Source organism: Phascolarctos cinereus, unplaced genomic scaffold (genome assembly GCF_003287225.1).
Source record: "Phascolarctos cinereus isolate Bilbo 61053 unplaced genomic scaffold, phaCin_HiC Scaffold_4;HRSCAF=312, whole genome shotgun sequence".
Lineage (NCBI taxonomy): Eukaryota > Metazoa > Chordata > Mammalia > Diprotodontia > Phascolarctidae > Phascolarctos > Phascolarctos cinereus.
The window spans coordinates 647739837-647811925 of record NW_027555847.1 but is presented as its reverse complement, the minus strand read 5'-3'; positions in this window follow the sequence as shown (position 1 = coordinate 647811925).

The window sequence follows — 72089 nt, the reverse complement described above, 5'->3', positions numbered from 1 at the left end:
TACATACACATACATACACGTGTGTGTGTGTGTGTGTGTGTGTGTGTGTGTGTAATAGGAGTCATCTCTAGGGTAGGGGAAGGGAGAAGGGAAGAAAAAAAGGAAAAAAATACAGGATAACTATTACATATTTAGAAGAAGCAGCAACTTATACATAACAGATTTGTAGTTTCATGTGCAACTGTCTTTTTTTTTAGTATACCATATTATGGAAATGCAGTTTTATTCCATAAATTAAAAATAAATAAATGTGAAAAAAGGAAAATGGAGACACTGATGGACTGTTGGTGGAGATGTGAACTGATGCAATCATTTTAGAGGACAATTTGGAACTATGCCTAAAAGGCTGTAAAACTGTACATAGCCTTTGATCCACCAATACCACTACTAGATCTGTATCCCAAAGAGATCAAAGAAAAATGGAAAGGATCTGTATGTACAAAAATATATCAGCTTTTTTGTACTGGCAAAGAATCAGCAACTGAGCAGAATGGCTGAATAAGTTTTGGTATATACACATTATGTTTAATCACATTCCACTGTGATGGAATACTATAGTGCTATAAGAAATGACAAAGAAAGTTTCAGAAGACTTATATGGGAAGACTTATATGAACTGATGCAAAGTGAAGTGAGCAGAACCAGGGGAACATTATACACAGTAACAGCAATATCATAACAAAATCAACTGTGAAAAACTTAGCTACTGTTAACAACTCAAGGAAAGAACACATGAAAAATGCAGTCTATTTCCAGAGAGAGAACTAATGAACTCTGAGTACAGATTCAAGATTATTTTTTTCACTTTCTTTACTTTTCTTGCTTAATTATTTTAAGCAACATGGCTAATATTTAAATATGTTTTGCCTTACTTCATAAGTATAATGGGTGTAACATTTCTTTCCTTCTCAATGGCTGTGGAGGGAACAGGAGGAAAGAAAAGAATTAGAAATTAAAATAAATTAAATATATAAGTTGATTTTTTTTTGTGAGACAATTGGGGTTAAGTGACTTGCCCAGGGTCACACAGCTAAGTAAGTGTCAAGTGTCTGGTCTGCCACTGGATTTGAACTCAGGTCCTCCTGACTCCAAGGCTCGTACTCTATCTACTGCTCTACCTGGCTGCCCCAGAAGGTGATTGTTAAGATGAAGAATGTCAAAAGGAGAGTGAAAAGAATGATGAAGTACCATGGATTCTTGTCATACGATGTTTGGTTGAAATTTGTCAAGATTTTTCACCTGGGAGAGAAGACTTAGAGAAAGAATGATAACACTTTTTGAAGCCTTTGGAAAGTTGTTACAGGAGAGTAAACTTAGACTTATTCTGTCATTTTATGTGGGCACAAAGGGAAGGATGGGAAACAATGGGTACATGTTGCAATGAGACAAACTTAAAATTGTCCAAAAATGCTTCTTTACAAATTGAGTTAACATAAATGGAATAGATAGCTTCAGGACCTGGAAAGTTTCCTTTCTTGGGTGTCTTCAAGAATGATTGAATCATGACTTCTTGGATCTTTTATAAAGTCATTATTCAGTCATGGATTGGAATAAACATGGGTAATGGGTGAGGCCCCAGTTTGTAGAGCACCTTTTAATTTGTCCTTGGGTCCAGGTTCAATCTAATATGTGGGGGCTTGGTGAGTCTGCTTCTAGGTTTGCCTAACAAAGGATGCTATTCCCTAATACAAAGCATGTGTATGTATCTTTTGACCATCTCCTTCCTATTGGCCTACTTTGTGGCAATTTTTTTTTCAATTGGCTATTGAGTACACTTAGAAAAAGGTTGAGTAAATAATCTCCCCTCTTTCCTGGAAACATTCCAGTGAGGAAGACTACTATGAACTACCTGGTGGACGAGTGGTAGTGGGCCAATCTCCCACCCAGCAATAATGTACTCATGAATACATGTCACTCCTGATTCTATTGTGGTTTATCTTTCGTGATGTGAAGTAAATGAGTGTTCTGTTGGGGCTTAGCAGATGATTAGTGAGACTGGGAGATGTTTCAAAGCCATCTGTGGTTTCACTGATAATCATCACCCCAGGTCAGTAGCAACTGCAGTCTAATCCAGTGAGGAGCGAACACAGGATCAAAGTGACCAGCTTGACCCAGAAAAATAGTGGATTTATACTCCAGCTATCATGCTGCAAACTCAGCTGGGCCAACTCAGATGAGCCAACTCAGCTGAGCAAGGGAATGTGTGTGATTCCTCTTTCATGATCCCATACCATTAATCAAAGGTTGTGGGTAGTCTGTAAAGGGAGAAAATGACCTCCAGATGCATGATTTATGAGGAACCTCTTGGTGCCAACCCCTGAGGAAAGCTATAGCCATTTATTTGCCTTCTGGGACCCAACCTGCTATGGAAGGTGAGGATTGGGAGAACGAGCCTGATAGGTGTCACGTACCCAGGAAGAGCCTTTTCTTACATCTTCATCCTGACATTTTGTTTTACCACACCATGACTTTCAAAAATCACTTTTATTTCTCACAAATAACTTGCTAACCATACTATTCTGGAAGAATTAATGCTTTTAATTGCAACTTTCTATATTGGCTTTATTTCTCCTAGCTAGTAGCTCACACTTACTTAGAAATCTGCAGTAGGCAGCATCACCAGGTGTCCGCATTCCTTGGGGAAAATCTATGACACTGCCAGCACTCCTATACTTCCAGTTGGGGAAAGCAAGGGAAAATAGATGCATCTGCCAGTCTTACTCTACACTCACCTTTTTGCACTTCCCTCACCTAAATAATACTGCACAAAGGTTGGTGAGTTAAGGTTGTTTTTTGTTTGTTTATTTGTTTTGAATGTAGTACTAGAATAAAAAATTCTATTCAAAAAAGAAAGGGCTAGGGAAAAGGGAAGCACAAAGGCTTGATCAACATCGTCCACTGGAAATATGACAGCCAGCACTAGGTATCTTTGACTGCAAGGCAGAAATATAGATTTCCTGCTTAGCCACTGGAGAAAGGAACTGGGGAACTGTGGCTTCCTTGGCTTGGGGTCAGAACAATAGAGAATGCTTCTGAGGGCACATTATCAATGGCCCAGGTCCATTTTGCACCACAGGGTGTATTCATCCTCACCTCACACCACTCACACAGTAGCAGCGATCAGCTGTTCCTCATAGTCTCTCTAAATGAAAGAGCTGGGATTCGGGTGCAGAATGGGATCAAACTTTGGTGCCAACATCTCCCCACATGTTCTTAAAATGGAGGACTCCCACAAAACACTTGAACTCTGCTTCCTTCCCTTTCTCTTTCCCATGTTTCTTATCCCAAATTCTCCCTGAGGGAGACAGGAAGCATTAGTGCCTGACAAGTCAGGATACCACTGCCATCCTGACCATCCACCCTCAAACCCCAATAAAGACATCTCAGAATCCTGAGCCTTGGGAATAGCAGTGCCCCTAAAATCACCAGATTTACTTTCATCTCATCCCCAGCTTCTATTAATGAAGGAAGAAATAATCATGGAAAAGAGGCCTCACCATGAACATTAACAACTATTAACCTATTTCCATTAACAGATAGGCACAGGAGCCCTCGGAGTGGTAGCACCCCCTAGATCACCAGTCCTGCTTCTAGCCCTGCCTTCATGGCCCTCTTCTTGGGGGTCAAATCATGTGGACCAGCTGTTGACAAACTACCATACATAGGCCAAGCAATCTTGCCTAGCTAAAGTTGCAAGGCACCCTAAGGGGGAGACGGGAGACAACATGCACCATGAAAGTCAAACCACCACTGCCACCTTGTCTATCATCTATGGAGACAGCTTAAGTCCCTGAGCTCAAAAGTCTTGGGAACAAGTTTTAAGCCCATTTCCCTCAGACATCTTCCTGGGCCATAGACATTTAACCTGTGACTTCTCTTGGAGAGTTTATAGTCACAGATACTAAAGACCCAGAAAAAAAAAAAGTTCTTGCCATCAATGTCCGTGACACTATCAAATGCTTCAACCCAGAAAACCTATATCATTCTATCAGCGGAAATGATATTCGGGAAGAAGCATTGACATCCGCTTTACCTCCATACTCTAATGACAAGGGGGCTTTTCCATCTGACATGCAGCTGAAACTTCCCATATTTCTCCATCTGAATGTGGGATCCTTGTGAACAGGAACTACCTTACTTTTTCAATCTGTATTCTCAGCCGTTAATGAATGCTTCATTTATTTATACTTGGATGTTTTCTTTTCTCCTGTTATTGTAGGACATCTCAATTACTATTCATTTTCTTGCTCTATTACTATTACTATGGCCATTAGTTTTATAGATCTGTGAAGGTAACCCCTATCTCCACCCCATATACTTCAAAATTAAAACACACTTATCATACCTGAGGCAACAAGGCAGACCAGTGGATAAAGTGCTAGATTTGGAGTCGGGGGGACTTTAAGTTTTTAGATTCTACCTTTGACTATATACCTAGCTATTTAACCCTCGACAAGTCACTTAACCTCTCTGTTCCTCAGTTTCTTCATCCATAAAATGGGGATTATAATAGCACCTAACAAAGTTGTAATGATCCAATGAGATAATATATATAAAGTACTTTACAAACCTCAAGTGCTGTATAAATATTCCCTATTACTATTCATATTGAGAGGCAGAATTGTGTAGACACTAGAGAACTAATTTGAAAGCCAGGAAGATTTGGATTTAAGTTCCATCTCTGGCTTGTGACATGTACTAATTTTGCATCTATAGGCCAGTTACTTGATCTCTTATGCCACCACACTTCCCCCCTCCCCCCCCAAAAAAAAGCAATTCACTAGGACTATAAATACATAACTAGTGAAGACCAAGAGAGGTAGAATTTCTTCACCTTAGTATTCCCTCCACTAGTGAAATCAGAGATCCATACCATTTCCATATTCATAGTAAGAGTTAATGGGTTTCTTTTTGCCAGAGTGTCCTTAAGGGCCATTTCTAATGGGACGCTTTAGGTCTCTGCGCTCTGTGCAGTTCAACAAATTTATCAATACCATGAATGATCCCATATACTTATCACATTTGCAGACTACACCAATGTAGCATTTGTTCAGTGGGACATTGCTAATATGTTGTATGACAGAGGCAGGATCATGCAAGATCATAACATGACAGGACAATGAAATTTCAGAGTTTGATCCCTAAGGACTTTTCCTGCTTTAAAAACTTCTCTATTCTAAAGGCTATTGTAGCACTATTTTCTATGTTCTGGCTCATCTAGCACTATTTTAAATTTTAATATCAGTCTTATCTCTGAAAGTCTATGTTCTATTCCCCAAGAGAGTCTTCCTATCTAACACTGTATTCCATGTGTTCCCCTATCCCTTCCAGCCCTGACATTTGATGTCCTCTTTTCTGAGAATTCTTCTATTTCAACAGTCTATATTCTATGTTTTAGTGCCCTTTCCCATTGTGATATGTTATGTGCTTTGTTCTGAAAGTTTTCTTTTAGTTCTGACCTTCCATGTTGTGTGTTTTAAGATCCTTTCCACCTCAAGAATTGCACAATTCTGTATTTCCCGTTCTCTAAAGTCTTTCTGCTTTGTACTTTGATCCACAGGGCAGCAGAGGTATAGTGTGTGAGGGAAGCAGGGAGGGAAGAATGACTCACTCACTGGAAAAGGCAAGTTCATAAATGGATTGGAAGGAGGATAACAGCTGTTCGAAGGCCTCATTGCTTGTGGTTAACACTGAAGTACACCTGGCCCTCTGCTTTATATGCTTGGCTCTGACAATTGCATTTATGAGATGTAAATCTATTGGGAAGAAGGGCTTTGAGAATGACAGCTGCCTCTAGTGCCTTCTGTGAATATGCTTGAGAGTTCGTATTTATGCTTCTTTGTAAAGGCTATTAAAAAAAGCCACATCCATCTCTCTCTCTCTCTCCCTCTGTCTCTTTCTCCCCCCCTCCCTCCCATGGATAGCACAGCATCCCTTTCTCCACATACTGAGCTTGAGAAGAAGAAAATAAGAGGAAAAAGGACACTTGATCTCCAAAAGCCATGCACCCAATTGAAAAGACACAGAGTCCCAACCTCAGAAAGACATCATCTGGGCAGAGGGACCAAGCTCATGACCTCAAGAAGCCACTGGTGTGAGGGAAAGATAAAGCTACTGATATGAGGCGAAATTCATATGAAGAATTAGACAGCCCTTAGATAGTGCTTCAAAGGATTCTTTCCTTATGGACTCTCAAAGGGGAAAATATGGTGCTATGGAAGACACAGAGATGGAAGGAATCAATATATACTTTATAAAAATAATAAAGGGGACCTTTCATTCATCTTCAGAGTGGAGGAGAATAAAACAAGATAGTTGTATTTTTATACAAAGGTCTGCACTATAAGCCTAGATGTTGTTTGTTATTGTCATTTCAGTCATGTCTGACTCTTCACAACCCCATTTGGGGTTACACTGGCAAAGATATCAGAATGATTTTCCATTTCCTTCTCCAGCTCATTTTTCCAGATGAGGAAACTGAGGCAAACAGGGTCAAGTGACTTGTCCAGAGTTACACACCTACTGTCTGAGGTAAGATTTGAACAAGAAGCTGTCACTTCCCTTTCCTTAATCTTGCTTTACTCCAGGAAAACTGAGTTAATAATTCCTGCCCTGCTTCTTTAGCAATACTTTTGTGACATTCACAGCAAGAATGGATGAGAAAGCAATTTGTAAACTCTCAGGCACCGTGAAGAATTATTATAAGAATGATGAACTAATTATCTTGAGGGAAAAAAAGCACACTCTACAAAAGAAAATGATGGGCTGTGGGCCTAAGAGATAATAACAATCTCTTGCGTCTATAGTTTCTAAAGCACATTCATAACCATTATGCCATTTAATCTTTACAACATCTGCATGGCATAATTAGTCCCATTTCACAGATGGGGAAGCAGCGGCCCAGAGAGTTCAGCTGAATTGATTAAGGTCACCAAGGAAGGCAATAATAAAGCCAGGATGTGATCCCAGGAGTTTGGACTCCAAGCCAACACTACTAAATGGCCTCCCTATGGATTGTTTGCCTGTTAGCACAACAGTGATCCTTCTTTAGGTGCTATCAGACTTTTCCTGTGCAGAAATCATCTCTATCTTAAAACCAGAGGGTGCAATAGCCTAGACTGAGAACATTGCAGCACTGAGGGCTCATCATTATCTCCTAAACTTTGAATGAATAAAAGAAGGGCTGAAAGGAGAGGAAACTAGGCCCTGGGAAGCTTGTTTTTTTTTTTTTCTCCCAGAATCATCAAGGTTTAATAGAGTGAAGTGAGAGGGAGCATCCCTGAGTTGAAAAATCTTTACTTGCTAGTTATATGACCCTGGCTAAATTATTTAACCCCTTTAGATTTTATTTTCCCCAAAAGTGAAATGGGTCTAATAATCACTGTTCTACCTATATTACAAGAATTTTATGGGAATTGGAGAAAAGGGGCATATAAGTTACATTTAAACTTGAAAGTGGGTTGCAAATACTAACCATTCTTATTATTATTTCATATAAAGACATTTTGCAGGTTAATTATTATGGGGAGGTAGATATGAAGAAGGTAACCCAAAAGACAAAATAAGCACTGTCTCAAGAGATTAGATTTTAAGCAGAGAAAAACACGCTTGAATCTTTGTACCCAAACTCTTAGCTTTGCCTTCAAGGTAAAATGGAAAAAGGATCTCAAGAAATAAAGGGAAATCGTGACATATTTTTCACTAGGCTTGAAAGTAGAAGAATATGATGGAAGAAGGACCCTTGAACCCTTTTTCCCTGTTCCTTAAGATGAAAATGCTCCACCTTCAGAGGAGAAAGTATCTGCTCATCCTCCAAGTAATGCAGGTTGGGATCCACAGGTAACAACTGGTGAGAAATTATCCAGGAGAGGTTATAAAAGAAGATGTAAGTGGTGTTGGTTGCTACGTCCAGCTGAAAGCTATTGGCACACCAGTTTGCTTACCTGGTGACAATAATAGACTTGTTTTCCTGGAGCATGTATTAGAGATATGAAAGGACTTCTCAAGTCTTCACAAATCAGTTGATGGCTATGCATTTCTAGTGATTCATGTGGGTGTAAATAGTTTAGCCAAAAATAATTTAACAGGTAAGGATTTAGAAATCTTGGACAGGAAAATGAAGGCATTAGTGGCACATTATGCATTTTGAGCATTGCTGACAATTGAGTACAAAGGATTCTGAAAGCAAAATGTGGGACATGGACAACTGCTTAAGAAGATGATATCTATGTGAGAATGGGATTTGGAATTCTGAACCACTACTTAAAATGTAAGCATTACAGACTCTTGTCTAGGAATGGAGGACACCTAATAAGGGCTAATGAAGAATAGATTTATATAGAATCATTTAAATCTAATCAAAAGCACTTTAAAATGAAAGGGAATGGAAAGAGAAAATTCTGTGTATGTACTATGTATACAGACAACAATATGTACAATGATTTAAATAATGTAAATGAAAAGATATAGATAGATAGATAGATAGATAGATAGATAGATAGATAGATAGATAGATATAGATATAGATATAGATATTTAATGGCATGAATGGTAATTTCATCCTTCAAAAAAATGGAGGAAACAAACAAGAAAACTACTCTCTTATAATTGATTTTGACCAATAAGGGGTAATACGTTGCTGAAGAAGACCCTTCTATCTTATAAACTGTGATGGGTAAAGGAAAGCAAACATAGTTTGACATGCCTTACAGATTTTGGAAAAACAGATTTCAAAAGGTTCAGAGAAATAGAAATAGTAGATCTCCTAGTGTAAAATTTGACAGCAGAAGTCAATCCAGGAGAGTGAAAATTGTTGAGAATAAAATTGTGACTACACAAAAGAAACAATGTATTTGGGAAGACAAAAAGAGATGCATCATGCAGTGAAAGTGTGTGTGTGTGTGTGTGTGTGTGTGTGTGTGTGTGTGTGTTTGCCTAAAGAGATTAAAATGCTTAACAGGGAAGACATTGACAAACTTAGATTTTAAAAAGCATATATCAAAGATGGAAGGAAAAGTATGGAATGGAAGATGAATGCAAAACTGTAGCAAGGTCTGTAAGAACAGTGTCAGGAGCACTGAAGGTGCTGGGAAAATGTGCTAAGAACCTTGAGGGTTTTTTTTAATCAATATATTTTGATTTTACAACAATTATCTATTAAAAATACTCTTTTTTCTCCACCCAAAATCTTTTTTTATAGTAAAGTTAGAGAGGACTGGCAGAAAAGAAAAACAGGAAGAAAGAAAGAAAAGGAGGAAGGAAATAAGGAAGGAAGAAGGCAAAGAAGGAGGAATGAAGAAGGAAGGAAGGGTAGAAGGGAGAGGGGGAGAAACAGAGAGAGAGAGAGAGAGAGAGAGAGAGAGAGAGAGAGAGAGAGACAAGAGAGAGAGAGAGAGAGAGAGAGAGAGAGAGAGAGAGAGAGAGAGAGAGAGAGAGGAAAAAGGAAAGAAAAAAAGAAACAGAAGTTCAGCAAAAACTAATAAAGAAAAAAAAACAGTGTGACAGAATATGCAATATTCTGTACCCAGAGTACTCCTATGTTTGAAAAGAAAGGAGTAAAATACATTTTCTCATTCCTTCTTTTGGTACAATCTTGATCATTATAATTAAATAGCCTCCAATTGTTGATGTTTCCCCACAATTCTTTTCACTTACATTATTTAAATCATTGTACATATTGCTGTCTTGATTTGACTTACTTCTTTGACATCAATACATACAAGTCTAACCATACTTCTATTTTATCACATTCATAGTTTCCTGCAGTGCAGTAAGATTAACGCACTATATTAATGTACCATTTATTTGACCATTCCCCAATCTGTAAGCATCTTGTTTCTAGTTCTTCATGGCTACAAAAATGTTCCACTACAGATACTTGGGTGTGTATGGGGAATTTCTTCCTGCTGTTTGACCTTTTTAGGTTATAGACCTAGCAGTAGCACCTCCAAGTCAAAGGGTATGGACATTTTAGTCACTTTCTTCACATACAAAAGATATATTTTAAGTCATATTGGGTAAAACAGAATAATCAAAGAAGAGGTAGGATTCGTATTTGGTATGAAAACAAATATGAAAATAGAGAGAAGGTAGGGGTAGAAAAATAGAATAAAAATGGTTAATAGGGTAATTAAACCCCTTCTAATTTAGGCCAAGGATCAGATTTTCACTGGAGATTAGGCTCAATTTGGAATCAGGTTCAGAGCTCAGTATGAGAACAAGGACACAATTACATGTGGGTCCTGGGACAAAGCTTAAGGTCAAGGTGTGGATGCAGCATGTAGTTGGTATAGACTCAATATGTGAATATGTGAAACCTCATGTAGGGATTGTAAGAATTACTTCATTAACTGGCTTGAGGTTAGGGATAGGGAAGGACCATGATCATACTTGTAAATATAAACTATTAAATTCAATATTATTTTTAAATTAGCTTAGGGGCTGCAATAAGGCAAGGAATGACATCTTGTTCTCTATAACCCATAAGATAGAACTAACAACAATAGGGAAAAGTTACTAAAAGTCAAATTTTCTATCAGTATCAGGGAGAACTTCCTATTGATTGAAACTAACCCTACAATGGAAAGGCATGTCTCAAATAATAATGAGCTCCCTATCAAAGGAAGCAGTCAAAGAAAGGATAGATGGTCACCAGTCTAGGATGCTGATGAGGAGATTTGTGCATGGAATGGGAGGTTGGAACTAGATTCTGCTTCCAGATGTATGATTGTTAATGTTTGTTGATTAATCTAGCACAGGGGTGGGAAATTTGGTCCAAGACTTGGACTACTCAGTCAAAAGGTCATACCCAAAGACTCAGAAGTCCACATGTGGCCTTGAGGTCACAGGCTCCCCACCCTTGATATAGCATTATACCTTTATTGAATAGGATGGGGACTGTATCTGTTTTTTTCATCAGTATAAAGAAATTGCAAAAGAGAAAACTCCATTTACTAATGTGCCTTCTCTAAAAATTATAGTTTTAGAGAGTTTGCTATACCATCAAGAGGTTAAGTGACTATATAATAACTCAGATTGAACCCAGGTCTTCTTGGTTCGAGACTGGCTCTCTATCCACTATACCAGGAAGCCTCTCAATCATTTTGAATATACTAACCAATATCATACTTAATTCATCCTTTTTTTTTTAATAGATTTACAAAAGGCCACTAGGGGAACAGAGGCAGCAGAGAGGCTGGATGAACCCTTCTAAGCTCTTTTGGCTCATTAAACCCTTCTTCCCACCAACCTCCAGGGTCTAATTGTAATCCCCATCACTTTGGGAATGTCATGCCTTAATGACTTCATCATGAAGAGAGCTGGTTGCTAATGGGTGTGCGATTTAAGGGATAATGCAAAATCTGTTAACAATTAGGTTTTGGATACTGTTGCCAGCTGGACAAGTAGTTTTCAAATAATGTGTTATGGTGCCCCTGTGAGCTATACTTCTTAGGCCCACAAGGACAGAGATTTGACGTCTATCTCCTCAACATCACCTAAGACAAAAAATAAAAAATATTATAGACAGCATCCTGGACTGTGAATGGGGAGAACCAAGTTCTACTGCTCATTTTTGCCAGAAACTAGCTATGTGAACTTGGTCACATTGTTGCCCCTTTATGTGTTTTAATTTACTTATCTTTGTGGAGAGGGGTTTGGAGTGGATGATCTCTATAATAGCTTCTAGTTCTCAAATACATGAGTTGATATTGACGTTAGTGCTGGTGATAATGATGCAAATGAGAAGAGTTATAATATTGAGAAGAGTCATAATAGTGATGGTGACACTGCTATGGAGGACAGTAGTATTGAACATTGAGGTAGTTATGATAAGGGCCCTGGACTTTGATTTAGTCCACTTAGTTATACTTTTGACAGTTATTTCCTACTTCCTTTAGCCTTGGACATCATAAAGACTATTTAGCCAGGAAGAGCAGAGGATTATAACATCCTAGTCAGACGATCATAGATGAAGAGCATGAAAGGATCTTTTCATCTATCTAGGTTAATCTGTTATTTTACAGATAAGTAAACTGAGGACCAGCGAGGCTAATCAATTTCCCTAAGGATGCGCTGGTAGCAAACATCAGAGACAGTTTTTGAATCATATCTCAAGAGGCTGAAACCAAAGTCCTTTCTACTACACAATTCCACCTGCCTTCAGCCTTCTGCAATTGTAAAACAAGGAGCTTGGACTAGATGACTTCTAAGTGCTTTCTAAATCGTACATGGTTCTTTGTATGTTTGTGTGTGTATCTATTTGTTTATGTGTTTGTTATGTATATATATATATATATGTGTGTGTGTGTGTGTGTGTGTGTGTGTGTGTGTGTGTGTGTTTGTGTGTGCACTGTGGAGATGGTAATTATATTTTTTGCTGTTGATCTCCAAAATCCTTTTTATATCTAATATTATATGATTTATTATTTCTTGAAAAGATTATTCCATCTATTCATTCCATCATTCAATCCAAACATTTATTGACTACTGCATACAGAACCTGTGTTTGGGATTCTGAAGATTACAGAGGTGAATAGGGGGGTATGGTCCTCAAGGAATTTGTGGCTTTGAGGGGAGATAAGAAACCTATCCATATACATGTAATAGGCTCCTGATAGTGAAAGTCAAAACCTTTGAGCCCCACTGCAACCCCCAATCTAAATATATACAGCATTCTTGAAATTTAAACATTGCAGTGGTTGTTGGGGAGGGCTAAGAGAGAAAAAAATAAAGAAGAGTAAAGAGTGAGGAAGAATATATAGGCTGTTAGTGGTTTCGTAAAGTGGGATGATTAGAAGAGAATGCAGTACTCATTTAAATCCAAAAATGACTGATGTATTTTACATGGTGTTTTATTAATCAACCTCAGATGGAGCACAATTTGCAAATTTCGTGTGGCAGCTATTAAACATTTTCTCCTAAGTAAGTAAATGAGAGGGATTTACTAATTCCAGCAGATACTTCATGAATTGGTAATCGGAGCAAGCTCCTAAACATGGGAGGACATATTAAATCTGCTCAAAATGCAAAACGGTGCTCAGATCTTGGCTAAATTGATTGAATCCCTCCTGTGTGTTCTAATTCCCAGAGGATTTGATAAATATTGATATTAGGGGTGTGAGCGGCAGGTATTGTAAGGAGAAGGGGCCAAGCTTAAGGGAACGAGGAAGATCCTCATTTCAGCCCTGGAGAATGGACTCATCAACAGAGAGAGATGATGAGCTATTTTCTTGATCAGTTCTTTCATCAGGAGCAGCGAGATGATGGACTTCCATCTCCAGAAGCTACTCTATTAATAAGAGCTTACCATTTACATTTCTTGAATGTGTTTCAGTGACAAAGGATTTTCCATTCATTCTATCATTTCTTCTTCCAGGGAAAGCAAGACAGCATTTATTACCCCTAATTTTCTAGGTGAGGAAACTGAGATTCCTACAAGTAAAGAGTCATGCCCAAGGTCATGTGATCATAGATCAATGGATCATAGAATTAGAACTAGAAGAAAGTATAGACAGCAATGATAACTGCCTCATTTTATAGGTTAGTAACTGAGATCGGATTTTGAGAGGTTAAGACCTTTCCAGGGTTATATAATTAGTAAACGTCCATGGAAGGATTTGAATTCAGATCGTCTTCATTTTTAAGTCTAATACTCATCCACAATGCCATTTAGCCACCTCTATGCCTTTCTTATGGCATGCCATGTCATCACAGCATGGAAAAGTTACTACTTCTGAAGGCCATGATTGAGGACCACAAACTCTAAAAGTTCCTGACAAGCTGGAAAGTTACAGAGACTAACTGATCCAGAGTCACTCAATTACTAAGGCAGTTAGATGACACAGTGGATAGAGCACTAGACTTGGAGTTAAGCTGAGTTCAAATCCAGCCTCAAAATCTAGGCTGTGTGACTCTGAAAAAGTCACCTAAAATCTCTACCTCAGTTTCTCCATCTATAAAACAAGGATAATGAGAAAACCTACTTCCCAGGTCAATGCCAAGGCTATGTGAGCTTTATGCTGTGAGCTGCTGAATAAAGTAATGTCACAGGTATGGTAAGAGGCCAACAATCTGGATTTGGGAGAGTAGTAGTCCATTCAGATTCACAGTAGACATTTTGTTCCCACCAGTAGCTACAGGAGAAATTAATATAGTTTTAAAAGTTTGTGGATTTTCATTTTCAGTTTTTAGAAATAGTTTAGGGTTACTGTAAAGCATAAAATAAGGTAATATTTATAAAGCACTTTGTGAACCACAAAGAACTATATAAATGTGAGTTATCATCATCATTGTCACTATTGTCCTGAGGTAGAATTCAACTTCAGGTCTTTCTCATCTCAAGCCTCACATTCCATATACTATGCCACATGGCCTGGCACATAGCTAGAATATGGTGGAAGCAGTGAATAGAGTCAAATCTTCTGTTTTTAAACACAATGCTCTTGTCATTAGGCTATATTGTTTCACTATAAGCTAGACCCACCTTCTGATCCCTCCTAGTGTGATGTTCTTCATTTTATGTTCTCAAATCCCTTTCAGTTATGACATTCTATGTCCTATTTCCTAAGGGACCTTCTGTGGTAACATTTTTTCCATGTTCTAAAGACTAGAATGGACTCATCAGTTCTGAATTCTAAGCTCCATTCTAGCTCTGGCACTCCATTCAAAGTTCAAAGGTCCCTTTTGACTCCTGACACTCTGTGATCACTAACACATTGAGAGACAACAAATATGCTCAAGGGGAACAGGGTTGCCAATGGGAAGAAGGCAGTAAACAAAATTGTGGTGGGAAAGAAGGCAAATTTAGCTCCTTTCAGAACTTCACACCACTCCAGGATAGAGCTGGTGAGAACTAGGGAGTAACAAAGAGCTCATTGTTGAAGTCTCTTTTATTGCCTCTGTCATAATGCACTTCTAAAATCTGGAACACCAAGAGTAGAGCATGGGAGGAAAGGGGCAATCTGTGAGTACTTCCTGTAGGTGGTGTTTTTCCATTTAGGTCCTCTTGGGTCTGATATTCAAGGCCTTGCATCCATTTAGCCCTGTGTGACCTCTCCATCTTTATCTCCTACCCACTCTGAGCCTTAAATTCCAATCAAAATTATTCTGACCATGTCATGTTCTTTACTGCCTCCCCACCTTTGTCCTTTATATAATCCTTAGAGATCAAAGTAGCATAGTGCTTTTTAAGGTGAGAAAAATGCTTGCCTCTTAATAACCTTATGAAGTGGGTCACAAAAATAGGAAAAGTTCCATTTTACTGAAGAGAAAGCTAAAACTCAGAGAGGAAATATAACTTGTTCAAGGTTACCTAGTATCTAGGTAGCAAAGCTAAAGCTTGAATCAAAATCCCTTCAGATCATGTCCAAGGATCTTTCTACTAAGTTACATTGCCTCTCTCTTATGCTTATCAATCTGTTGTTTTTCCCCATCAAAATTCTGACTTCAAAATCTAGCTCAGAGGCCCACTTCTCCAGAAAGCCCCCTCTTGTTCTGATGTGTGTGTGCGTGTGTATGAGAGAGAGAAAAAAAAAAGAGAGAGACAGAGAGACAGAGAAGAGAGAGAAGGGGAATAGAGAGAGGAAAGAGAGAGGGGAGGGGGAATAGAGAAAGAGAGAGAGGAAGAAGAGAGAAGGGAAAGAGAAAGAGAAAAAGAGATAGAAGAGGAAGAGAGAGAGAAAGAGAGTGAAATCAAAAAAAGAGAGAAAGAGGGAGAAAGGGAGACAGAGAGAGAGAGATTTAGACACCAACCTTGATTGGCTTTTGATGATTAAGGTGCTGTGGGTGTTGAAATGTCCTTACATGCTCTCTACAAACACTGCTTGAACCCACTCTTCATGTGGGGCTAGACTAGTGGTCTAAGCCCTAGGCCTGTATCATATCAAGCCCTGGACTTCAGGTTAAATAGCAATCACTTAAGTGTATCAGTGCCAGATTGCTCCCCATTTACTGCGCAGCCAGGGGACTCTCTGAATTTATTAATTTTTGCAACTTTAAAAAGGCCTATCCTCAAAGGTATTTGTGAATTTGCTCTGGATGTCACTGAGACGGGAGGTTGCACCATTCAGTCTTTAAGATCCCTTTCCCACCCTAGAATTCTCTGATTATTCACTACTGTGTAAATGAGAGCTCAAAAACCTTCAAGATGATGAGGCTGATGCTGTGTGGATGTCAAGGATTATAGTAATCACCAGAATTTATATAGCACTTTAAGGTTGGCAAAGCACTTCACATATGTATTTGGTCCTCATGTCAACCTTGTGAGATAGCTATTATTACTATCCCTATTTTATGGACGAGAACCCTAAGATATATAGATGTTAAGTGACTTGCCCAAGGTCACCCAGCTAGTAAGGGTCTGTGGCAGGATTTGAACTGAAGTTTTTTGACTCCAAGTCCAACACTCTTATCCACTGTGCCACCTAGCTGTCTCTGTGCCTTCATTATGGGATGTCGTCTATATGTTTGGCAGGGAACGGTTACTAGACTCCTGAAAAATATGATTGTGGACCACAAACTTTAACAGTTCCTACTAAGCTGGAAAGACCCAGAACTAGACTACACATGTTGTCCAAAGACCATCCAAGAGGTCCCTAAAGAGGTCATTTGTTCATTCATTCATTCATTCATTCATTCATTCATTCATTTATTACCTTAATAAGCATTTACAAAACACCAATTATGTGCCAGGAGTTTGCTCCATTCAAGAGAAACAAAGACAAAAAATAATCTCAGCTCTCAAGGAGCTCATAGTATATTTAAGAAAATAGCACATAAGAAAATTAAACATAAAATACATATAAAGTCATTTCTGGGAGGAGGCACTAGCAATTTGGCATGGGGAGGAGTGGCAAAAAAGCAAGTGAGTTTTCCTGTAGGAAATGACACCTGCACTAAGTCAGACACCGCAGATGCCATAAGGGCTGGCCAACAGCAGATAGTTTTGGCTATTGAAACTCATGGATACCAGCTTCCAAAGATGAGGAGGGGTTGAGATCTCCATCAGTAGAAAGAAGGCATACATGAGGGAAATCAAAGACCCCTGAAAGTAAATACTTGGAACAACAGCAGTAATTTTTCTATTGCATTATAACTTATAAATTATGTGTGCTTGAATGTCATTTGAGCTTCAGTGAGGTGGCTAGAGCAAATACTCATATGCCAGATTTGCAGATAAGGAAGCTGAAGCTCAGAGAGAAGTGGCTTGCCAAATATCACAATGTTATTAAGTGTCAGAGTCACTATATGCATGCAGCTCTGCTACTTCCCACTCAGTCCTTTTTCCAATTGACTACACCATCACCATGGCCATGACTATAGCATCCTTGGATGATCACACTACCCCATACTTTTTCAGAACACTGTGTAGTAGTAGTAGTAGTAGTAGTAGTAGTAGTAGTAGTAGTAGTAGTAGTAGTAGTAGCAGCAGCAGCAGCAGTAGTAGTAGTAGTAGTAGCAGCAATAGCAGCAGTAGCAGTAGCAACAGAAGTAGTAGTTGTAGTAGTAATAGTAGTAGTCGTAGCAATAGCAGCAGTAGTTATAGTAGTAGTAGCAGCAGCAATAGCAGCAGTAGCAGTAGTGACAGCAGTAGTAGTTTTAGTAGTAATAGTAGTAGTAGTAGTAGTAGTAGCAGCAGCAGCAGCAGCAGTAGTAACAGCAGTAGTAGTTGTAGTAGTAATAGTAGTAGTGGTAGTAGTAGTAGCAATAGCAGCAGTAGCAGTAGTAGTTGTAGTAGTAATAGTAGTAGTAGTAGTAGTAGCAATAGCAGCAGTAACAGCAGTAGTAGTTGTAGTAGTAGCAGCAGCTGTGATTGTTGTTGATACAATGATTCATGGTAAATGCTTTGGAGAGCAGAAACTAAATTCAAAGTCATTTCCTATACAGAAATCAAAGAAAGCTCTCTGGGTGGGTAAAATACAAACTGGGCTTTAAAGGATGAGGAGGAATTTAATAGGTGAAGATAGGGAAGAAAAAATGAAGGTACAGGGAAAAGTATAAGCAAAGAGGTGAGAGAGTGCAAGAGACTCTTATTAAGTCACTCAATATTGCTGAACCAGTTGGGAGTTCATCTCTACCAGTAGGTAATGGGGAGCAAATGATAGGCTTTGAAAGGGTTGTTAGGTCATTTCAGTCATGTTCAGCTCTTTGTGGCCACGTTGGGGTTTCCTTGGCCAAGATGTTTGAGTGCTTTGCCATTTCCCACTCCAGCTCATTTTACACACGAAGAAACTAAGGCAAACAGGGTGAAGTGACCTACCCAGGGTCACACAGCTAGTAAATGACTGAGATCAAATTTGAACACAAGTCTTCTTGGCTCCAGAGTCTGCACTCTTTTCCCTGTGCCACCTAGCTGTTTTTGAAAGAGGTACCATGGCCAGATCTGCTCTAGCAGTGTGATCCTTTCTCTTTACTCTTTTTTTTTTTTCTCTGCCAACTTTCTGGAGCAGTTGGGCAAGGAAAGAAATACTGCAGAGGCTGGGCTTTTGTTCCTCTAAGATGCTGTCTTGCTCCTTTTATAAAACTTTGTTGGCTGTTACGTTTTGCACTGAAAGAAGTCTCTGCCAAACATCGTCCAGCCTCATGCATTATTTACCAGTTAATATCACAAAAGTGATATATACAAAAGCGATCTCTCCCTCCTATCCCCCGCCTTCCCTTGTTTGCTTCTGAGACACTGGAAACCCTGCCAACTGCACTTGTATTACATCGGCTGGGTCAGTTTCTCCAGCTCTGGCTCCATCTTTCTCACTTACCCGTAACTTCCTTGGCTACAGCTGAATTTCATCTGTAGGAGAATAAAGGCATGTTTCACTGATGACCCCTGAAGGAGCATGAAGAATGCTGAAGCTCAAGGGATCCCTGTTGCCAAATGCATCTAGTTGAAACTATTCAGTCTGGCATTTAAGGCCTTTCTTAATTTGACTCCATTCCAATCTTCTCTTCACCTCCCCCACCCCCAATATGTCTCCTCTGCTCCAGCCTGGCTGGCCTGCCCGTTATCCTCCAGGTGTTTCAGAATTATTCCCACCCCTCCCCCACTTCTTTCACTTAAATTGCCCCCTCTCTGTCTATTGAAACAGGACTGAGCTCAGAGTCACAAGAACTAAATTCTAATCCTAACTCTACCACTGTGTGACCTTGGGCAAGTCAAAACTTCTAAGAGGCCCAGTTTTCTCATCTGTAAAATAAAGGGTTAGACTAGATGGCTTCTGATCTAGTACTCCTCATTATATCTCATCTCCCATATCCAATCTGCCACTAAGGTCTCTTGATTTTATCTTTGCAACATCTCTCAAATACGTGTTCTCTATTTTGACGCTGCTACCATTCTGGCTCAGGGTTTTATCATCTCATACCTCGATTTTTCTAATAGCCTGCTGGTGGGTCTACCTGCCTCAAGTCCCTCCTCACTCCAATCCAACCTCCATCCAGCCACTAATATGACTTTCCTAAAATGCTGATCAGGCCATGTTACCTCCCTACTCAATAAATTCCAATGGCTTCCTATCACCTCCAGGATAAATACTCTATCATTTAACAGTTCCATTTAACATTCAAAGCTCTTCTTAACTTATCCCCCTCCTACCTTCCCAGTCTTCTTACATCTTACTCCCTAAACACATAGTCTTTGATCCAGTGACGCTGCCCTGCTTGCTATTCCATGAACAAAATACTCCATCTCTCAGCTGCAGGCATTTTTCCCTGTCTGACTCCAATATCTAGAATACTCTTCCTCCTCATCTCCTACTACAAGCTTCCCAGGTTCTTTTAAGTCCCAATTAAAATCTCATTTTCTACATGAAGTCTTCCTCAATGCCTGTTAATTCTATATTCCTTCCTTCCCTTACATATTTCCTACTCATCATGTACGTAGTTTGTTCATTGTTTCCTTGTCTCCCCCATTAGACTGGAAGCTCCTGGAGGGCAGGGACGGTCTCCGGCCTCTTTCTGAATCCCCAGCATTTAGCACAGTGCCTGACAGATAGTGGGCGCTTAAGAAATGTTTATTTACTGACCGACTGCCTGTTGGCTCTGTTGCTTTCTTCTGGGCACCAAAAATAGGCAGTTTCCAAGGCTCCCTACTCATCCCTTTTTAGTTCTTCTTTACAAACTCTTCTTTAGGGGAAACTGGGCAGAATGGTTGAGGATGTTGTGGCATATAAGTGTTGATTAATGAAAAGAGCCCTATAGCCAAAGCCAGAAGATCAAAGTTCAAGTCTCAGCTCTACAATTTAACAGTTCTGTGACCTTGGACAAGAAATTTGACCTCTTTTAGGTGGAGTTTCTTCATATGCAGAATGGAGATAATAATAGTTATATTACCTGCCTCAAAGGGTTATGGCAAAGCTCAAAAACAAATTTTGATTAGTGTGTTATCTATCCCCTTGACTAAAAAGTGTTGAACAGCACAGGGCCAAAGATAGATCTCTGGGATTCTCAATTAGACTCTTTCCAGTTTGGGATCAATCCATTCTTCTCTTTGGGTCCCATCATTTAGCCAGCCCTGATTCCAACTAATTTTACTATCATCTGGCCAGTGTGTCTTATCCTTTTACACAAAGATAGCATGAGAGCCTTTGATAAACATTTTGTTAAACCTAGGAATATTATGCACATGACATTTTCCCAACCTATCAATATAATAATCCAATAAAAAGGAAGTTGAATTGTTCTGTTACATTATACTGAATCTGTGCTAGCTCTTAGTAATCCCTGATTCCCTTTCTAAATATCCATAAGCCACCTTTTTAATAAATATTTGAAATTATTATTTGTAATTCCATAGAGTCCCAATTCTACTAAAGCACTATTATCAACTCATTTGTGTGCCTATTGGTAAGTTCCATTAGTTCTGGGACCCTCAGTTTCCTAATTTAAGAATATAATAATGCCTGTTCAGCTTGCCCCTTAGGACCGATGAAGGAATTAAATGAAATAAGGGGTGTGAAAGAACTTTGAACAAAAAAAATAGAATAAGTACTATACCTACGTCAGATTTTAATATTTGTGTAAAGATTTACTAATAATAGCTAGAATTTATATTCTACTGTAAGATTTGAAAAAAATTATAAATATTATGTTATGTTACCTTCACAACTGTTCCAGTAAGGTATTATTACTACCCACATTTTACATATGAAGAAACTGAGGCAGGCAGAGGTTAAGTGTTTTGCCTAGAGTCATATAACTAGTATATATGTCAGGATTTGAACTTGTCTTCTTGACTCCAGGTCCATAGCTCTATGTACTATGTTTTCATGCTAGGATTCCTTTAAAATGTGCTCCACCAGCCAACATTTAAATGTTGAATCAATTTAGAAAATTTTAATATAAAGAAAATTTTTCAGAGGCACTTCTCTACAATAAAGCAATAGTTTATCCAAGGTTACCAGTGGCCTATGAGTTATCTTGCACACATCCACCTCCAAGACACTTGCTGATCTTGAAGAGTTTCTGGAGATTCCAGAAAATTACCAGAATTAATCTAGAGGCCTTTTCTTCTCAATCCTAGAGCTTTTACCTCTCCATGTTTTCTAAATCCACTTTGATCTAAATCCACATTGAGAACTAATACTCCTGTTCTTCTTGGATCCTGAGCCTGCTTCTACTATAAGGGGATACTTGAATCAAGCATGCAATCCCTTTTCTCCACTGTCTTTTGTGACAAATGAAAAACCCCAACAGACAGAGTTTCTTAGTAATTAATAGTCAATTTATTAATTAGGGCTAGCTAATAATCAATAAATTAAGGGTTAGTAGTTTCTCTGGGCACCAAAGATAAAACCATTGAAAGCCTGAAAGTCTTAAATACTTTTGAAAAAGGGAATTCCCCTGACAAGTAAAAATCAACCCTGTTGGTGGATATTTAATGAGGAGGTGAGCTAGAAGTCTTCAGTTCCTCTTGCTAAGAATGTAGCTTCATCATGAGACTCAGCCACCTCTAGCAATTCCGATAGGGAAATCTATCTCCATCCAGACCACTCTGGTTGTTTTTCTCCTTCATGAGCTGAGTCAGCCTAACCTCTAATGGAGGGGCATAAGGAAACGGGCTTTTCCTCAGGGTAAGAATTCACCCAGACTGGATTCTGCTTACACTCTAAGGATCAAAAAGCATGTTCTCTGAAGGTTAGGGTTAATCTCAACCAGTCATGTCCTTCAGAGGGTGACCTGCCACATGAACTGGGCCTCAATGAAGAAACAGAGGTGAAAATAACCAATTTAATAATTGGGTTATTAATATAATAGCACAATAATAATTTATTTCACTTACTATAACCTGTGTAAATGAATGAATGAATGTCTCCACACTTTTCAGACCACGAGACTGTGATTTCTTGGATTAAAGTAGTAAAGCATTAGTAAAGAAGAAGAGAATATATGATTAGAGTAATATAATAATACCCCTGGAGAAGATCATAAGATCTTAGAACAGACAAAACCACTCAGTTTCAGAGTAGATATTACCAAAACTTTCTAAGTCTTTCAAAATAAAGGTTAATTATTAATTCAAGTACATTATTCTCTCTAGCCATGGTGTAGCTGGTTTTCTCATGACACCAAGTAAGAATCACGAATCCTTTCTGGAGGATCTATATGGTGATTTGGAATTTGCCTATAATAAACACTCTGGCTCCAAGGTCACTGGTCCAAGCTATAAGTCCATGTTCACTCTCAATCAGAAAGCCTTTTGCTTGCTTGAGTCTATTAGCAGCATCTTCACATAATCATGTATCAAATTACCCATATTCCTTCCTTTTATCTAAAGGGAGTAAAGCAGAAAATATAATTAAAGTGTCTCTCATATCTTCAAAAATATAACATCCCCCCGTAAGTACAAGCTATTCCATTCACTGTGTGACCAGAGTCAAGTGATTTTCCCTCCCCAGGCCTCAGTTTCCATATTGTAAAAGTTGGCAAGAATCATGGACTTTTAGAGTAGCCAAGTTGGAAAAGACCAAGGCAGGAAATTGCATTACAAGATTCCCCAAAAAAACAATAAAAATGATTCCCAACAAATGGGCATCTACCCTTTCTTTGAAACTTCCAATGAAAGGAAATTCACAAGCTCCTAAAGCAGCTCAATTTGTTGCCTAGTTCTATTTATAAAGAAGTTGTTGTTGCTGGGTTTTTTTGTTTGTTTTTGCTTCATTTGTTGTTGTTCTTTTCCCATACACAGAGCCCAGAGTTGCTTCTCTACAACCTCTACCCATTGTTTCCGGTTCTGCCTTCTGGGGCCAAGGGAAATAAGTACAATACTTCCATATCACAGCCTTTCAAAAGGAAAATAGACCCTAAGGTACATGCCAGTTGTAGCCTTGTAAGTTTCTAGATTTCTATGTCTACCACTCTGTGACTTGGGAATCACTTTTTCCCCTCTGAACCTAACCTTTCTCCCCTATAACAAAGATTGGATTAGATGCTGCTGCTGCTGTTGCTGCTGCTGCTTCTGATGATGATGATGATCATAGTTGGTTCATGTGCAAGCCACATCGGCTTGCTAAGATTGATTCTGTACATGTAGGGTGCTAAGGAGCTGAACCACATGTTGAATAGTGGGTTCAATTGACTATTGAGGCATGAATTAAAAAAAAAAAACTTGTCAATTTCAAATACATTCCTCAGCCTCATCTGTTCTTGGGAGGTTTTGGTGACTACTTAGCTTATGGCATCAGATGAAGAGGATGGAGTTTCTGACCTTGGGATATTGGGTCACAAGGATTCAGGATTCCAGGGTTCTTGGTCAGTGTTGTAGCTAGCCCACCATCAATGCCCTAAGGAACAAGGTACTAGGACTTCAGCCCAGCAGAAGCCTGCACCAATATTGGCTTTGGATGTGAACTTGCTAGGAGTAATGCTGTGTAGGAACGAAGCTAAATTGTAAGCCTATTCCCCATCCCCTCCTGTGGCTATATATACACATAAATACATACATATATATGTTTGTGTATATGTGTATACATGTGTATGTGCATGTGTATACCATATATATGGTAGATTATTCTCCCAAGTTGTTGAAGGAAATGTTTGTGCATTTTTCTTTCTATATCTGTGAAGTAAATATCCCTTTGTAAAAACTAGCTGATGTTAAGTGGTTAAATGGAATGAGGATACTAACCACTGGACTAATAAAATGGAGGGAACACAATTGGTGGGAGACAAAGTTGATGGCAGAGAAAAGAGGCACTCTCAATTCTTTCAGGGTACCTGAGAGCCCTGATGGAGAAATGTAAAAGCCTGGCCCTTTGAGAGTGAGGCCAGAGTAAATCATGTTACAATAATAATTTATATTTATATAGTACTTCTAGATTTACAAAGTGAATTCCTCCCAACCCCTTTATGAGTAAGTAATACACATATTATTACCTCCCTGACCATTTTATAGTCAAAGAAACTGAGGCCTAGATAAATTAACTGACTTATGGGACATATCACCAAGTTAGTGTAAGAGGCAGGACTAGTCTTTTGGACAAGGTCTTTTGACTTATAGGATCATAGATTTATTTAGATTTGGAAGAGGATTTATATGGCATCTAGTTCAATTATTTTATTTTATAGATGGATAACAGTGGCCCAGATAATTTAAATGACTTGTCCATGGGCACTGAGCTAATAGTTGTCCAGGCCAAGTTTCAAATCTGGGCCTTTGATTCCAAATCCCCTGATCCTCAAGTCCAGAATCTAATAACTGCCTAAGTCAAGATTTAAAACCAGCTTTCTGATTCCAATCCCCTGCCACCCAAGCTTAAGATCTAATAATTGTCCAATCCAAGACTAAAACCAGAGTCCCCTGAAACCCAAATCCGTCATTTCCAATCTCTAACATTCCTACAAACATTCCAGGATCTCACATTTTATATTGCTTCTAGCTGGTGCATATACATATACACATACATACAGACATATATATATATATATATATATATATATATATATATATATATAGCACACGCATATATACAGACATATATATATATACACACATATATACAGACATATATATATACACACATATATACAGACATATATATATACACACATATATACAGACATATATATATACACACACATATATACAGACATATATATATACACACATATATACAGACATATATATATACACACATACACACACAAACACACACACACACACACACACACACACACATATATATATATATATATATATATATATATATATATATATATATATATATATATATATATATATAATATATGTATATATATATATATATATATATATATATAAGTATTCAGGAAATGCTACTAAATGGTACTAGTGATGAAGGATGGAGCAGCACATGGTTATATGTTCATGTGTTCCCAACAGATCTGGGCATCCAATATATTTGGAAAGCCCAGATATGCTTTATTCCCAGGCACTCACAAAAGGAGGAAATTCACATCAGGGGATTAATAGCTTCAAATAAACAAGGCTCTTCTCTCAAATAGTACCTAATCACCTAATTAGCCAAGAACCAAGATGGAGAATCAACTAATTGTTAACAGATTTTCCATTTCTTCTTCCCTAAATATAAATACACCCAACTTTCTCTCTCTAACCACAGGCAAGGTACAATGACTTATGAGTGGTAATGGCAAAGCTCCTGAAATGAAAGGAATTATAAGGTGAACAGGGATTTAGTAGGTTCCTTCACAATTTGAGAGTTGAAAGGGACCTTAGCAGCCATATAGTTCAGCCCATATCCCCCAAAATTATCTCTACTACAAAAAATTAAAAAACTGGTCATCCAGCCTTTGCTTGAAGACTACCAGTGTGAGGAAATGCATTGTCTCTGGAGGCTGTTGATTCCTCTTATGGATAATTCTAATTATTAGAAAGTTTCCTTTCTACCAGAACTGAATTGTCACTAAATGTTACTTGTTGATAAGAGTCAGTAGGGAGTTGTGTACCTATGTGAATACTCCATTGAACTGCTCTGTAGATCTGGATATTTTGTTTTTCCCCAGCCTGCTCTTTTTGTACTGATCAAAGGCTAAATGGGGCTGAAGTTATATGCATTTGAAAGAGAAGAGAGGGTTTTATAGAGACTGAGTCAACAGGATTTTGGACCTTCAAAATGTAGAATGAGTTTTGGTGGATACAAGGTTGTCCCTAGTGAATACAGACTTCTCCTTGAACTGTAACACAGGTCACAAGCTGAACTCTAACTCTGGACTCAGTTTATATCCAATATTTGCTAACTGACTGGATCTTATCCCTGTTCACAACTGTTTCTCAGACATATACTCAAGAGGCTACAATGGTATGTTGGAAAGAGAGCAGAAAATCTTGGGTTCAAATCCTATCTCTATCCTTTTTTCCCCTTAAAAATTTCACTTAACCTGTCTAAACCTCAATTTCTTTATCTGCAAAATATGAGGTTTAGACAAGATGGCTTCTGTGGACCTTTCAGATCTCAATTTAGATCCTTTGATAATATGAGGGCAGATTGATATAATTCAAAATGTGTACTTTGTTGAGAGTAGGAGTGAATCTCATCTTTATTAACTAATTCCAAGATATTTATTTTATTTGGTGTTATGTTTGGGGAGTATTTGTATGTGATTCTGTGTATACAAGTTTGTGCTTTTATGTCAGTCAAAAAATATTAATTTGCAATTGTATGTGAATGTGTAACTATATATATATATATATATATATATATGTATGTATGTATGTATGTATGTATGTATGCATGTATGAGTGTCTCCAGTTTTTATTGAGTTCCAATCAATTTAAGAAACATTTATTAAGCCCTTACTATGTACCAGGTACTATAACAGGTGGCAGGGATGTAAAAACACAAATAAAACATTTCATTCTCTGAAAGCATTTATGTCCCTGGTGGGGTGGGGTGGGAGTAGGGAGAGAGAGGTATACAACAGAAACACTGATAAATAAATACAAAATAAATACAAAAAATTAAATCAACTTGAGTAAGAGGTGGAGAAAGATCATGGTTTTGTGTGTACAAAAATTGTATGTTGCTATGTGTATATATTATGTATATAGATACGTATATAAGTGTGAGTGTGTTTGAGTTTGTGAAGCTGTATTCATTTATCTGTATATGTGTTGGTTTGTGCTAAACAGAGCCTGTTACCATCATGTGACTCCAACTAATGCACAATTTGGCCCACAATATGATGCTAATTGTTCTCAACGGTTACTGACATTTTGTTGCATTTTTTTTTTCTAAAAGCATTTTTACTTTATTGAAATACAGAAATAGCACAGCATATGCTCTGGCCATCTTTGGTGCTAAACGAAGCTTTTGATGGGCCCCTTTGCATTCTCCTTGAAGAATTTGCATGGGAGCAGGCCGATTTATCTCAGAAAACTCTGCTTTTGCTCATGCCTATCTCTTGCTTTTTTTTTTTTTCAGGATAGTCTGATTCTCCCACTGCTAGAGAGAAAAGCACATTTCCTGAAGACCCCTTGGGAGAGAGCTCCCAGACTCTACCGTCTCCTGTTCCCCCTGAAGTTTCAGTTACAGTTTTATCTGGGTAGGGAGTAGCTTTTCAGTCCAATGGATTCATATCCATTTTTACATCTTGGACAATTTGGGTCACGGTATCAAACTAGAAGATGGGCATATTTAGGAATAGACATCAACAAAATTGTGAGGTAAGACAAGTTTGTCTCCACTTCCCCCCTCAAACTTTCTTTGAAAGACTCTTTTTAACTTTAATAAAAACTCTCTTTTCCCATCTACCACTCTCATACAAACATCACTCCACTCTTCAATAGGCCAATAGTAAGACTGGGGATAATAGTGGTACTAGTCCTTATGTTGACATCCCCAGGGATCATGTGGGGTAGCAGTGGTGGAAATATACACTGGAAAGAATGCTGGTGCAGGAGATATGAGATCTGAATTCAAGTAGGTATTAGAAAGGTATTCATATAATAATGGGAAAAAAGAATGCCTTTCAGAATTCAGGAAACCTGGGTTGAAATAATGGCTGCAATACTCATTAGTTGCATGACCATGGGCAAGTCATGACATCTCACCAAGCTTCTATTTCCTCATATGTAAAACAGGGATAATTGGATTTACCCTTTCCACCTCACAGGGTTGTTGTCAGGAAAGCACTTTGTAAAAATTAAAGTTTAATATAAATGTCAGCTCTCATTATTATTTTGACATTGAAGACCCCTGTGATTCTAAATCACTCTCTATCTCTAGGTTTCTGTTTATCCATTTGTGTATGGATCAGGGAAAGAGCTTGATCAAGAGAAGTCTCTGATCAAATTGGTAAGTTTTCCAAAACAATCCAATAATGGAGTACCAAGTAATTTCCTAAGCAACTCAATAACTGAGCGGGAAGGGAGTTACAGAAACAACCTGACAAGACTATAAATACCCTGAATACATTTAAAATACTCACTTTTGGGTGAATGATTGGGTAACTGATAGGAGGCCTTATCATCCCACCATGCCCTTGGTAGCCTCTAAAAAGTCAGCTGAACCTATCTCTGAGAAATTTAAATTTGTATAAAAAGTTAACTCTAGGAATGAGCTCTAGAGAAAAGACTGCATTTGGGGAAGCTTTGAGTACTTATTCTTCAATTTTATTTCCTATACCTCTTATAGAGTGAAACAAGAAGGAGGGATTTCTATCTCTTCTTTGTGCCCCCCTCCTTGACTATGGCAATAACATCTTATAGAAAAAAAAACATAGGAGGCATGTGCTTAAACACAGCTCAAGAGGGGAATTCAGGAGCATCATTTAATGAAGTCCAACATTCTTCAGTGAGAATGGAGGATTCCACATTCCCTAGACAACACAATTGCAGAATCTAGCTTTCAGAAAAAGAGACAGAGAGAATGAGAAAGAGAGCAGAGCAAGGGAGGGGAGGAAGAAGGTTAGGAAGAGAGAGAAAGAAAGACAGGAAGGGAGGGAGGAGGAGGAGGAGGAGGAGGAGAGAGAGATAGAGAGAGAGAGAGAGAGAGAGAGAGAGAGAGAGAGAGAGAGAGAGAGAGAGAAGAAGAGGAGAGGAGAGGAGAGGAGAGGAGAGGAGAGGAGAGGAGAGGAGAGGAGAGGAGAGGAGAGGAGAGGAGAGATTTATAAGGCATCACAAATATTGAGCATTGTCTCATAAATGATTCCATGTTCAAGAATTCCTAAAATTGAGAGTTCCAGACAATGGATCTTCTAGAGAAAGTTACTGTTGTTCAGTCATTGCAGTCATATCTGACTCCTTGTGACACCATTGGAGTGTTTTTGGGAGATATGCTGGAGTGGTTTGCCATTTCCTTCTCCAGCTCATTTTACAAATGAGGAACTAAGGCCAACAGGGTTAAGTGATTGGCCCAGGGGTCACACAGCCAGTAAATGTCTAAATCTACATTTGAACTCAGGAAGGTGAGTCTTTTTGGCTCTAGGCCTGGCACTCTACACAGTGTGCCACCACTAGAGAGAGTAGGATTTTTCATTTATCTTTCCCTTTGAAGAATTAAAGACAGTCCGCATGGTTCTTCTAGTCAAGTGTTAAGGCATGAAGAATGTTAGTGGCACCAAAATTAGGTGGAGGCAAAGTTACAGCCAAGTAAGGGAACAATGATATTTTAATACTGGACTTAGTGAGGACACTGCATAATACGCCTAATACACTGCAGTTCAGAACTCCCCAAGCCAAGTGATCTGCCAACCTCAACCTTGCTGGTAGCTACAATTACAGAAATGCACCATCATTTCCAGTTCATTGAAGGTTTTCAAGAAAAGGTCAATGATTATCTGTCAGCTGGGTTATACAGAAGGTTCTTGTTCAGGTAGTTTATGCCACTTTATGTCTTAAGTCCCTTCTATCTCTGCCATTCTTTGATTTTTTGATGGCAATTGGGATAGTCAACATTGATGTTAAAGGTGTCAGTGACAACGATGATGATGATTTTGCACAAAAGCATGATCCACAAAAATTTTAGAACACCATTTAGTGGATATTTCTATGCCAAATAATCATAATATCTAAACTAGATGGGGGAAAAAAACTTTTAAAAATATAGACCTTGGAGAGGAAATGAAAATCACACAGGAACAAGAAGAGGTATTGTACCCATCATCCCTATTGTCATTTCTACTACTGGAGTTGTATCAGGGATATTTTCAGTGAGCTTATGTGTAAAGATAAACTTCCATCCTAGTACTTTCACTTAACTACAAAAAAAAAAAAGTTCTTCTATTCCCATGTGCAATCATCTGTAGTACATTAAATATAACAGAGCAATAGCAGAAGAGTGACTTATCGAAAGACTATTTCTATCTGAACACCATAAAAATGAGAATAGAATAATAACAGTAATAACAAATCAGAAGCTTGCTATCTCTCATTAATAGATGACAAATACCCCTAAGACCAATACATATCTCAAAATACCCTTGAAAATTCAACAAATGACCTTTTCTGGAAATAGAATATTATCGTAATAAGAACTATTTTTTTTTAATTCTCCTGAAAATAACATTGATTCACAAACATTTAAAAATTCTGTTTTAATTGGTGTCACCATGCCTAACGCTCAAATTTCCAAGCTATGTGAGAAGAAAAACTTTTAAAATATAGAGGCCTAGCAAAAGAAATCAAAATCATTCAAGGAGAAGATTCATGTCATCCCTGTCATCCTGTCTACCGCTGGAGTTGTTCCAAAAATGTTTAAGTTAACCTACTAAAGATGAGCTTATATACCAATATTTCTGTTCAATTACAAAAAAAAATCCACCTGTGTACTTGTTCACATAACATTGAACATGAAAGATATTAACAAGATAGTAACTTGTCCCAGGAGCATTTCTATTTGAATTCCCTTGAAAATAATGTGCTGAATGATATTGTAACACCTTCCATTTATATAGACTTTGTTTTGCAAAGCATTTCTGACAATATATACTTTCATCCTCTCAATAACCTTATGAGGTAAGTGCTATTATTATTTCCATTTGACAAATGAGGAAACTGAACTAGGCTAGTAAGTACCTGAGGCTGAATGCAAAACCAAGTCATCTTGACTGCAGTCCAGCACTCTATGACATATGATATGACACATAACACTCACAAGATATATATCATGTCCTCTCTAGATTGTGCCTCTCCCATTGCTTAGCACAAACCCCTGCATTCAGTAAGTGCTTAATAAATATTTGCTGTTATGTTGGTGAATGGTGATTTCCTTGCTCCTGCGTTCCCATGGATGTGACCTTATTGACTCTTCACTATTTGATTGTACCAAGTTTAAATATCTGTACTTCCAACTCACAGTGATTGCAAATGTAGTACAGAGAGAATCCTTTACCTTTACCCAGTCTACTACAACCACACCCAACTCTATCTGGAGAGGTCAGTTTTTGAAGGGTTTTCCAAGCCAGGGAAAACTAATTTAGGTCCAAAGAGGGGTCATAAATAAGCCCTGTTTTTGGCATCACTTAGAGCTGTAAGATACTTCTAGACAATTGATCTAAGGGATTGGCTGAACATAAATATTTAATGTGAAAACTATAGCCCTTCAATTCCAACTGAACTAGGAATTCTGAAGGAGAATTAGAGATTCACTACATCAGAAATGTTTTATAAGCAGAGTCTTTCCCACACTTATGGTAGTGTATATGAAGATATGAATGTTCTGGGATTTGCACAGTGTGGAACTCCTAGTGTGTAAGCTTTCAAAGACTATAAACTCCTTGAGGGCAGGAGTTGTTCTGTTTGGTTGTTTCTTTTGGTTTGGTTTGGTTTGTTTGTTTTTTTTTTGCTTTGTCTTCTCAGTACCTAGCACGATACCTATAATATACTCAAATTTATTCTATTGGATCTGTTATGTCATCTATCTACTTATCCCTCTATGATATGCACATCACAGCCCATCCACATCTACATATCCTGTGTAATTCTTATTCATGCCCTTCCATATGTTCATCATGGAGCATCCGCCTATTAGCACTGAGAGGCCTTCTTTATTTTATCTTGGCATGACAAGGATGCAAGTTTATTTCTCAGGTCAACCGCCCATCGTCGTTTACTCTCACCACATGACCAGCCCATCTTCTCTTTCTTGAATATATTTCCTTGATAATACCTTTAGCTCCTGTTTTGCCTTGATCTTCTTCAGCTTATGAAACCTTATAAGTAGTAGGTGCTTAATCAATACTTGTTGAATTAAATTATTGTGGAACTGAACTCCCTCTGCTTCAAACACTATTGTAAATGAATCTTAGGGAGTTATGTGCCTTATGGGGGTACATAGAAGTTAATGGACTTACCTAATGTCCAAAGCTAGTAAGCATCAGAAAAAGGATATGAAACAAGGTCTTCCTGATTCTAAGCCCAGTATTCTTTCCACAGCAGTGACATAGAAACATGGGCACATGAAACATTAAAACTAGAAGTTACTCCGAGGGTTCTCTTATCCAATCTCTACCTGAAAAAGAATGTCTTTTCAACATACTTAACAACTAATGGCCATTAAGGCTTTACTTGAGCACCTCCAGGGATGGGCAAGTCACTATTTTTTAAACTATCCCGTTGTGGAATACTTTGATCATTAGAAAATCCTTCCTCATATTCAATTGAAATTTGAGTCTCCTTAATTTCCCCTATCTCGTCTTAGGTCTGCCTTCTAGGAGAAAGTAAAGCAGATCTGCTCCTTCTGTCCTTTCAGATGTTTCAAGACACTGATCATGTCTAATTCTTCACTGTATGGATGAAACTGAATCCCAGAGAAAGATCAGGGTCACACGATGAATTAAGGAGAAATGCCAAGATTATAATCTTGAATCTTAGCACCATATTCTTTGTACCAAACCACATTATTGTCTGCTTCCCTCAGCCTAGATTCTGGCTGGCCCTCAGAAAAGTTGGGAAATTGGACACGTTCTCCTGTAATACTCCATTACTTCTTTCTTCATACCCTGCGTTAGTTTTTGTTATTGTTGTTGTTTTTGCTACTCCATAAAGCTCCTCACTTGGGCAGGTCTTCTCTGTGTCCCATGCTTTGAAATTATTCCTTTATCACAATTAAAAACTCTAGTAGTGCTTCTATCTCCACTAGAGAAAAAAATAATCTGAGAAGTTGAGGCACCTTAAGGTGTCAATGGCTGCCAATGTTTTTTTTTTTTATCTTACCCCTCAAAAGGCATTTGTATTCTGAACAAGGACCCCAGTATATTGCAATGGATTGCCCAAAGAATGAAGGTCTAATGATGGAATTTCAAAGTGGCAGGCTTTTGTAGGAGAGACAAAGTAGAATACTCTCATTACTACTACAGCTACAACAAGTACTGCAACTACTAGGATGAGGACTTTGACTGTGACTACTACTACTACTGCTATTACTATTGTCACTATTACTGCTGCTGCTGCTGCTACTACTACCAACAAAAATATCAGCCATAAAATCAACAAGCACATCACTTCACAGAGTAATAGTACGGGCTGAAAATAGATATATCCCATTGAATGTAATGAACCTAAGTAGTATTGAGCTTATAATGAATGAAGCCTATGAAATAGACCTGATCCAAGAATGGAAGCAAAAGGCCTTCCATAGATGACATCTACATGAACTCAACCAAAGATGTGTAGACAAAGAAATATTCAACCAATGGTAAAGTAGCTTTATTTCTATAAATAGAAGAATTTGTGGTAATCATACAGGATCAGGTCTTCAATACCAAAAATTTCAAAAAAAAATCCTTCTTACAGAACCCAGGCTTATTGAGCAATACAGATTTTACAATAAAATGTTAGAAACAGTACAATGTATCATTATAGTTTGCAAAAATTTAGTGCCGCTCAAATACCTAGAAAGCTCTTGTCAAGTGTCCAGAATTGTACACAAGAGGTTCACTATTCCTCATAAACTAAGATGAAAAATCATCCTCCTGCAAGTCAAGCACAAAACTAAAAATATCCTTGAGAATACAACAAATACATTGTATTGGAACTGGAGCATTATTATAGATAAAACTATTGAGTCTAAATACCCAGACATAACCCTGACCCACAAAAAATTAAGAAGCTTTTTTTTTTTACTTTTCAACATTTACTTCCATAAGATTTTGAGTTCCAAATTTTCACTCCATCTTGCCCCTCCTCCCCACCCCAAGATGGCGTGCATTATGAATACACCTTTCGCTAATGTGCCCTCCCTTCTATCTCTCTCCACCTTCTCTTATCCCCTTATCTTCTTTTTTCCCCTGAAGGATTATACTCAGTTTTGCTGGATAGGTGATTCTTGGTTGTAATCCTATCTCCTTGCCCTACAGAATATTATGTTCCATGACCTATGATCGTTAATGTAGAAGCTTCTAAAGCTTGTGTTATCCTGATGGTGTTTCCACAATACTTGAATTGCCTTTTTCTGGCAGCTTGTAATATTTTCTCCTTGACCTGGGAACTCTGGAATTTGGTTACAATATTCCTAGGAGTTTTCCCTTGGGGATCTCTTTCAGGAGGAGATCGGTGGATTTGTTCAATTTCTATTCTGCCCTCTGGTTCTAGAATATCAGGGCAGTTTTCCTTGATAATTTCTTAAAAGATGATGTCTAGGCTCTTTTTCTGATCATGGCTTTCATATAGTCCAATAATTTTTAAATTCTCTCTCCTGGATCTATTTTCCAAGTCAGTTGTTTTTCCAATGAGATATTTCACATTGTTTTCTAATTTTTCATTCTTTTGGATTTGTTTTACAGTGTCTTGATTTCTCATAAAGTCACTAGCTTCCGATTGCTCTATTCTTATTTTTAAAGAAGTATTTTTTTCAGTAAGGTTTTGGACTTCCTTTTCCATTTGGCCAATTTTGCTTTTTAGAGCATTCTTCTCCTCATTGGCTTTTTGGACTGCTTTTGCCATTTGGGTTAGGCAAATTTTTAAGGTGTTATTTTCATCAGTATTTTTTTGGGTCTCCTGAACCAAGCTATTCACATGTTTTTCATGATTTTCTTGCATCACTCTAATTTCTCTTCCCAGTTTTTCCTCTACTTCTCTTACTTGCTTCTCAAAATCCCTTTTGAGCTCCAAGGCCTGGGACTGATTCATATTTTTCTTGGAGGCTTTGGATGTAGGATCTTTGACTTTATTGTCTACTTCTGGTTGTATGTTTTGATCTTCTTTTTCACCAAAGTAAGATAATACAGTCTGACTCTTTTTGCAAGGTTTGCTCATGATCCCAGCCAATTACTTGAGTTATAAACTCTTTGTCAAGGTAGGGGTCTGCTTCCAGTATGGAGAATGTGCTGTCCCAAGCTTCAGGGGGTTTGCACAGCTGTTTTCAGAGATACTTCTAGGGATCTGTAAATTTTCAGTTCTTCCAAGGTGCTATGATCAAGGGCAAGGTGTTTACTTCTTTCCTGGCCTGTGCTCTGGTCTTTGAGTATCCACAAGCAGTCTTTTCTGTCTTGGAACTGTGAGGAGGGTTTTCTCTCCACCACCAATACAAGCTCCACCACACCAGAGCTCCTCCTTGTCCCGGGATTGCCACCCAGAACTGTGACCCAGATCCCAGCATGGGCAAAGCAAAAGATTCCTGCGTCAGCACTGGCAAAGAGATCCCTGCCTTCCTCCTCAGATCAGCCACCCAATTTCCCCTCAGTCTATCGGCCAGAAGCTCAGGAAGCAGCTGCCTCCCCAGGGCTGTGCTCAAGAACTGGGGCTGAAATCTAGGTTCTCTCTCACCTCAGAAAAAGACTTTTCCCACTGACCTTCTAAGTTGTCTTTGGTGTTTGTGGCTTCAGAAGTCTGGAAACCCCCACAGCTGCCTGCTATTCAGTCCTCTCTGGCCTGCTTCAGGTTCACAGCAGCCTGCACGCCCATTCCAAACTGAGCTCCTCTACCACCCTTGTGCAATATACCTTTCTGATCAACCATCCAGGTTGTCTTGGGTTGGAAGTGTGTTTCACTCTGTCTTTTTGTTGGTTCTGCTTCTTTAGAATTTGTTTAGAGCCATTTTTTTTTTGCAGGTATTTGGAGGGGTTTGGGGGAGAGCTCAAGCAAGTCACTGCTTTCACTCTGCCATTTTGGCTCCGCCCCACTAAGAAGCTTTTTAATAAATTTGTCATACTGAATACTCCTAACCTCTAAATAACATTGAATGAAAATCTCTCAAAATATAGAATACTAGCCAGGAAAAAAATCAAAACCATGTGGGAACAGGAAGGACTAAATATCATCTCTGATGTCCAGTCTAGTGCTAGAGATGTCCCAAAGATGCCTTTAGTGAAGTTACTGGAGATGAGTCTGTATCACAATACTCTATTTCATGGAATAGTCATTTCACTTCCTCCCCATGCAAGAATTTACCAAATATTAAACATAAAACAATATAGTAACACGTATCAGGACTTTTTCTGAACTCCATCAAACAGAGATGAGAAGTAAGAAATAACAGCAATAGCAATAATAACACATGTTTATATCACTTTAAGGTTTACAAAGTAAAGAATTTTCTTCAAAGTCACCATGTGAAGCATATGGTAAAACTATTACCCCATTTTACTGATGAAGAAACTGAGGCTCTTATAATGCAAGTGATTTGCACATGGAATGGTAGCAAGACCGTTGAACTAATGTAATTAGAAAGCTCAGGTCTTAAGAACAATAAGGATTTATTAAGCACCTACTGTGTGCCAAGCATTGTGACAAATGTTGGGAATACAAAGAAAGGCAAAAGATAATCTCTACCCTCTAGGAGCTCATAGTCTAATACAAACAAATATGTACAAATAAGACATGTATAAGTTGAGTTGGATGTAGTCTCAGAAAGAGGATATTAAGATTAAAAAGAACCTGAAAAGACTTCTTACAGAAGGTTTTCACAAACAGCCCACAAAAAGGGAAGAAAGAGAAGTGATAATGATGACAAGTCTACTATAAATTGCAAAGGCCCATAGGAAGAATGGATGGTGAGTTCCTAATGAAGATAACGTATTAGACACAAAGTCAAGATGGAATCAATCAATAAATCAGACATACTTTATTAAGCACTTATGTTCCAGGCGTTATGGATAGAAGCAGAGACAAAAATTAAACAGTTCTTCTACTGAAGTTTACATTCCATCTGAGGAAACAATACTTCTAGATATAAGAGTAAACACAGTCAGTCCTCACCTTTCTGGGGTAATGTTCCTAGAAAATGGTGGGAAAACAGAAAAAAGAATGTTGATACATTAAACCTATGGGAAATATGGGATTAGGTTCCCACCATCATTAAAAACTACAATTTTTCCCTAGAAATTGCTGAAAATACAGTTGTCTGCACACCATTCATTATAACAAAACATTAATTCTGATAATATGCACTTTTCCTAGCACAGTAACCATGAAATAACCCATAAAATGCAGCTTAGAGGAGAGACAATGCCAGATGGGACAGGGAGGGGCAGGGGCAATTATGTCAGAAGAACCCAGAGGTAAAAAAGAAAAAGGGACAACCTGCCATTTCTAAACTCCATTTTAGCTCAGTGGTTGAACTGCTCTCCAATGAAAACCACATGCCTCGGAATGAGTCCCCATCTTCCGTCAGATCTTGGAACTCTCCAAAGACTGGGTATGGCAGGGCAAGAGCCAGAGGCAGGGACATGGAGGAAGAGGGATGCTCATTTCCCAGTGAAAGCACCTGCAAGATGGTGGGAATGACCACCATCTCATTTACCTTCAAACTTAGACACTTTTCCATTTTTTTTATTCCCTCATCCTGCATTGAAGAAGTTACTTTAGCACTTTCTGGAGATAATTCAAAAACACTTTTATTGATGCTTTCTTCCTTTTAATGGATATAACTGATGCACAGGGAGCTCTTTACGCTTCAATGGTAGGGTGAACAAGACCATTGAAGTGCCTAGTAGAAGGCCAGCTATTTCACAGATTTGCATGCATTGGACTTCTCATTTTTTTCCTCTACTATACATAGTCCCAAATGTGCACTGTTGCCAATGCAAAAGTGAAAATGATCTCATTAATAAAATCACAGGAACCCTTAAAGTCCCAAAATTAAAAGGGCAAATGTTGAGGATTGACTGTACAATATATAAACAAAGTAAAATCAAAGGAATTTTGCTTAGACATTGGAAGCAAGTCCTGCAGGAGCTGGGGAAGAAGAGAATGGTCTTTTGTCTGAGGTAGCTGAGCTTTGAAAAATACTGGGAGGTGAGGGAACAATGTGGGGCAGTCGGTGCAAGGGTGTTGGAATATGGTATATAAAGTACATGGTAGATTTGCAGTTTCATGTGCAATCACCTTTTTTTTTTATTGTACTGTGTTATGGAAATATTTTTTTTTCTCCTTGATTTGAAAACAAAGCATGTTGTTGTTGTTTTTTATAAGTAAGGGATAGAATGTAGGCTAGATGGGCTGAAATAGAGTGTAGCTCTGCCACCAACTTGGTATGTGACTAACCAGGTTACACAATCTTTCTGATTCTTTCTTACTATATTGAGGGAAAGGATTAGGACACTGAGTAAGGGAAAAAGCAATAAAGGATCTAATGAATAAAAATCAGAACATGCCTCTTTCCCTCAGTAGAGAGGTAGAGATGACTAGGGCAGAATGTTGTGTAAATTATCCAATGGAATCATTGTAGTGGGCATAGTTTGTTTGTTTTTCTTTGTCATAAGAGAGGGTTCAATTAGAATCAAAGGAAGATGGAGGGGGGATGGTGTCTTTTATCCAGAAATAACTGTGATATAAAGACAAAAGGCATCAATAAAACATTTATTTTGAATGAATGAGTGAAAGAAAGAGACACATTGAATAAGAGCTTGGGTAAGAGCCATTTCAGTCTAATATCCCATGATCCTTTATTTGGAAGTTAGGAGTGGGGTTCAGACTTTCTGGAGCTCATTCTATAGTAGCTCATGAATTAAATCCTGCTCAGATTGCCACAAGGGGAGGGATACATTACTACTCAAGTACAGTGGTTGTTATTCTCTTGAAAATGGAGTTGAAAGCCTGACGGGAGAGTGAGTTGGGACTGGAGAGGGACTAAGAATTTTGAACATAAAGGATTTCTTCACTTAGCTCCTTGCTCAGCCGTCAGAGGGTATATTCTTAATGTGTCCTAATTTCTTGACTTGGTCTTTGAAAGCATCTAGTCCAACCTGCATAGTTTACAGGTAGGGGCAATGGAACCCAAAGAGGGGAGGCAATTACTGCAGTTTCACACTATGTAGATTTCAGGACCAGGACATGAACCCACGTCTTCTGAAGGTTTGGGTCTTTTTCTATTATAACCTACTACCTCTTCAAAAAAGTTAATTTGGTCCCATTCCACAAATATCTATTATTTGCCTTCTGTGTCAAAGGGCCTGTGCTTGGTGTTTAGGCATATAAATATATAAGGAAAGATTTCCGTAAGAATTAGAGCTATGACAAAATGCAATAGGGCACCCCAAGTGGTGAGTTCCTCATCATTAAAGAGTTTTTACCAAAGATTGGATAACTACTTTGAGAAAATATGGTACAGAGGATTCTTAGTTACATTGGATAAAATGTCCTCTGGGTTCTTTTCCAACTCTGATAGTTTGTCTATGAATGAAAACACAGTGATAAGACAGGAGATAGCACCTGTAACTATGATGCCAATTAGAATCAGTATGAAAAATAGGATTTGATGAGGTACTTGGAGTAAGGGACTAAGCTTGACAGAATGAGCAAATATTTCATGAAGCGTATAGTATTTGGGTTAGTTCCATGGAAAGTACTCTAGTTCCCAAAAGGAACTAAAAGCAGTGCCTTTGATCTCTGGAATAACTCTCCCAACTACAACTAAGATTGCTAGCTTGGGTACACAGAAAAGGGCTACTATTTATACACTCAAAGTTTGGGTGTATCCCTGAGACATTTGTTAGAAAGGGGTATTTACCACAACAGAAATGTTAGTTCACTTGGTGCAAATACCCCTGAAAGTCTGTGACTCATACTCTCACCAGTACATAGAGATAGACTCCAGAGGAAACTGGGCTCAAGCTTAAAGCAAATGCAACAAAGCTCTTATAAATTCTTTTTGCTGGAGTTCTTAACATATTTCTCTTAGGTATGTTGTACCTTTTTTGATGTTCTCTTTGTATAGCCTTAAATCTGCATTGTTTGTCCTTGGCTTTTGAAGCAAACACTTTGATCAACTGTTCTAGGGATTACTTTTCAGGCAACGAAAAGACCTAAATCTTACAGATCCTTTTAAGCTCAATAAGTCAACTTCCAACAAAAGAGGAGGAGGGAGGAGACTGAGTCTGAGACAAAGCCCAGGGTTCTAATCCTACCCTCCAATCACTTCCTTTACAGAGGCTTAGCTGGAATATTCTCTCTTCTCTGTTGCCCGTTATTACAGATTCCAATGAACTTTATGGTTTTATATAGGCCCCAGAAGGCATAACCAAGTCTTTGAACCAATCCAAACAGAGCTGTTTGCCCTTACAGAGGTGTTTAGACCTTGTTCGTTCCAAAGAACAATCTACATTTTTTGTCCTCTGATAAATGTGTTTGCAAGGGACATCTTATCACTTATTTTCTTATTTATTTATTTTTAGTTTTCAACATTCACTTCCACAAGATTTTGAGTTCCAAATTTTCTCCCCATCTCATCCCTCCCCCCACCCCAAAATGGCATGCATTCTGTATACCCCTTCTCCTAATCTGCCTTCCCTTCTATCTCTGCCCCCCCTTTTCTTATTCCCTTCCCCTTCAATTTTCCTGTAGGGCAGGATAGATTTCTATACCCCATTGCCTATACATCTTATTTCCCAGTTGCATGTGAAAATTTTTTTCTTTTAACATTTGTTTTTAAAACTTCAGGTTCCAAATTTTCTCCCTTTCTTTCTCCCCACCTACCCTCATTGAGAAGTCAAGCAATTAGATACAGGTTATACATGTGTAGTCATGCAAAACACTTCCATAGTAGTCATGCTGTGGAAAACTAGCTGTATTTCCCTTCATCCTATCCTGCCCCCTAATTACTGTATTCTGTCTTTTGACCCTGTCCCTCCTTAGAAGTATTTGCTTCTGATTACCCTTTTCCACAATCTGACCTCCTCTCTATCATCCCCCTGCTCCTTTGTCCCCTTCTCTCACCTATTTTCCTGTAGGAAAAGATAGATTTGAGTGTGTATGTTTTTCCCTCCTTAAGCCAAATTCTATGAGAGTAAGATTCACTCATTATATCTTAACTTCCCCCATTTCCCCCTCCATCGTAAAAGTCTTTTCTTGTCTTTTTTATGTGAGATAATTTAACCCATTCTACTTTTCCCTTTCTCCTTCTCCCAGTATAATCCTCTCTCACACATTAATTTTATTATCCAGATATCACCCATTCATCTTCAACTCACCCTGTGCCTTCTATCTATCGATCTATCTATCTATCTATCTATCTATCTATCTATCTATCTATCTATCTATCTGTCTGTCTGTCTATCTATCTACATGCATATAATTTTTCCCTCCAACTACCTTAATACTGACAAAGGTCTCATAAGTTACAAATATCATCTTTCCGTGTGGAAATATAAACAGTTCAACCTTAATAAGTCCCCTACGATTTCTCTTTCCTATTTACCTCTTTATGTTTCTCTTCAGTCTTGCATTTGAAAATCAAATTTTCTGTTCAGCTCTAGTCTTTTCATCAAGAATGCTTGGAAGTCCTCTATTTCACTGAATGTCCATTTTTTCCCCTGAAGAATTATTCTCAGTTTTGCTGGGTAAGTGATTCTTGACTGTAATCTTGTCTGCTTTGCCCTCCAGAATATCATATTCCAAGCCCTGTGGTCCCTTAATGTAGAAGCTGCTAAATCTTGTGTTATCCTGATTGTGTTTCCACAACACTTGAATTGTTTCTTTCTGGCTGCTTGCAATATTTTCTTCTTGACCTGAGAATTCTGGAATTTGACTACAATATTCCTAGGAGTTTTCCATTAGGGGTCTCTTTCAGGAGGTGATTGGTGGATTCTTTCGCTTTCTATTCGGCCCTCTGGTTCTAGAATATCAGGGCAGTTTTCCGTGATAATTTCTTGAAAGATGATATCTGGGCTCTTTTTTTTTAATCATAGTCTTCAGATATTCCAATAATTTTTCAAGTTATCTCTCCTGGATCTATTTTCCAGGTACATTGTTTTTCCAATGAAATATTTCACATTGTCTTCTATTTTTTTCATTCTTTTGGTTTTGTTTTACAATGTGTATTTCTCATAAAGTCACTAGCTTCCTATTGTTCCATTCTAATTTTTAAGGAAGTATTCTCTTCAGTGAGCTTTTGGACTTCCTTTTCCATTTGGCCAATTCTGCTTTTAAAGGCATTCTTCTCCTCATTGGCTTTTTGGATCTCTTTTGACATTTGGGTTAGGCTGTTTTTTAAGGTCTTATTTTCTTCAGTATTTTTTGGGGTCTCCTTTAGCAAGCTGTTGACTGTTTTTTTATGATTTTCTTGCATTACTCTCATTTCTCTTCCCAGTTTTTCCTCTACTTCTTTTACTTGCTTCTCAAAATCCTTTTTGAGCTCTTCCAAGGCCTGGGACTTATTCATATTTTTCTTGGAGGCTTTGGATGTAGGAGCTTTGACTTTGTTGTCTTCTTCTGGTTGTATGTTTTCATCTTCTTTGTCACCAAAGTAAGATTCTATGGTCTGACTTTTTTGCACCTTTGTTTGCTCATGATCCCAGCCAATTACTTGAGTTATAAACTCTTTGTTAAGGTAGGAGTCTGCTTCCAATGTGGAGAGTGTATTTTCTCAAGCTTAAGGGGTTTTGTGCAGCTGTTTTCAGAGATACTTCTAGGGACCTGTAAGTTTTCAGTTCTCCTGAGGTGGTATGATCAAGGGCAAGGTGTTTACTCCTTTCCTGGCCTTTGCTCTGATCTATGAGTGACCACAAGCACTCTTTTCTGCCTTCGAACTGTGAGGAGGATTCTCTCTATACTGCCACTACAAGCTCCACTAAGCCAGTGCTCCTCCTTACCCCAGGATTACCACCCAGAACTGTGACCCAGATCCAAGCACAGGCAAAGCAAGAGAATGCTGCCTCAGCACCAGAAAAAGATCCCTACAATCCCCCTCTGATCAGCCACTCAATTCCCCCTCAGTCTGTGGGCCAGAAGCTCTGGAAGCAGCCACTACTCCAGGGCTGCAGCTGGAACTGAGGCTGGGACTGTGCTTCTTTCTCACAGCAGTCACAGACTTTTCCTACTGACCTTCTAAGTTATCTTTGGTGTTTGTGGGTTGAGAAGTCTGGAAACCACCACAGCTGCCAGTGATTCAGTCCTCTGAGGCCTGCTCCAGGTTTGCTGAGGCCTATTTTGCCTGCACACCCATGATGAACTGCGTTCCTCTCCCAGCCAGGCACAATAGACCTTTCTAATCACCCATCCAGGTTGTCTTAGGTTGGAAATTTGTTTCACTTTGTCTTTTTGTGGGTTCTGCTGCTCTAGAATTTGTTTAGAGCTATATTTTTACACGTATTTGGAGGGGTTGGGGAAGAGCTCAAGCAAGTCACTGCTTTCACTCCACCATCTTGGTTCTACTCCCCCTTATCACTTATTTTAAGGAGAGTAGGGTAATTGTCTAGGTTGACCTTCACCTTTAAAGTAGAATGGAGCACTAGGTCAAGGCAATATCAGTATCATTAGCCATAAGCTGCTGATATAGTGATTTTTTTATCTCATAAATGTAAGGACCCAAGAGCCTAGAACTGGACAGAGCTTGCCGGGAGAATGCTGGAAGCATAGAGGTCAGAAATGGAAGAGACTCTAAAAATTGTCTAACCTAAATCTTTCATTTGATAGGTGAGGCCCAGAGACAATCAGTGACTTTTCTAATGTCAAACAGCTAGAAATGCCACATAGAACGATTCAGACTCAATCTAGAGGCAGCTAGCTGGCACAATAGGTAGAGTTCTGGGCCCAAGTCAGGAAGACCCAAGTTCAATTCTGGCCACAGATAATCTCTGTGACACCCCAGGCCATTATTTAATATCTGTCTGTTCCAGTTTCTTCAAATGTAAAATTCACATAACACCTTCTTTCTAAGTGTTGTTGTCGGGGTTAAAGAAGATAGTATTTATAAAGTGCTTAAGTGCTGACATATAGTAGGCTCTTAATAAATGCTTGATTAGAAAAATAAAAAAAAACAATTCAGATCGTGTGACAGTCTAATAGCACTTGTTGCTCAGCCCTACAATACACTACCTATCTGTGTAAGTGACACCAGCTTGGAGGGAAGAAGAGGTGGAGGCATTGTCAAGCTTGGGGTCAGGCTCAGAACTAGCCCAGCCATTACAGATGGGCTTCAGGGAGAGGGGCAAGAGTTAGAATCAGTGAAATAATAAAAGATAGAAAAAGGGGCAAATTTTGTCCACATCCTCTAATTCCCCAGGGATAGATCTGCTGGTGGGTTTTTTTCACCTTAGTTCCATTAACACCTTCCTCCAAGTTTTACATTCCCAATCTCCCTTCAGACAAAAGCTGCTATTAGCTTCTCCCTGGAGGCTCTAAATCCCTGGTGCTCAGAAAAATTCCCTTCTGATTGAAGCAGCAGCACTCAGGCACTCTGAGCCTTCTTTTAGAACTCGTCAAAGCAGCTCAAAAGGAAGATTAACAACTGCATCCCATCAGAGGTGGCATTGTAGCTCACTCCCTGTCTAAGCCATGCCTAGCAAACCCCTTAAAATCTTAGCCATAGCATTTTAGAATGACAGAATCACAGAATGTTAGAAATTGAGAAACTTACCCATCATGTGTTAAAACATTTTAGATTCAGGGAATACTCAAAATCAAATAATCCCCAAACCACAAACAACAAACATTAGAATGTCACAATTATATTATTAGAATATTCATATGTTAGAATCAAAGACATGGAATCTTGGAACCAGGGTTAGAAAATGAGAGTGGTAAAATGATAGAGTACTAGAATCTCAGCATCATCATTATAGAACATTTGAACCTGAAAATTATTCTATTATATTCTGGTAGAATAGGCCTTGGAAGACATCTAATCTAACATGCCACCTAATTCAGAAATCTCTTCTAATACAATACAATACAATGTGATGCAATGCAATGCAATGCAATATAGGATAGTACAATACATCACATCACAATGCAACACAATACAATATATCCCTGTCTAATGGCCATCAGGGTTGTCCGTGAATACCTGTATTTATAGGAAACAGCCAGCCTCCTAGCGCAGCCTACCCTCTTTGGATACTCTCAATGTTGGAAAGTTTTTATTCATATTGATCTCTGACTCTCCTCTAACACCCATTCAAGCTCAAGATAGATCTAGAGATGGAACAACAGAAGAGTATCTAGGACAGGGTCTTTTACTCAGAGTGCCAAAATTCAGGGGGCATTTGTACATGTCTGCACTTGTGTTCCTCCCTCAAGTGAAAGTAACTGAGTTTAGCACGGTGGCAAGGATAATTACTTAAAATAGAAATCACCAAAATGTCTCCTTTCTTCCTTAATCCATGTGAGCCCCTTACTGGCTTGGCCTAGACCAGTTTAATCTCACATCAAAAGCTTTGCCATTTTCTGGGGGTCTCTACTCATGGAAGTTAGTGTCCTGTTCCTAAGCAATGAGGCGTTATGTCCCCTGATTCAAGGTCTCAACTTAGGGCCAACTCTACCTTCAATAAATTTGATTTGAGGGAGCTTTTTATGTTCTAGGCACTAGAATTACTCATTTGGGCTCTATGGAATAGCAGTCATGGTAAGCAGCAATGGACAAATCATGAAATCTTCCAAGTTTTGGGATATTCATTCAATAAGTGCCAGGTGCCTGAGTCTTAATGGGCCTATGTATATGGCAAACATCCCCAGTAAATGTATGGACCAGGGTAGTTAGTTTGGGAAGGCTTCCTGCATGAAGAATTGTTGACATCAAGCTGAGTATTGTACAAATGCTGCCCCTTATGCCATCTTGGACAAGTCATTTGGCCTGAGCTTCCTTTATAAAATGAGAGAGTTAGATGAGATGATTCGACGGACTTTCTGAAGTCTAAATCTATGTTCCAATGAATCTTAGCTCTGCTACTTGCTGTGTGTGAGACCTTAAGCACCTGCACCTCTCTAGGCTTCAATTTCCTCCTCTATCACTTAAGGAGGTGGGGCTAAGTCTCCTTCCAACTATAAAGCCTATGATCCCATGAAGGCATTCCTATCTGGAGATTCTAAGGCAAGTGGTCAAAGCAGGAAATCACAGTACAAAAGTTCCTTCCTTTACAGCATCATAGGAGGCAGATCCTACGCAGCTGGATCTTTAGAGCTCATTGGCAATTCTGCCAGGTCCATAATGCAATACAGTGCTGTGCTATGTAATACAATGCAATGCAATCCAATCCAATCCCAACGACACAACACTGCACAATACAATACAAACAACACAAAGTAATACAACACAACACAACCATGCAACTCAACATAATATACCATAACATAGTACAGTGCAGTACAATGCAGTGCAGTGTAGTACAGTGTAATGCCATTTAATATAATGCAACTCAACCCTGCAGTATAATATAAAATTATGACTGTTATGTACAGAGCCCCATGCTCAGCACCAGGGGAAGTGCAGAGTTCAAATACGACATGGTCTATGACAATAGACATGGGGAGAGGGCTTGGGGAAGGGTCGGGGAAGACTTCCCAGTTGGATTTCACTTTAAGTGTGGATTAGAAAATGGCAGGTGAAGAAGAGAGGATATTCCAAGAATAAGGAACAGATCAAGGAAAAGTTTTGAGGCAGGATAACAGAGGGTGTGCACAGGGAACAGATACTTTGACTGGAATGCAGAATGCATGAAGAGTGACAGTATTAGATGAGGCTGAAAAGGTAGAGCTGATGCCATGTTGAAAACCTTGACTATCAGGTATAGAAACACCCAGGATGCCAAGGCAGTGCTTGGAGGATTATACAAGCTATCTCTGTTCTGACCTACCCTTTTAATTTCCATGGCCAACAGGATGGCAGCTGCCAAGGAACTCTAGATAATAAGACTTTGATTGCTTTCTAAAGTGGGTTGGGTAGTCAGGCTGAGGGAAACAGGAGCAGAAGGTGGGGAGAACATCACTGCATCTCCACTTTCCCAGAGGGAGAGAGAATTCTTTCAAGGACTTTCTTGGAATGCCCTTCTGTTTTGAAATGTAAACTGTGACCTGGGGCATATGGAACTCACCCAGAAGCAAAAGCATCAGAATATGCTATTCCACAGAGCTGGTTGCTGCCTGGCTGGCAGCTCTAGGTGGGGTCACAGTTTTATTTATAGCCCTGCAGAGGCAAGGACATGACCCCAAAGATGACAGGGTGGCTATGAACTTGGACTCCACATATCTCTATTGAATTCTTTGTTCTTGGCTCAGTAGGAAAATGGAAACATTAGGGAAATTTGTCTCTGATATCAACAAGTACTGAATCCAAAGACCATTGAATCTATCCTCAGATCATCATTTACACACTGATCTTTGTGCAGGTTTTATCCCCCTGCACAGAATGTGAACTTCTTGAAATCAGAGCTGGTTTTCATTTTATCTTTATGTTCCCACCAGTTAACAAGGCTCCTGGCACACAGTAGATGCTTAATAAATATTTATTGGATTTGTATTATACAGCAACAGGCTAGAGAACACCTAAAGCAGGACAACAAGGAGATGTCACCTGGGGATTTCATCTGAGGACTAGCTGAAAGAACTGCGGATGTCTAGTTTGGATGAGAGAAGACTTGGATGAGACTTACTTGTCTTCAGGTATTTTAAGAGCTATCGCATGGAAGAAGGAATTGGCTTGGTCTGCTTGACCTCAGAGGGCATAAATACAAACCGCAGACTGGTGGTGAAGGCCACAGATTTCAACAGGATATAATGAGGAACTTCCTGACAATGATAGGTGACCAAAAGTGTAATATGTTGCCTCAAGAGGTGGTGAGTACCCTATTTCTGGAGATCTTTCACTGAAAGCTCTATAACTGCTTTCTAGAGTTGACAGCATTATGAAAATAGAATTGAAAGGTAGGTCATAGGCCAACTAATCTAACTCTATCATTTTTTTTAAAGACCAGGAAGTTCATGGGATTTTTCCAATCTCACATAGGTAGCAAGTTTCAGAGGCAGGATTTGAACCCAGGTCCCATGACTCAAGCCAGCACTCTTTCTGCTTATACAATGGGAGTTAGCATGTTGTAGATAGAATTTGTGTTCAGGTCCAGTTTGAGTTACATAATGTATACGGTCCCTTACTGCTCTGAGATTGTGATTCTAAGTTAAAAAAGATGCAAATTTAAGCCCAACATAAGGAAGTACTTCCTAATGATCAAAGTTGTTACATGGAGAAAATGGGTTTCCACAGCATGTCCACCATCTAACTTTCTTCATCTCTAGTTCCTGGTTCCCCTGGCTTCCTTCAAGCTCTAATTTAAACCCCACCTTCTAACAAGAAGGCTTTCCCAATCTCCCTTAATGGTAGTACTTCCCTTCTGTTGATTATCTTTAATTTTTCCACCATCTATCTTGTATGTACATAGTGTGGGCACATTGTCTTCTCCATTAGAATATGAGCTTCTGAGACTTGGAATTTTTTTTTCATTTCTTTGTATCTCCAGAACTTAGCACAATGCCTGGGACATAGTAAGTGCTTAATAAATGCTTGTTGAGATGAAGTGATTCCCCCTGTCACTGAACTGATTTAAGCAGAGTCCATACAGAATCCCTGCTTGGGTATAGGTTGGGCTATCTGATATTCAAAGTCCTTTCTAGCTCTGAAATTCCATGATCCTGGGAATCAGCATTTAAATTTTCAGTTGTATTTGAGAATAAGAGTGCCATTTTCTGGGGAGGGAAGGATAGCAATCAGGCCACTGTTGAGTGGGGCTTTAGGTGGATAAGTAGTGCCTTATGAGCTTCAGTGATTTCCAGGCACTAAGAAGCTTGAGGTAATAAGATATATTCTATGAGAGAATGGACGGGAAGGGACTTCTTATCTGTCAATGGTTATTATGATCCTTTTTCTATGGCTCTTTAAGATTTTCAAAGCATCTTTGCTCATAACACCCTTTGAGGTGGGTAGTAAAAGAATTTTATCCACCAAAAATGACAAAACAGAAAAATGACAGTTGTTGGAAGGGCTGTGAGGAGCCAGGCATTTGAATGAATTGTTGATTGAGATGTGAATTTGTCTAGCCATTCTGGAAAGCAGTTGGGAACTATGTCATAACAGTCATCCACAAATACCACTTGTAGGTATACAGGCCAAAGAGATCAACGAAGAAGAAAAATATTCATAAGTACAAAAGTATTTATAGCTGCCTGTTTTTTGTTGAAGCAAAGGAGTGGAAAGAAAGGGTTCCCATCAGTTGGGGAATGGCTAAACTAATTACGTTATACGAACATGATGGAATATTATTATTCCATAAAAGGGGCAATTGCTGAGGCACCTTAGAAGACTTGTATGAACTGATGAAGAGTGAGGTGAGATCATCCAGGAGAACAATTTGTACAGCAACAATAACATTGTAAAGAAAAACAAATGTGAAATACTTTAACACTCTAAGCAGTGCAATAACCAACCAAGAATCCAGAAGATTGATGTGAAGCAGGTTACCCACCTGTTGACAGAAGGGTAATGGTCTCAAGGGGAAGAAGGAGAAATACATTTTGGAACATGGAAAATGTATAGATATGTCCTCCTTGACTATGCTTTTTATTTAGATGAATTATGTTTTTCTTCCCTTTTCTATTGAGTGGTTTGGGGGTGGCAGCTAACTGTAGTGTTGCCAAAAAATAGAAGCAATGAAAGAAAACTGGGTCATCAAAGCATTTTTAATACACAGAAGAGAACAGAAGGAATTTCAGAAAGAAATACAGACAAGCAGGATGGTTTTGAAAGTAACATGTTGAATTTATTATAAACTTTTTTAAAGGCAAGCTGTATGTAATAGACTCACAGTTCACATATAATCCTCTTTTCTGTACTGTTTTTATAAAGAAGCATTATTTTTGGTGTTCATTTAATTCAGCATTAAAAAATTGCAAAAAAGAATTAATGCCCTTATTTTGCACAAGATGGGGCTGAAGCTCAGAGATCTTAGATGCTTCAATCAATGTTACAAAACTAGTAAGAGTCAGTCAGGATTTGAACCCATTTCTCTAAATTTCAAGTCCAGCACTCTTTCCAAAGTGCCAAGCATATATGAGGAATTCACATCATCATTATGATACAGCTCTGTTTCTAATTGCTGATTGATTGGTCGGTTCAACCATGCTGGAGCCCGGGGATCTACTCTTGGTAGCTTCCTCTCCAGAGGCAAAGAATGGTAACATAATGAACCACAGTTCATTTGAAAAAAAAAGTGTACCCCAGGATACTGTCTAACATGACTTTATACTCCTGTAATGAGCTTATAATGGCTAAGGGGCCTTGAGCTGAAAAGACTCTTGGTATCCTGAAGCACTTGGTGCAATTTCCTCTTGTTTAATGAGCAGCTGTTTTTCATTAGCATTGATGGCAGTTCCACAGTTGACTAACTTGCACAGCTGGACACATCTGCAGTCATTCTGCACACATAACAGTCCAGGTGCCTAATTTTCAGGTATCAGGTATAGGGAACAGAGATGATAGCACCATAAAGTCATCAAATGTCAGCTCTGGAAAGGACTTTAGAGTATGGAATGTCAGAGATGGAAATTACTTTAGAACAGTGCTTCTCAAACTTTTTGGTCTGAGGGCCCATTCTTTTAAAAGTTTTTGAAAATCTCTGAAATCATGTGGGTTACATCTATCAATATTTATATTAGACCTTAAAACATCTTTCCATTCTTAGGAAAATAGTTTTGACCTCACAGACCTCCTTAACAGGGTCTATGGGAACCTCCAAAGGTCCCCAAACCACATTTTAAGAACAATTGCTTTAGAACACAGAAAATTCAGTGTCAGAACCAGAAGTGACCTCAGAACATCACACATAGAATATAGAAAGTCAGAGCTAGAAAGGTTATTAGAGGTAATTTACCCAATGTCCATCACCTCACAGGCGAGAAAAATCGATACATTCAGAAGCTTGAACTTTTGTTTCCTCAGTCATATCCTCTTTCACCCATCACACTTGCTGCTGTTCATCTTTCGTTCTCAAAGAGGACCAATCATAAAACTGAGGCTTGGAGAGATGAGTTAATTTGCCAAAGGTCACACAGTTTGTAAAGTGACCGAGAAGGTACTAGAACCAAAATCTTCTGACTTCATATCCAACAAAATTATTTTTGCTACTTAATGCTGTGTCTCAAGGAGATATCAACCCTGTCCACAAGGACTTCTATTTAGGGAGGCAAGATTCAGTCACACTAGACACTAGGAAGAATTTGCCTGCTTAGCAAAATACTGTGTATGTCCAAGGCCCAGTGACGGCAGACAGAGCAAACCACCATCATGGGCAGGCATAGATTGTCTAGACCTACAGGGCCAGTGACACGCTGATAGGAAGAAACTGGACCACATCTGGTAAGGAGGATGAAAATGTACAATAACTTGAGAGTAGTAGAAAGTAGTAGAAAGTCAGGAGATCTAACTTTACAGAGATTATAGTCTGCAGACCATAGGTACCACCATTACCAGGGAAAATTCTAGAATTTATTTTTAAAGAGACAGTTGATGAATATCTAGAAAAGGTGTCAATAATTTCACAGCACAGGCATGGTTCTTTGTTTAATGAGAACATTGTTCATTGAGAACAATTCATGCCAGACTAGCCCAATTTCCTTTATTCGGACAGACTTACTAAATCAGTAGATGACAGCAATGACATAAATGTAGTTTACCTAGATATTAGAGTAACTTGGTTTTTTTTGGCTAGGCAATCAAGGTTAAGTGACCTGCCCAAGATCACACAGCTAGTAAGTGTCAAGTGTCTGAGGCCAGATTTGAACTCAAGTCCTCCTGATTCTAAGGCTGGAGCACTATCCACTGTGACACCTAACTGCCCCTAGAGTAACTTTTGATAAAGTGCCTATACTTCTTTTGTGAAGAAGTTGGGGATCTAAAAATTAGACCAGAGGTCAGCAAACTATAGCCCATGGGACAAATATGATTCTGATATTGAGTAAATATTGATATAGTAAATATTGAGATAAAATGTTTTCATGTTTTAAATATATATATACATATATATGTGTGTGTGTATATATACATATATATATACATATATACACACATATATATATATATATATACATGTAAACATATTTATTGTATTAGAAAATGTAAAAATCATACCTAGCTTGCTGACTCTGCAAAAACAAGCAGCAGGACAGATCTGTGTAGGTTTTTTCAACCCTGGATTAGACAATACTGCAAGAGGATAGATTCAGGATGAATGGCATAGATAGTTATCAGTAGAATATTACCATACTGAAAGAAATGACAAAGGTGATGGTTTCAGAGGAACCTGCAAAGACATGTATGAACTGGTGCAGACTAAAGTTGAATAGATACAAGAAGAATAATTAATAAAATGATAACAACAGTGTTAAAATTACAGCTCTGAAAGAGTTAAGAACTCTGATCAATGTAATGATCAGCCATGATTTCAGTGTATTGAATAGGAAGAATGCTACTTAGCTGCTGACAGAGGTGGTAGACTCAACATGAACAATGAAACCTATCTCCTTGGATGTGGAGTTAGTTTGACTTGACAATACACATTGTTCTACAAGGTTTTGCTTTTCTCTTTCTTTTCATGGTGAGAAGGGACATGCATGGGAGAAAAATAAATAGTTATTAATTGAAAATAGATTGTAGTTTTCAAAGTAGCTATTAATAGTTCAGTGTTGAAATAGCAGGTAGTCTCCAGTGGAGTGCCCCAGAGATCTGTGTTTGGTCCTGTGCTGTTCAACATCTTTATTCATAACTTAGATAAAAACATAGATGACAGGTTCATCAAGTTTTCAGAAGACATCAAGCTGGAAAAGATAACTAACACAGTGTTAAGATTGAAATGAATGTTGATAGTCTAGAAAGTACTGGCCTTTTCAAGTCCCCTACTTTATGTGTGTGTGTGTGTATGTGTGTGTGTGTGTATGTGTATATATATATATATGCATATATATACATATATATGTGTGTGTGTGTATGTATATATATACACATACATATGTGTGTGTGCATGCATGTATCTATATATGCACCCACTATATATATATATATATATATACATACATACATACACACACATTTATGTGTTTATGTGTATATATTTTTCTGATATTTAACATACATACTTCCCTCAGTACTCATTCATATATATGTGCATATATGTGTATATGTATGCACGTATATATGTATATGTTTGTATTTTATATATGTACTGGGGATTTGGCATATGCTTAAAATATTGAAATTTGCCTAAAATGGAATCATCCATGCATTCACTTGAGAGATACTGAAAGGAGGTAGGAGAACTGGCACATGCATGTTCCTCGTTGGCAAACCATGTGATGGGGGCAGGTTTTTCTGTTGACTGCACAGTAAGAACTGGATGCACCCCTAAAATTATAACTGACTAAGCACATGTAATGGGGAAATGAGTCTTCAATCCCCATGGCAGACATCATGTGCTAAGGGGAAAGAGAATGAAGACCACCTCCTGATGTGTCTAGGGTTTGGATCTATTTTGTTTGTCATTTTCAATTCTAGGTGGAAGGAATGGAGTATCTAGTCTGGGACCCTGAGCCATAGGAATCCAGTAGCCCAGGAGTCTAGGCTAGGTGCTACAACCAGCCCTGCTGCCTAACCCTGAGGAGAAAAGGTCTTGGACAATAGCCCAGGAGAGCTTCAAACTTGTTCTTGGTGTGGCCCAGAAACTAGGTTATTCCAGGAGCCTAATTCTACTCCATTCCCCTGAGACCTAGGTATTATAGGGGAGATTATATACTTTTGAGGTTTTGGGGAAAATGTTCATGTTTGGGGTGTGTATGTGTGTATAGATATTATATATATAATTATATGTTACTATATTATATATAATATCTATACATACATATATAGTATTATTTGTTAAAAGCTAATCTGATGTCAAGTGCTTAAATGGAATTGGTGTACTAGTCACCGACCCCTAAAATGGAGGAAACACAATCAGCAAAGTCTACAGCCAATGGCAGAAAGGATAAAATCTTCCCAACCAATTGAAAGTATTGGAGAACCCTACAATATGGGAGAGAGGTGCAAAATGGAATAGACTTGGCCCTCAGACAGTGGTGCCAGAGTTCTACACATACATGTGTATGTAATATATACATATGCATGTGTGTGTGTGTGTGTGTGTGTGTGTGTGTGTGTGTGTGTGTGTGTGTGTGTGTGTAAAACACCTTATTACAATAATTGGCTTCTTTTAAGCCTGGGAGCAATATAATGCCCTCTAAGGTCTACTTGGTTCCTCCTTTTTGCCTTTAAGGAGTTTATTTTAGATGAAAAACTCTGAGTTCAGTCAAAATCACTCTGAGCCCCTAATCAGGAAAATTCTCAACACTAATATAGAGTTTGGGCATTCTGCCTAACCTTACACTTATATCTATCCCTAGTTAACCCCTGGTCTCTTTGTGGCTGAGGCAAAATTCATTTTACTGGAAACATTTGGGTAATGAAGCAGCAGATTATATTATAGTGCCTGTGGATAGACAGGTACTGAGATGGGAAGTGGGGAAAGAGCTGAGTTTTTCTTGAAACTTTCCTTAGCCTGGGTCCTTCTCCCAGAGATGCCTTGAAAGAAAAATGAGTCTCCTTGTTGTCTCTCTTGTCTGTGATGGTACTGCCTTTTCTCCTCAAATATATTCTAAAAACACCATACTTATTCCAACCTCTTGAATCCAAATACTCAAAGTCTCTGAACACTGTTTCCCACCTACCTAGCCCCACCCCTGTGACTCAGTCTCTCACACAATGGCTTTGATTAATTCAAGGAGTTGTATAGCTTCTGTTCACATTCAGTTCCATTCATCTAGTCAATAAGTGTTCTCATCTGCTCAAGATTACAAAGCTAAATAGGGTGACTCTACTCCTATGTATAGTTTTCCTACTAAGGAACCCTGTTCTCCTGGGAAACACACAGATGGTGAGGAAGTTCCAAGTTTTCCTACATTTAAGAGCATTCCAATAGTGGAGCCCCAAAATGTCACTTACCAATTACCAGACATAAGTAATTAGAAACAAGCAGCCAGGTCAGATCACCAGCCATTAATCTTTATAAGCTACTTCCTTGATTAAGAGGAGTTAGAAATAGTGGTTCCAATGTGTGACTCCCAGTTAGTAAAAACATGGGTTTCTATAAAGAAGGCATAATGTCCAGAAATAGAATAGTCACTATTTAAGCATCCTTTGTCTTGATCCAATCGGTATATTGTGTTCTAGAATTTTGTGTTCAATTTAGGAAGGATAGTTACACTAAGAAAGGTACCCAGAGCAGGATAACCCCAATTGTGGTTAAATGAACCTGCCCCATACAAGGATCAGTTGAAGGAACTCAGAGTGCTTAGCCTGGCAAACAGAAAACTTAGGGAGAACATGAAAGCTGAATTCAATCTCTCAAAAAGCTGGAAGGAAGCAAGCAAGCAAGGAAGGAAGGAAAGAAGGAAGGTAGGAAAGAAGGAAGGAAGGAAGGGAGATTGAACATGTTACCAAGGAGGACTTTCCTAGTCTCTCCAGTCTTTCTCTCCAAGGCATAAATTCTTAATCTGGTGCAATGGATAAAAGATGAAAGGAGATAGATTTATCTTCAATATAAGGGAAAATGTCCTAATAACCATAGCTATGCAAAAGGGCTCAGTGAAGGGTCACTCATCAGGGATGTTATGAATGGGATTCCTATACAGGTTGGACCTGATAGTTTCTGAGGGCCCTTCCAATTCTGACATTCTGCAATCCTCTCATTTTATGGGTTTTCCTCACATGGAATTCCTTCACATTAAAAATTAAAAACTGTGTTGATTTTTAAATGTGTTTTTATCCTACAGCCAATTCCCAATATACTCCTTCCTCCTTGAGCCCTCGTTTTTAACAAAGAAACCAGTTAAGCAAAAACAACGGACGTGATCTAATCTAATAACATATGCAACATCCCACCCACATATTTCCCCACCTCTCTACCAAGAGGAAAGCAGTATATATGTCATCATCTGTTCTCTAGGACTGAGTTTGGTCATAACAATTAATAAGAGTTTCATTGCCTTTTAGTCTAGCTTTAATCTATATTATTGTAGTCATGGTGTAAATTACTCTTGCAGCTATGCTTTCCTTCCTCTTTATCAGTTCATATAAGTCATTGGTGTAAACATTACTCCCCTTCACATGTTCTACAGGCAAACCAAAGTGGCTTTCTTGCTGCTCCTCACACAAGACATTCCGTTTCTTATCCTTGAACCCTTGCGTGAGATGCCCCCATGCCCAGAATGACTCCTTCTTCTTCCCTGTTTCTTCAAATTCTTAGTTTCTTCCAAAGCTTAGTTCATGTGCTATATTCTACATTTGTCCTTTGCTGATACCTGACATCTTTTGTTCATTTCCCTTTAATTAAAAAAAAAAGAAAAACACTGTCATCAGTAATGCTGCTAAACCATCCAGATATGTAGGTGATTCCTTTCCATCTTGTTGCTATGCTCTTTAGAACCCAAAGTTTTGCCATCTGCAGTACAACACAAACAGACACATGTATACACCTACACATGTATGTATACACATATGCATATATATGGGTACAGTATAGATATATCTGTAGTATACAGATATATATACACACGTATATGTATACAGTATGTAAGTATATGGCATAGATATAACATGGATATATTTCATTGTATATATTCAAGGTATGTGTATGTATATCAATATCTAAATAGATAGATAGATGGTAGATAGATAGATACTGTTTTAAAAACCTGTTCCTGGGGAGGTCACATTTTAATGTGGGGGAGACAATGTATGTATGTAGTATTGGGGAACTATATATACACACATGTGTTAATGTATGTATGTACACAAATGTGCCTGTATAATACATATGTGTAAACATGTGCACATTATATAATATGTTTGTGCATACCTGCACATGTACATACATGACACATACATGCATACACACACAAATTGTCTCCCCGTTTTAAAATGTGGCCTCCATAGGAACAGGATCTGTCTCACTTTCTGTATTCTGAAAAGTTAAAGTTATATTTGGCACAAAGTAAACAAATAATAAGTACCCCACCTTCATTCACTCAGTTCATATTTATCTTACACATAATTACATGGATACATGTGATTTCTTCCAATAGACTTCATGCTTCTCAAGGGTAGACACTTTCATTTTTATTTTTGCATTCCCAGCTCTTAGCATGGTGCTATGACCATAGCAAATGTTTAATGAATACTTATTGATTAATTGATTGAAGTTTTCCCATTTTTCTCTTCATATCTTTGCTTTTCCTGACCACTTGTAATTTGGCTTCACACTGCTCAACATGTCATCACGTACCAAATAGTAATGTTCCTCATGTATGTGCAGTTCTCTTTACTAACGTCCAAATGATCAGGTGCTTTATTGTATGGTTGGAACAATCGAAGGCAATGTGTGTTATCTGAAAGCCAGGCTTGTGGCACAGCGATTCAGGTTAATGGTGGCAGGAAGCTCAAAACAGTTTTGGGGTTTGTCATTTAAGACAGAGCTGAGCCAATCATATAGTAATTCTCTAGTGCATACATGCCAAATTAAGTCATCTATCTATCTGGCAATGGGTTATTCAGATATAGAAATAAAATCATGAGATTAAGAGACCTGGCTTCTGGTCTTAGATCTGTAACTAATTTGTTGCATGGCCTTGGGTAATTCCTTTCCTTGGACCTCAGTTTCTCCATGAATAAATGAAGTCTGATCTCAAATGTCCATTCCCTTGTTGATGTTCTATCTCCCAAGGTCTCCTCCAGTTCCAAACTTCCATGCTTTGTGTTCTGAGGTCCCTTTCTACTCTGAGCTTCTATATTCTATGATCTAAGGTCTCTCCCTGTTGGGGAATTCTATAGTTCTGTGATTCTCTGACCTTTTCTGCTCCCACACAGTCTCGGTCCCCGCCATTCTGATGTTCAGATAGGAATGATGAGTCATTCTCACAGAATCATGCCCAATTAGGAGAATTCAGCTTCAGAGGTTCCCTGGAGCCTCCCTCCCTCAGCCACAGTGACAGCTCGAAGCCATAACCACAGCATGCTGCCATGGACTGGTGCCCAAGGTCAGCTCTGCAGTGGCTTTGTTGTGGTTTGAGCAGCAAACAGGCTGACAGAAGCTTGTCGGGATGCTGAGGGGGCCAATCAACTTCAAAAGCAGCTTACAGAGTATGTCAAATGCCAAATAATGGAGGCAGGATGGCTGATGGCTGTTTGTTCATCCTCTCTTCCTTTCTTCTCTGGTTGTGGAAGGGAATTTTGCCCACTGTGGGAGTGGAAACATTAATAGATCAAATGAGATAACAGCTGTGGAAATATTTTTCAAAGAATAAGGCACTGTAAAAATACTTTGTATTATAATTCTCACAATATTCTCCTTTATCTCCATTAACATTACTATTTTTATTTTAATCACCATAATCCAAATCAACAAACATTTACAAAGCCACTAATATGCAGTGTACAGAGAGTTGGGTCTAGATGGAGAAGAACATAACTCCTGACCTCGAGGAGCATATCACCTAATACAGGATGAGGCATGTAGATGAATAACTATGATGCTAAGCAGAATCATCATCATAACTTGCATTTTCAACACAACAATTCTTTGAGGTAGGTGACGCACAGACCCGCACGCTAATATCCTGCCCATTTTGCAGATCAGGAAACTGAAGTTAGAAGAATTTAAGTCTTTCACCTAGCCAGTAAGTACTGTAAGTCTGCATCACAATCACCACCACCATCATCATCACAATCACAATATGGAGTAATGCAAAGAATAGTGGCTTTGGAACTAGACAGGCTGGGTGCAAATCTTGCCTCTGAGCTTTTTGATGTGTGTGCCTTTGAGTAAATTACTTCCCCTGCTTAAAGTCTCTCATATGGAAAATGAGGATTGAAATAGGTGCTCTCTGAACTCCCTTCCAACCCTAGGTCTATGATCTTAGAATTCTCCTCTCCTTTCTTATCACACTAAATTGCTGACATTGGTGCCAATGCCTCAGAAAATGGAACAGCCTAAAAAAGTAGTTAACCAGAATAGTTAACCATAAGTGTTTTCACAAGTCACAAGTACAAATTAAGGACCTAGTCATTGGGCAGCCCAATCCCCCACTATTCAGGGGGTAAGCAAAGTAGAAAAGGTAGAAACAGCACCCTTTACTATTATGGGTGTCAGACTCTGGTTGAGGAAATAAAACTCGCACACATAGAACAACTAGAGAGCTATGCAGAGGATATATGGTAACGGAAAGGCACTAGACGTATATTTGGGACCACTATAAACCCATTCCTTCTGCTTTTCCTCCTCTACTTACTAGGCTTGTGACTTGGACAGGTAGTTCAGTATCTCTGAGCCTCAATTTACTCATATGTTAAAGGGTGGTGGTGGTGGAGGATGTGTTGGTGAAAGAGGTGGTCATGGCAGTGAATGTGGTAATGATGGTGGCAATGATAATAAAAACAAATGTTAGGAATCATTATACTTTCTTTCCTTTGAAGATTTCCCTTATCATTCTCCTCCAAGTCAACAATAACTTTTCCACTCAAACTGCACATAGCACTGTTTTATATTACCTCTCCAAAGTATTTATCACATAACCTATACTGTGAACTCCTTGAGAATAGCAACAGAGTTTTCTATGTGTTCTAAACCTTTCCCAGTGCCTAGTATCACACTTCGTATATCATTGGTGATCGATAGATGCTTGTGAGAGTAAGGAAGGAAGGAAGGAAGGAAGGAAGGAAGGAAGAAGGAAGGAAGGAAGGAAGGAAGGAAGGAAGGAAGGAAGGAAGGAAGGAAGGAAGGAAGGAAGGAGAGAAGGGTAGGGGAGATAACTGTGACAAAGATGATAATAATTACAATAATAATGTGAATAGTAATATGGATGATTATGATTATAGTAGTAATAATAAAAAGACCAGTTCTTATCCCCACCCCTTGCCCTTTTGGGAAAAGACTCCACTCTTTTGAAATGGAAGCTGCCAGATTTTTGTGGCAACTAATTTCCTGCAACAACAGCTACCCCTGGTGTTTCACCAAGCAATGCCCTCAACTACTCTACAGTCTCCTGAGGTGTTTCCTCATTTTTCTTCCTCATGGCCACTTGAAACAAATGCAGCCAATATATCCTGGGCTTACATGCCTCCAAGCACCATTTTTGGTCTTCTGACAGGGTTCAGCATCTATCTGAGGCTCTATATAGAATTCAACTCTCAGAACTAACTATGCTTCAGGGAGACAGGAGTTTCACCTAAGTCAAGCTAAGGCTTTCTTTCTGCAGTGAGGTATATGGTACCATCTCTGAACTTATTCAAGGTTTCTCATTGTTCTGCCATTGTACCCTCTATCAATGGCTTTTGGCAACAAGTTCCAAGTCCATTTTCCTCACAAGAATTCAAAAGAATAAGAATGTATCTAAGCTGGGAAGTGAATGAATGGGGTGCTAACAAGGTGATGGAGAATGAGAAACAGTGGGATGCCTATGACCTGCTGAGATAATGAGGGTTGTGCTAATAAGATTTCCTTTGAGGTAGTAGATCCTCAGGGCTTCTTAAATGATAAAATACTCTTTCCTGTCCAATGGAGGCTGGTATCTATCTCAGTAATAATATTAACCAGGCAGCTACTTCTATAAAATAATACCCATTATCTAATGGATGTTTTGTTTATTTGTTATTTTTTTACCTTCTGCCTAATGGAGGAGAATTCCTTCAAGTAAGTGAAGGGCTGCCATTAGGAATAGGTCCCTTCCAAGTCTAACATTCAATGTTCCATGTTCTAACACTTCTATTTCTGGGGTTCTTTATTCTATATTACAAAGTCCCATTAAGCCTAAATGTAACATGTCATTTGTTCTAAGGTTTTGTCCTGCTTTCAAAGTCTATTTTTCTCTATAAGCCTGTCCCTAGTGACTTCTAAGACTTTTATACTAAAAGAAACATGTCCTTCTTTAATTCTGGATAATTATACTTCACTTATATGGGGATAACAATTCTTTCATGGTTTACTTTAGAGAGTAATTATGAAGAAAGTGCTTTATAAACTGTATAGCATTATCAAATGATGCTATTGTTTACCTTGCAAGCCTAACAACCAAGGCATGGAGTTGTGTCTTCACCATTAACTGTTCAATATCTCCCATCATTTTAGATATTAATTACCCAGTGTTAGGGAAAAAAGGACTTATAGCTGCACTAGAGGTATGATTAAGCTGAACTTCGCTTTGCTTTGAGATAAAAGCTGTAGCAGGAGAGGGTATTTACTGTTACATGGTGGAAGTTTCAGAAAACCAATTAACAGATAAAAATTTCCATTGCTCCAATCTATCTGTACCTGATTTAATCAGAACTGTCATCCCCAGGAATATTAAACACTCTCAAGCTCACAGTAGAGAGCTAAGAAGAAAAGAGAGACACGGACCTAAATAGAAAAGGTCACAGCATGAGAGGGGAAAAAAGAAAATAAAAAGATACATTTTGGATGTGTGCTTGTAAGGATAATTCTTCAACAAACAAGAGGTAGTGGTTATCAAAAAGATAAAATAGACAATGTCAATTATATGTAATTTACAAGTTTTGAACAAACAAAATCAATGCAGCTAGAAAAGAAAGAGAAATTGTTAATCGTGAAAAAATATTTGCACCAGATATCTCATATGACTGATATTTGAGAGATAAAGGGATCTGCAATCAAATGATAATCATCAAGAGCCAGAGCTTAAACTAGAATTTTTGGAATTGGGACAAGTGGCAGGGTAATGACATAGTCATTTAGACAGCGGCCAGGAGGGACGAAGCATGTCTCAAGGTTATGATGTTTTTTTACCTCTTGGGGGGAAAGGGGGAGAGGATTGGCTATTATTGTACCAGATGTATGGGAAGACAGGATTGGACCTGGCAAGGAAGAAGCTGCTGAGAGAGGTTCCCCTGGTATACAATACCAGGAACAATCATAGGCTTTCTAGTCTCATCTTCAGGTGGAGGGGAAAGGGATCTGTAGCAAGCAGGTGAAAAGCTATGTGAAAGAAAGCTGAAGAGTGTTCTATAAGTACCCCCTAAATAGCCCATACTCTAGAGGGGGGAAGTATGCCCCAGAATTAGTCTGTTCCCAAGAGAGGAAACAGGTAAAGGAGAATCTAGAGCAGGAGAGCCATGCACCCTAAGGTGCTATTAGCACCTTATATTTTTCTTACCCTTGAGCAAAGCTCCAGTGTCCCCAACTCAGTTATGTTTCTTCTAAGAGTCATTTTGCATTGGATAAATGGTAAAATAATTTGAACAAAATAGAAAATATAAACTACAACACCTCATTAAAAATGTTCCAAATCCATGTTGGTTGCTTGTTATCCTTCATGCTCAATGAAGGTCCAAATGACATCACTATGTTGGGGTGAAGGTTCAGTGTGTCTGACTGTAGCTGATCAGACCAATATGAGCTCACAAGGTTTTACCACAGATTGGGAAGAAATAGTTCATATGAACATCTGGAGTAGAGATGTTTCTAAATTTGCACATCTTATGTTTCTTTTGAGTTATTCCACTTTTGCTTTGCTCATAGAGAATAGTGCCTTCTTTGATGCAGGCACACCATGCCCAATGGTACCAGTGTCTCCCATGCCTCACACTTGATTCCAAAGTTCTTCAGAGAGACCTTGAAAGTGTCTTTTTATCACTTCTTCTGACCTCCATTTGAGGTTGCCTTGTGTGAGTTTTCCACCAAATAGTCTTTTAGGCAAACATGCATTCAAACAGTATGGCCAGCCCATTGCAGTTGCACTCTCTGCAGTAGAGTTTGAATGCTTGGTAGTTCAACTCAGGAAAGGAACTCGGTGTCCAGCAACTTATTTTGCCAGGTGATTTTTAGAATCTTCCTAGGACAATTCAAATGGAAGAAATTCAGTTTTCTGGCATGGCAGGGGTAATGTCTTTTGACTAGCACATAAACTAGATGTAAATAAGGCAGAGTTCCATGAAGTGTTGACCTAACTCTCTCTTCCAGAATCATCAGAGTCAAGACAACTGGTGATGGCTTGGGATGCAGTGAATGACCTTGGTGTCTTGGATGTCTAACCAAGCTCTAAGTGCTCCACAGTGCCTGCTTCCATTGTCTTTGTGGCCCATTGGAACAAATGGTTCACATTAACTTATTCCTCTTGTAAAGTCTTTACATGCTTGGGATATACAACCCCCACACTCAGCAAAGGGCTTGAAGCCCCTTGGTTATCCTCAATCTAGTTTAGTTTGCCAAAAGTGTTTACCAGGGTATGGCTGCTGCTCATGTTATGACTTCTTGGAGCCACAGGTAAGTATTGGGTGGCAAGTGGACAGCAAAGGTGGGAAATAGCCCTGAAAAAGGACTCAGCAGCCCTCACACAAGGAGGTATTAGTCTTCCCAGAATCCCATACATCCCTCCAAATCCTTAATAATATTATTATTCTAAATCCTTAATAATAAGAGAAAAACAAATACTTCTTAGTTTTTACTATATACCCCCCCAAAACTGGCCAAATTGATAAAAATTAGAAATAAAGTATCTAAAGGGGGCTCTAGGAAGACAAAGCTCTAGGAAGACAAAAATTCCAGGCTTCTGAAAAAAAACAGTTTACATTTGTTGGTCGTGTGGTCATCTCTTGGAGCCTAATCTAAGAAATCTAGAAAACAGTTTTGAATTATGTGAGAAAATTACTGAGTTATGGATACCCTTTTATTGAGGGATCTCACTGCTGGACATATCAGCCAGAGGTCAAAAACAGAAAGGTCTCATATACTAAAAGATCCCATACATTTATAACTATAATTTGAGGTAAAGAAGAAGAACCGGTATACATAGTAGGTGCCCTTCTGATCAAATTGTGATATATGAATTAATGGAATGTTTATTGTGCTATAAGAAATAATAACTATGAAAAATTCAGAGAAACACTCCAGGGAAAGGCTTAAACTGATGCAAAGCAAAGATTACAGAACCAAGAGAAAGATATCCACAAATACATAATATAAATAAAAAGAACATTAAAAGTCAGCTTCTACTTAGATTATTTGGAATGACCAATTGTGGTTACAAATAACATATGATACAACATACTCCCCTCATCTCAGTCAAGACATAGGTAACTATAGGGTTGGATAGCGAAAGTGCTGTCAGACACGATTGCTTTGTTGGTTGGTTATCAACAAAGTCTTTTCCTTTCTTACAGGTTCAGTGACAGAGTGCTAGGCCTGGACTCAGCAAGACCTGACTTAAAACCCGGTCTCAAAAACTGACTAGGTATGTGACCCTAGGCAAAGTATTTCACCTCAGCCTACTTTAGTTTCCTCAACTACAAAATGCATAGCACCTACTTTCTAGGGTTATTACGAGGATAAAATAAGATTTGTAAAGTTCTTATCACATTACCTGGCACATAGTAAGTGCTGAATAAATGATTGTCTTAGAAAGATTCTGAAGATCACCTGGTATGATAAGGTTCCAGACACTGAGGTCTTTTCTCAAGCTAAACTGCCAAGCATCAAACTCTATGGGGAAAACACAACTACAATGGGCTGACCATATTGTTTGAATGCCAAATGTATGTTTGCCTAAAAGACTATTTTGTGGAGAACTCACACAAGGCAAACTCACATGAAGGTGAGAAGTGATAAAAGGACACTCAATGTCTCTCTGAAAAACTTTGGAATCAATTATGAGACATGGGAGATACCAGCATAGGACTGCCCAGCATGGTGTTCCCGCATCACAGAGGGTGCTGTTCTTTATGAAAAAAGAAGAATTTCAGTAACTCAAAAAAAACAACAAAACCATGAGATGTGCAAATTTAGAAAAATCTCCACTCCAAATATTCATATGGACTATTTGTGCCCCACTTGTGGTAGAACCTTCCACTGATATGATCATCCACAGTCAGACACACTGTACCTTGACCCCAACATAATGATGTAATTTTGGTCTTCTTTGAGAGGACAACCAACTAACAAGAAATGGTTCAGGGAGGGGGGTGGGGCAAAGCTTTATGCAGCAAATAATACAAGGGAAATGCCCTCTATACCAACTTTTCTTAATCTAGGGCTTTTGAATAGATTTCAGGGAATCTGGGAACTTGATGAGGAAAAATGCCTATTCATGTCAATATCCTTTGTTTCCACTGTAATCTTACACATTTAATTTTATGAATTTCAAAACATTACTTCAGAGGTCCTTGGCAGTAATGAGGCTACCAAGTGAGCTCTCTATCAAAAAACAAATTAAGAACTCCTGCACTAGAGCATTATCAGATTTGCTATTCAGTGTCTGATTAGGTTCTGCTCCAGGTGTTACTCCATAAAGATTTGTTTTTGGGTGCAGTCCATGACTCATATTAGGGCTTAGTCTGTAGCTGAGATCAGGGCTCAATCACTGATTCAAGTTAGGGCTTAGTCAGTAATCCAGTGGAAGAGTTTTGACTTAGAAGAGCTCCAGAGGCAGCAAGAGAGTAGCCAAGGATCTCTGGCTTCTGAGGACCCCACGGAAAGCACTTTTAAGGCCATATAATTTAAAAATCATTGGCCCTGAGCTAGGATATGCCATGTCTCTCCTAGGCTTCTTCAGATGTCACCAATACCTTTCAAATCCCCATTACTATTCACATTTGGAAAAAAAAAACAGCTTACATTTGTTGGTTGTGTAGTCATTTCTTGGAGCCTAATCTAAGCTTCTCTAGAGAGAAATCCCAAAGCAGAAATCCACAATTTCCCGTGAAATATGTTTCAGGAAGATACCAGCTAAGCTTGCCTAGAGTCAGATGCCTTTCTGTGGTATGTTAGAAAGGAGTCTGAGCTCCAAGTCTGTATAGAGACCTGGGTTCTATTCCTGACTCAGCTGTCTCTGCCACAGGTCTCTTACTTGCCATATTGTCTGAGCAAGACGTTGTTCCTCTCTGGGTTTAAGTTTTCTCTTCTCTAAAATGGGACAATACACTCTATGGTTTGGGGAGTGGGACGAGGATCAAACTGTATAATTTCAGAGTTCTCAAATTATGGCCTGGGAACCTCTGTGGTCTATAATCCAGAGATCCTTTCAGGTGTCTATGAGATTAAAAGTATTTTCATAATAATGCTAAAATAATTTACTCTCTAATGTGGTAAATATTGAAAGAGAAAGCCTGCATAAACATTTTTAAGAGTGCAAAGGAGTCCTGAGACCAAAACTTTTAAGAACCACTGATATCATACATAAAAACATAATGGACAGAAGCCAAGTGGAGGAGTCAGGAAGACCTGAATTCAAGTCTTCCATCTCATACAAACTGTCTAGCCCTGGGAAAATTCCTTAACTTTTCAGTGTCCCAAGCAACTGTCTGACTGTAAGTTACAGAAGAGTTACTGATATGTTTTAGTCGATGGAATTCCCTCTTCTAATTAAATCATAGGTCCAGAAACCTAATGCCCTCAAATCCACACATTCTCCTCGTATTTGTCTGTTTTCACAATCACCCTGTGAAGTAGGTAGCACAAATATTGATATAAATGGAAAGACAGAGACAGAGGCAGAAAGAATATTTATTTATTTATGACTTACTATGTGTTGGCCATGTGAGAAATGCCCGGTAGGTGAACGAAAGCAAGCAAAACAATTCCTGCCTTCAAAGAAGCTTACATTCTAATGGGGGAGTCATTTAATCAATAAGCTCTTATTAAGCACCTATTATGTGCCAGGTATTAGGGATGCAAAAAGAACAAAAGACAGTCACAGCTCTCCAGGAGGTCACAGTCTAATGGGAGAAACAACATGTAAACAAACATGCACAAACAAGTTATAGACAAGATCAATAGGAAATAATCAACAGAGAGAAGGTACTGGAATTAAGAGGGGTTTGGAAAGGCTGCTTGTAGAAGGTGACATTTTAGGTACAATTAAATGAAGTCAGGGAAGTGAAGAGGTGGAAACGAGGAGGGAAAGCATTCCAGGAATGGGGGAATGGCCAAAGAAACTGCTTAGAGTGAGAAATAGTGTCTTGCTTGAGGAACAGGAAGGAGGCCAGTTTCACTGGGTCAAAGTGTACATGGAGGTAGGAGGAGGGTGTAAGGTGCAAGAAGACTGGGAATGGGAGGGAGGGGAGAAGTGGTTAAATTATAAATGGCTTTGAATGACAAAGAATTTATATTTGATCTTACAGGTAATAAAGTGCCACTGGAATTTTTTAAAAGGGTGGGGTGGGGTGTATGACGTGGTCAGACTTGCAATTTAGAAAAATTACTTTAGCAACTGAATGGAGGATGGATTGGAGTGGAGAGAGACTTGTGGCAGAAAGACCCACCCTCAGATTACTGCAGTAGTCCACATGTGAGGAGATGAGGGTCTGCATCGGGGGGGTGGCAGTATCAAGGAGAAAAGGGGGCATATTTGAGAAGTATTACAGAGGTAAAATCAACAGACCTGGGCAACAGATTGGCTATGGGATGTGGAAAGAGCAAAGAGTTGTGGATAACACCTAAGTTATGAGCCTGAAGAACTAGGAGGATGGTGGTACCCCCCACAGTAATAAGGAACTTTGGCAGGATAGGCAGTTTGAAGGTAAACATAATGAGTTCCATTGTGTACATATTGAGTTCAAGATATTCATGGAACTTCTAGCTCAAGATGTTCAATAGGGAGTTGGAGATGAGAGAATGGAGGTCAGCAGAGAAGTCAGAACTCGATGAGTAGATCTGAGCATCATTAGCAGAGAGATGAGAAGGACAATACATGAAGAAGAGCTAGAAGGGGCCAGGAGCAAGCAGAGAAGTTGGAGTATAGAGGTTTGGGGCAAAATAAGGCAAAAGCTTACCATATCTGACATGTATATTGCATATGGCTTTAGGGTTTGCAAAGTGCTTTACATCTATTATCTCTTTTGAAGTTCTCCATGGTCCTTGGATGTAGGTACTACAGGTATTATTATCCTAAGGCAGCACATGAGGTGTAGCCTGGTTTTGTGCCTAAAGAGCTCACTTAAGAACCAAGAAGACATAAATTCCTTCTGATCCTTCCTGTCTATGGAACCCTGGGCAAGTCACTTCAACTCATCATGAGTCCTCTGGAACTGTGGTGGGTCATTGTGTTGATGAGAATTCCTAGGTCACTAGGTCTTTTACAGTTTATTATCCTTAAAATATTGTTCTTGAGTAGATTATTCTCCAGGTTCTGCTCATTTCACTTTACATCAGTTCATAAAAGCCTTCTCAAGTTTCTTTCAAACCATCCTCTTCATGTTTCTTATAGCACAATAGTATTCCATCACATTCATATGCCATAACTTGCTTAGCAATTCTTCAGTTAATGAGTATCCCATTGGTTTCTAAATCTTTGCCACCATAAAAAGAGCTGCTGTAAATATGCCCTGTACACAAAGGTCCTTTTCTTTTTTTCTTTTTGTAATTTTTTTTTATTGTTTATTTAGTTTTAGTTTTCAACATCCACCTGCACAAGATTTTCAGTTCCAAATTTTCTTCCTATCTCATCCCTCCCCCCACCCCAGGATAGCATGCATTCTGAATACCCCTAATCTGCCCTCCCTCCTATCTCTCCCCCTTTCTCTAATCCCCTTTCCCTACAATTTTTCTGTAGGGCGGGATAGATTTCTATATCCCATTGCCTGTATATCTTATTCCCCAGTTGCATGTGAAAACAATTTTTTTTAAATTTTGTTTTTAAAATTTTGAGTTCCAAATTTTCTCCCTTCCTCCCTCTCCACCTCCCCCATTGCAAAAGGCAAGTCACTCAATACTCATTACACATGTGTAGTCATGCAAAACACTTCCATATTAGTCATGTTGTGAAAAACTAAGTATATTTCCCTCTATCCTATCTCACCCCCATTTATTACATTATTTCTTTTTACTCTGTCCCTCCTTAGAAGTGTTTGCTTCTGATTATCCCCTCCCCTAATCTGCCTTCCCCTCTATCATCCCCCTTCCCTCTTGTCCCCTTTCCCCCCTATTTTCTGTAGGGTAAGATAGATTTCCATACCCAATTGAGTGTATATGTTATTCTCTCCTTAAGCCAAATCCTATGAGAATAAGATTCACCCATTCCCTCTCACCTCCCCCCCATTTCCCCTCCACTGTAAAGCCTTTTCTTGTCTGTTTTATGTGAAATGATTTACCCCATTCTACCTCTCCCTTTCTCCTTCTCCCAGTATAATCATATCTCACTCCTTAATTTTATTCTCCAGGTATCACCCTTTCATTTTCAACTCACCCTGTGCCCTGTATTTATCTGCCTGTCTATCTATCTATCTATCTATCTATCTATCTATCTATCTATCTATCTACATACATATAATTTTTCCCTCCAACTACTCTAACACTGACAAAGGACTCATGAGTTACAAATATCATCTTTCCATGCAGAATGTAAACAGTTCAACCTTAGTAAGTCTCTTATGATTTCTCTTTCCTGTTTAACTCTTCATGGTTCTCTTGAGTCTTGTATCCGAAAGTCAAATTTTCTGTTCAGCTCTGGTCTTTTCATCAGGAATGCTTGAAAGTCCTTTATTTCACTGAATATCCATTTTTTCCCCTGAAGGATTATTCTCAGTTTTGCTGGGTAGGTGATTCTTGGTTGTAATCCTATCTCCTTTGCCCTCTGGAATATTATATCCCAAGCCCTGTGGTCCCTTAATGTAGAAGCTGCTAAATCTTGTGTTATCCTGATTGTGTTTCCACAATACTTGAATTGTTTCTTTCTGGATGCTTGCAATATTTTCTACTTGACCTGGGAACTCTGGAATTTGGCTACAATATTCCTAGGAGTTTTCCTTTGGGGATCTCTTTCAGGAGGTGATTGGTGCATTCTTTCAATTTCTGTTTTGGCCTCTGGTTTCCTTTTCCTTTTTTAAAAGTCTCTTTTTGCATAAATTTAATAGTAAATAGTAGCTGGGTCAAGGGGTATGCACAGTTTAATAACTTTTTTGAGCACAATTCCAAATTGCTTTCCAGAATGGTTGTACTAGTTCGCAGTTCCACCAAGAGTGTATTAATGTACTATTTTCCCACATCACCTCCAGTGTTTGTCATTTTGCATTTCTGTCATCTTATCCAAGATTCATGTAATTATTTATTAATGTCAGAAGATTGATGTGCTTATAATCATAGACTTTCAAAGTTTAAGGAATTTCAGAGACTAATTTTTTCTCCCCTGTCTCATATTTATGGAGAGGGAAACTGAGGCTGAGTGTAGAGAAAGATATTTGTTCAAAATCACAAAGAGAATCAGTGGCAGATGTAAGCCTAGAACCCCAAGGGTAAAATAATAAACCTTCAAGTGAATTCACTTATACAACAAGCATTAAGTACCTACTAGGTGCCAAGCACTATGCTAGGAACTGGTCCAATGAAGACAAACAATAAAACTGCCCTTGCCCTCACAGAGTCTGCATTAGGTAGTGGTGGGTGACCATTTATGCCATGAATTAAAAAGAAATTATTTGGTGATTTCGTGAGGCTAGGGGGAACTAGGTAGTAGCAACCAGAGGGATCAGATTAAGTTATGTGTTGGAGATGATATTTAAGCTGAGCATTTAAGGTAGTCAGAGGTGAAGAGGAAGTATATTGCTTGTGAGGGCAACAGCTAGTTCAAAGGCATGGAGGTGGGAGATGACATGCTATATATAGGAAAAAGCAAGTAGACCAGTTTATCTGAAAAAATAGAGTGTATAAAGGAAAGCACTTACTAGCTGCATGACCTAGGGTAGGTTACTTAATTGTTTGCCTCAATTTTCTTATCTGGAAAATGAACTATAGAAGGAAATGGTGAACCACTTTAGTATCTTTGCCAAGAAAACCTCAAATGGACTCAAAGGGTCAGATGGGAATGAACAACAATTTCTAGATGCAGAGGCAGGACTCCTTCAACTGTGCCAATTGAATTAGGCAAGAAGGTACCTTGACCCTTTATCAACTAATACTTGTAAGAAGAGCTGAAAAGGAACTTTGGTCCCTATTCCCAATTCTTCTTAAATCTAGTGCCTTCCCTCTCTTAATTATTTCCTATTTATCCTTTATATAGCTTATTTGTACGTATTTATTTGCTTGTTGTTTCTCATGAGATAGTGAGCTCTTAGTGGGTAGGGACTTTCCTTTGCCTCTTTCGGTATCCTCAGTGCCTTTGCACAGTGCCTGGAACACAGTAGGTACTTAAAAATTGTTTGTTGTCTGACTGAGAAGTTCAGAGGTTAGCCCTCTCAACTGGGTTATGCTGTTCTTCAGATATCAGGTTTCCTCATCTATAAAATGAGGAAAAAGTGAGGTAACATTTACAATGTGCTTTGAAAATTTGATGTTAATTAGTTGCCTATTATTCAATGCCTATCTACCTAAGTGAGACCTACCAGAGTGTGTGTGTCTCTGGAATAGGCATGAAAAATGAGACAATAAATTTACTGGAGGGTTATTATTATTATAATATTATGTTTGTGCATCATATTATGAACTTGACCCACCTTCCCATGGCAAGGTTAACATGAATGATGAATTCACTCTCCCAGATATAAGGTACCAAGTATTTACTCTCTGTATCCCTTATTCACTAGGCAGCTTTGGGTAAGTCCATATATCAGCCTGATCTTTAATTTCCCCATCTGAAAAAAAATTAAAGCACATTTGGATGTTAGGTCTTCCTAATCTTGGAAGGGGTCATAGATCAAAGGACATCACGATCTTAGAACAGAGAACCAGAGATGGAAGGGGCCTTAAATCAAATTATGTCAGAGTTGGAAGTGATCTTAGAAAAGAGAATATCAGAACTGGAATGGACTTCAAAAACACATAGTCTCACTCCCTTATTTTACTGAGGCAAAAATTGAGGTTCAAAGCAGGAGAGATTCCTTCTAACTTGAATATTAGATGACACTAGACAGTCAAATAAACACGTTGGCCCAGACATGACTGGGCAG